The sequence below is a fragment of the Leptonotus elevatus genome, chromosome 3 (genome assembly GCF_054856555.1).
Source record: "Leptonotus elevatus isolate MCC_2025b chromosome 3, RoL_Lele_1.0, whole genome shotgun sequence".
NCBI classification, from domain to species: Eukaryota; Metazoa; Chordata; class Actinopteri; order Syngnathiformes; family Syngnathidae; genus Leptonotus; species Leptonotus elevatus.
In genome coordinates this window covers 2,112,927-2,183,549 of record NC_141241.1, presented here as the reverse complement: position 1 = coordinate 2,183,549, position 70,623 = coordinate 2,112,927, and the positions used below count along the sequence as shown (strand labels likewise).

Here is a 70,623-nt window from a genome sequence, read left to right as displayed (position 1 = left end):
TAAAAAAAAAAACAGTAATTACTGGTGAGCAATGTCACATGCCGGAGAGCCTGACAAAATGCCTGAAATGTAGAAATGTAGCAGTAAATACACTGCTCAAAATCATCCCTTTGAAGAAACAATGATTGTGAATCGATCACAACCTTGTAGGGGGTACATACAGGCACAGGGCCATGCTCATGCAATGGGGTTACAGACTACCCATGAGGAGTTCACCCCAAATATTCCCATCACGTGGAGGCCCACATGGATCATTCCTACGCATTGCAGGGAGGGAGGGGGAGGTTAATCAAGCGTTTGCCCAGATATGTAGGGAGTGCATACGGGTCATGTTATGTGAACCAGAGGTGGCAAATCCAGGTCCAGAAAGTAAAAACCCTGCCACAGTTTGGCCTTAGCCCCAGGTTCTAGCTAGCTATCTCCCTAGCTAGCTCTCATGGTGCTCGTTTAGCTGCTATGATTTTTACTTCCAGGTGCGAGTTAGCTCCCTAGCGGCTAAACGAGCACCATGGGAGCTAGCTAGAGAGCTAGCTAGCTAGCACCTGAAAGTAAAAACCCAGCCCCAGACCCAGCTAGCATCAGGGCCTAAAGCCAAACTGTGGTAGGATTTTTACTTTTGCCACCTCACAGACAATAAATTAGCTTGCTGATACCCTGATCCAGGTTTGAGTGACTTAGAGCTTGCTCAGACATTGTAGGGAGCGCACACAGGCACATGAATGCCACATACTCATAGTAGTGTGTGCAAGGGTTAGTGTTAAATAACCCTTGCACACACTACTGGGAAAGTCACCGAAAGTAGATCAGCTTGTTGATTTATTGATCTAGGTGATCAAGGTGAGTTCCCCCCAGCAGGCTATTTGTTCTCTCATTGTAACCAGACTTGTAGGGAGTACATACAGGGCGAAACCACATTGTGTAAAAAATCACAGAATTGGTTCTGATTGCTGATGCACTGGTCTAAGGAGAGTCCCCTGGCAGACAAATCAAGGTCTTATCAAGACTCTGCCCAGACATTTTAGGGAACGCATACTGGCACACGGAGGCCAGAAACAACGCTGAGCCACTTTGTGACGAAAGTTGAATCAGCTCGCAAATGCCCCGATCCAAGTCGGGAGGAAAGTCCACAATGGAGCACATTTGTTGTTTCAAGAACTCGCCCCAGTGCTGTTCATACATTCAAGTGGAGGTCATACACACTATTAAGCCACATAATGAGGAAAGTTGGACCGCCTCAGTGCTACTCTGAGCAGAATGTCGCAGGAGACAATTCGGGGTCTCATCACAGCCATGCTTAGATGTTGTGAGGGGTGCCCTCAGGTCTGTCACTTCAACCCTCTTAAAGCCCCAAAAAAAAAAAAAAAGCACTCTACTTCTCAGAAGCCTTTCCATAATGTTAAAAATTTGATTTTGAGTCATAGTAATTGCTTTTAGCAATCTGATGTAAATGCATCCGACCAGGCCACTGCCATCACGTCCGCGTTAAGAGTACCAAAAATGACAATTATTGCATTTGTGACTCGATTTGGTGACATCGCGGCGGCCATTTTATGCGAGCGCCAGAGCTTTCAGGATGCTGCGGACAAAAAGGGAGGCCAGCTTGTTATCTGATGTCATTGCGACCAAAGCCAGACGCTCGCACGCAGAGAAGATATATTCCTCCAAATGCAGCCTTATTTCCCTCCTTTTGCCTCCGGGCCTCAAATTTCCTTCCTTGCTTCATCTCTTCCCTCCTCCTCCTCCTCCTCCTTGCAGCCACTTGGGTGAGGTCATGGTGGGATCCGCGTCACTTGGCCTCACAGAGCCCACTGGCCAGTTGGTGTAATTATGATGGATGGAGTCATTTCCGCAGGAGCCTTTCGGCAAGACGCTCAGAGTCAGCCGCGCTTTCTCTTGGCTTTAATGACTTTTTAATAGAGCTCACTCCCGGTGCGCCACGTCGCACCGGGCGCGGACGACAAATCACCGCTGTTAAGGCGGGTAATGGCGCAGGCGGACATGTGCGGGCCCGGCCTCTTTAGAACCCCTCTGAAGTAACAACCGCTGTGTCTTTTCTATGCTTCCCGTGTCCACACTCGCAGCTGGAAGCAACACTTCAACAAAAAACCTGACCGACTCGCACGCCGCTAGGCTCTCTTTAAACTCAGGTGCTCATTGTTAACGTTTTACATTGAAAAAAAAGAAGACGAATCACAATCATCTTTATTGGCCAAGGATGTAAAAACACACAATGAAATTTGTCTCTGGTAAGTATCGCGGTAACAAGCGACTATGATTCAAAAAGATGTGACAAGAAATAGTCTTAACATAACGCAAGGGTATCATTTGCGCTGAAGTATCAACCGATGACAGCTGTGCAAACGATGCGGAAAAATATCCAGCAAAAAAAGAAAGTGACCAGTAACTGTGATTCATCCATGAATGTGAAATTATGAAGGAAGTCCTTGAACACTTTAAAGCTACAATGATTATTACAGTAATATTGTCACATATGGATTGCAGAATTAGTGCCATGATGAAATTTTGAGTCAACTTTAGGAAATTGGTAGCAAAAAGGAAGAAGCTATTCGAGTGTCTGCTGGATTTCATGTGCATTGTTGTAAATGGCCTACTTAAGGGAAGGAGCTGGAAGAACCAGGATGTGGAGGGTTTGAGAGAATTTTGTCTGCCTGTCTTGCAAGTACCGAAAACTGGGTAGGGTGGTAGTAATGACTTTTTTTCCCCGCAGTCGTTACCCTTACGAACCCTAATAACCAACTAACCCCTAACACTGCTACTCTCCTACCAACCCTAACTAACCCTCGTTAGGTTGTTGGCAGGAAGTGGGGACAAAACATTAGGGTTAGAATTAGTGTCTAGATTTGGTTGCTAGGGTTATGGCTAGTGTGAGAAACCCTTGCCCTGCGATTGGCTGGCAACCAGTTCAGGGTGTAACCCCGCCTACTGCCCGAAGCCAGCTGGGATAGGCTCCAGCAACCCCCGCAACCCTTGTGAGGACAAGCGGTACAGAAAATGGATGGATGGATGGATGGATGGATGGGTTATGGCTCGTGTGAGAAACCATGATAGGTCTATAGAAAATCCAAACGTTACCAACACTGCTTGGAATAATGACTCGGTCCCACAGAGTGCCCGTTTTCAGTATCACTGTAATGGGTCTGGTGTCTTACTGGAGGTCACGCGGTCTCAGGAGGAGGGAAGGGTGACGACCTTTCCATTACGAGATGGCAACGTCACCCCCCCCTCTCAACCTCTGATGTCAGCAAAAAAAAAAAAAATGTGATAAGAGATGTCAATCAAGCATTAGGTTACATTTACAATATGTCACCAGATGGTCTTCGTGAGGCTGCCACAAGTGCACGGATAATATATACGTATTTAAACGAAAGCATTTCAGTTTATATTCTTCTTATTAATATGTTATTGTTATTTTAGATTTGACTAAGATATGCATGAAATGTCATGTTTTGGGTTCTGTTTTTCCTTGTGCGTCTCCCTTGGTCTTGTTTAAGTGTGATCCCGCCCTTCCTCGTGTGATCCAATCAGTGCCCTCAGCTAGTGATGGCAAAATGAAGCTTCATGAAGCACTTGTAATGTTTTTTGACTCCTCTAGATGCCACTCTTGGTTGAAAGATGCAGTGGAAATGTAATCAATTTCCTTTGCACTAGCCTTTATATTTAAATCAAGAGCACCATCTAGGGGAGTCAAAAAATATTACAAGTGCTTCATGAAGCTTCATTTTGCCATCACTACCCTCAGCCACTTGTGTCTTGCCCCAGGTGTGTCTTGTTGTGTCGTTAGTCTGTGTATTTAGTCTGCTGTCTCCCCTCTGTCTGTGTCGGGTCATCGTTGTATTTCCCAATGTGATGCTGCCCGTTTTTGCCTTGGATCCCCCCCCCCCATCCCCCCACCCCCCCCCCCCCCCATGTCATGCTGCCCGTTTTGCCTTGTTGTTTTCTCCATGTTATGCTTTTCCGTGCAATTTAGATCTCGCCTTTTGTTCTGTAGAAATTAAAATCCCTTTTTTTGATCGAACCTCTGCCTCCTTGCCCTGTCTTCCCGCATTTGGGTCCTCAAGCTCCCCCCTTCTTGACATGAAACATTAATGTAAGGACTGAAAGGGTTGTCAGTTCGAGACTCACAAATATTTGTGTGACAAATACCTGCAAAAAAAAGAAAGAAGTGATAGATTTTAGTATCCAGACCATAACACATGAAGTAAACTTCTTAGCATAACAAGGGGGTGATAGTGGTTCTGGGATTAGTGGTGTGTCGTGGGGCCCAATCAGGTCCAGAGACAGCTGCAGCGCCTCTGGCCTTACCCACCCCTCCTACTCCCACGCCACTCCTGTTGCGTCACGACCAGAGGTGTTGAGAAGAATTGTACTTAAGAGCACTGCTCTTGTAGAATAATATGACGGTTTGAAAAAGTCCTCTAAATAATTACATGAGTGCTCAGGCAGCGATTACATAGAAAACTGCAAGGTGCTGCTGAGGAGGTGAGCGCGCTTTTATTTGGCTGCGTCAGATATTTATGTTTGTCAGGTGATGATCATCATCGAGTCCCTCGGACGGGCCAGCGGGCCTTTCACTCGACTGTGACGAACACGCGGCAACAAAATCAACCTATTTGCCAAGTGAAAAGTGACAGCTCAGAGATGGCCGATGCGGCGGCTCTAATTACAGTCCGCCGAGCATGAACAAGCCTCAGTGACAGGACCCCGATATTTTTCCGATTTTGCGGTCTGACGAGAGCCATACGAGTGTGAATTATCCGGCTGTCACCCTCGACGCTTTGAACGTGTTCATGCGTGATGACAAGCAATATTAACTTTGCGTCGTCGTTTTGGTGCGACGCGGCCAAACATTTTTATTGCTAATTATAATCTGGCCTGTGTTTTTCTTTGACGTTTTACTCGACACACAGACGGCATATCAGCATTATCGCGCAAGACCTCGCTCGGTCTAATCATCAACTGAAGGAGCAAAGCGTTGAAGGATGGATGATGTTTTTCTTTGGCTTTTGCAGTTTTTGCAGTCCTTTACGCCAAAAGATCTCATGAGGTGGATTTCGGTTTAAGCCTTGGAAAAAACTCAGCATTGAAAGATTGACATTAACACGTACTTTGAATTTCCTTCTGCCCTTGTTGCGACACAACAAGTTATGCAACACACACAAAAATGCATGAGTGAAGCGTTTTTACATTAATATCTGCTTGGTAAGATCAATTGTGTTTGTCACCTGATATACGATTAATTGTTTGTGATAGGCCGTAGTGGTAAAAAGCTACAGGGTTAAATGTTGAGGTTAGGGTCAGCGTTAGAAGGGTCAAAGGTCGGGATTAGTGTTAGTAGATTTAGGGCAAATGTTGTTGTTTTTTCCAATACCACAATCCTGATAGTCCACTGCTTGTCACAGCATCTGCCTGCATATTCTGTCTGTGTTTCAAACTCTGCATGTCACTGTCAGGATCTTCATCTGTCTCTTTCCTGCCCTCGCCCTGAAAATTAGCATTTGTCTCTGAGTCCTCGGGCTCGCTCGCTCTCTGTGGCGCTCTCGATTGGCTGAATTTCCGTTTTCCCGTCATTTTAGCGACACGTTCTGGGAATAACATTTATTTTAATGTGCTACTGTTGTTGGGTTTGCTAAATGTCCTTCATTTCTTATCCTTGGTAATAAATTGAATACACGGGCCATTGGGGTTGATTTTAAATGTGATTTTAAGTATAATTATTGTCGTACAGAAGCGACATAATCTTCGAATGACGTCGCTCCTCGGCGACAATTTTGCATGTTTGACTTTTGGCTCCAATGGCTCGCATGGCCTGCTTTTTCTTAACTCATCTAAAATGCAATACTTGGTAAGAAGTGCGTTACTTTTAGGGCTGTCAACGTTAAATCAATGAGTTCATTTGTTTAATCACAAGAAATGATCGCATTAATCACGTGTTAACGCAGATTAATCACACTATTAATTTTGACCGATGATGATTGACCATTTAGCTTGACAGCAGATGGTTACGTTTAAGGTAGCGCAGGTTGTGTTTCAGCAATAAACATAAATACATGCATTAAAGTAAAGCATTTTATACTTTTTTTGCATATGACATTTAGAATATTTGTTCTAGTCAAAAATATTGGGGTTATTTAAAAAAAAATTGAAATTATGCAAGTAATTAATTGATTAGAAAAAGAAGAGGATGAGAGCGTGCTGTGGATCAAAAATATGGAAGACATCCTCATAACATTTAATGGAAATTTTATGGAAAGAATTAATACATAACAGGTGCACTTCAAATTTGGTAGGCAAGAAATGTTGATAAAAAGCAAAGTGATTCATCAATCAAAATTCTAACATTGGATTAATCTGATTAAAAAATGTAGTCGTTTGACAGCTCTAGTTACTTTTTCATTATGGTATATTTTTTCAATCTTGCACACAAATAATGCACATTTTTAATATAAAAATTAACTACTAAAACTAAGCATTTTTGAAATAACTAAAACTAAGCAAAACTGACTATTTAAAACTATTTAAAATATATATTTTTTTTTTTACTCAAAATGAAATTAAAAAATAACTATTATGAAAATTCCAAAACTATAATAACCCTTTCCTGTATCCCACTGAGGAGTGAATGTTTGCAATTATTTGCTAAGGTAGCGAATGTTGATTTCTCATCAGGGTCGTGACCTTTGCAAAAGTTTCCACCCTCAGTGCGTTACGGACTTGATTGTTGCTCCTGGCTCCTTTGTGTGCGTGTGCGTCTGTGTGTGTGTGTGTGTGTGTGTGTGTGTGTGTGTGTGTGTGTGTGTGTGTGTGTGTGTGTGTGTGTGTGTGTGTGTGTGTGTGTGTGTGTGTGTGTGTGTGTGTGTGTGTGTGTGTGTGTGTGTGTGTGTGTGTGTGTTTGCACGCAGGCCCTCGGGTATTGGCGCCTCGGCTCGGCCTTGAGCAAAGGATTGTTGCTTATCAGTAGGATAATGTCATGTAGCAGCTCATCAAAAGTAATGTGTATTTAATTTTTGAACATGATTGTCCTCTTTGTTAAAAGTCCCACCTGATAAATCGATATCATATCAAACACCATAGCAGTACTAATGACCTTAATACATCTATCATCTTCTATAAAGGTCCACCATTTTGTAACCGTATGTTTGAACTAAATTTAACTCGGGTGTCTCCGCATCCCGACAACATGTTCCAGAGCAAAATGACAAACGGCGCTTGTCAAAGAGGACGATGGAAATTGTGTTTCGTATGCGTCCTCTTGTTGTCTCACTTCTGTATGAGTGCTGAGCGTGTTGCTCATGTTCATGCATTTTTGATGCATGTTTATTAGCGCTGTGTTTCACGTGGCCCAAGGCCAGCGCTGCAGCTTTTTTTTTTTTTTTCATAAATAAGCATCATTTTCAACTCTCACTTCAACCAATGCCAGCGTGTAAAGGAGCTCCATTTTCGTTTGTGAGCTGACATAGCAGCTTTACGAACAAGTCAGTGGACGCAATGGCTTGCAACAGGGATGCTGGTCCACCTTTGTCTGGGATTGGATAAAAAATTAGGGCTTGAAAACGTGGCAATGGTTTCAAATTAGGGCTCCAAGACAAGATCAAGATTTGACTGTGGAATTTACAAGACGAAACGAGGCTTGAAAGCTGATTTTTTAATCCAATCCCGAGCTGAAACCGCAACTTTGTCTAAATGGAAGCCCTAATTTGATTCCTAAAACAGACTATGAAATTATAATCCTTGCTTCAAACGCTGATTTGACCCTAATTTTGTCTAATTTGAAGCCTTAACTCTCTTTTTGAAATCCTAATTTGAAGCCATGACTTCCTCAAAGGTCTCATTTTAACCACTAAACCCTTGATAAAATTCAGATTTGAAACCCTAACATGAACCCTAATCCAGGCAGCAAACCCTAATTTAACTCTAATCTGAAACCCGATAGCCATTTTGAAACCCCCAGCCTCCCCTTGAAAAGCTCATTTGAAACCCTACGTTCTAAAAAATAGGCGGGTCAAAAATAACCCAATATGGGCTAAAAAAAAGGGGCTGAAACAACTTTTTCTATGTAAACCAAAAAGTTGGATCAAATTAAGAACCCACAAAGCAACCCAATCTTTTGGGTTTCACACAAAACAATATTGAAACCCTAATACTTGCTTAACACAAGCTTGGTCTTGAAACCCAAACCCTGACTTGAAAGCATAATTTGAAACCCTAAAACAATTTTGAAACTCTCACACAACTTTTTGTCTTTTTCATGTAAGAACCCACATCTCAACCCAATCTTTTGGCGTTTGTACAAAACAACCCAATTTTTTAGGTTGTTTTGTGGGTTATTATTTTCAACCCAACTCTGTGGGTTAATCATTTAACACAAAACAAATTGGGTTAAATGCATAAACAAAAAGTTGGGTTAAATTAAATGAATAATGCAAAATGTTATTTTTTACCCAACTGTTGGGTTTTTAAAAAAAAGTTGGGTCAGCCCCTTTTGGACCCATATTGGGTTAGTTTTAACCTAACTGTTTTAGAGTGTAACCCTGTCTAAACAGATCCATTTGACACCCTAATCCTGTTTTGAAATCTTAATCCTTGATGAAACTCTCCCTGTCATGAAACTTAAATGCCGTCTATTTTAAAAACCTAGCCTCAGGAACGGTGCTCGGGGGTGGCTACAGAAATTTGTGTAGCCCGTCTTAAACCCCTCCAGCATTTCATGTGATTTTTCTAAAATACATTTTTATAAATTATTTTCTCCCCCTTTATCCGCAGGAGAGAAAAAAAAAATCCTGGAGCTGTCCCTGCCTCGGCTTGTCTTGAAGCCCGAACCGTTGTTTGAACCGCTCCACGCGACCCATCAGCCACAATGCTGTGTGACATCGCTCATATGTTTTATCTCCTAAACAACGGCACTGGAACATTAATATGCGATGAGGCGCTCTAGTCTCTGCGCGTTTCTTCCAGGTGAGCGTCTCTTTTAAACATCTCCAAAACCCCCTCGGCAGACCTCGGCTTCCAAAGCAGCCTGTCAGCAAATTGCCCCGACCCCCCCCCCCAAGCGAGACGGCCCAGGCCGGCGCAGTGCTGAGCTGTGGACTCGCCGGCCGTAAAGAGGTTTAGGTGCAAACAAACATCCCATTTAGTGGCGCGGCTCCTCCATTTAGGCGGCGATTACGGCCCTCGGGGTCCTGGCTCAGCACTGAATTATGAATTAAGTTGTCAGGAGAGCCTCTGCTTATGAGCTGAGGGGCTCATTGAAATTTAATTTGAAAAGGGATTCTGTTAAGAATGTATGCTCAGCAAGCTCCTGTGCTGGAGTAAGTACTGACGAGTGCAATGGAAGAAAAGAATGTGGTGGAGTTGCTGCCTGGCTCTTATTGCGTTACATCACAGGCGCTCCCTTTCTATTAGAGCACCCCAAGTGAACATCGTCTTATAGCTGTTTGATGCCCATTTACACGTCTCGCTGGATGCTGACGCACTCGGGGGGGGGGGGGGCTGATGGATCATGTGCAGGGAAACAATCACATTGGTCACTGACATGGTAACAGGCTTGAATCCTTGAAAACATTTCAAATCCTAACCTGGGTTGAAAAAAACCCTCATTTCAAGTCAGCACACTTGTTTGAAACCCGAAACCTTGTGTGAAACTCAAATTGCAAAGCTAAACCCTCGCTAAAATGTGAATTTGAGAAATGAACACCAACTTCAAAAGAAATTCCAAATCCCTTATCCAAGCTTGGAATCTAAATTTAAAACCTGTTGGAAATCATTTCTCTGATTTCTGCGTGTTCAAATAAAATTCAAAGTTGAAGTCTTGTGGAGAAGTTTTGCTAGCTTTATTTCAGATTCTGAAAGCCACTTGGAGTTACTGCTCAATCATGCAGCTCACCCACAAATGTGTTCTTCTCAAAGTTCATGCATGCATATATACACAAAACGTTCCCACCCCCTTCATTGACAAAGAAGTACCTTTTGCCCCTCCAGGCATTTCCTGTCAAGACAAGAGTCTTAAAGTCTACACACCCCCTATCCTTATCTCTTCCTCAAGGATGTGGGCAAACACCTTGCCCCCGCCACCTCCCTGCACCAGGGACCCCCCATAAAACCCCACACAGAGCACAGCCCCCGAGGAAGAGACTGTGCCCCCCGTTTGATCTTGTCCTGTCAGCAGAGTGAAATACAATCAGGCCATCTCCCATTGAGTTCTTTCAGTCCTTAACAGATGTGAGGTAAATTATTGGCTTCCTAGATAAACTATTGAACTCTGTAGCAGCTTCGCACCAGAGATTCCCGCATATCTGCCCTTTAGATTCCGACACCCCTTATTCAGATTAAGTCAGACACCTCACTTCCTTAGGGGGAAAAACAGACCACATTCTAACTACCATATGGGTAACAGTTGTATTTATCTAACTAAAATCAAAAACACTTTGAAGAATATATATTGAAACAGAAAAACAATGTTAATAATCCAACAAACCCTAACCCTGATAAGGCTAATTCCTAAACTTGACACCTGAACCCTGTCTTAAAACCTTATCGGACTGCTGACATGCGCATCAGTAGCTAATGCTAAATGCTAGTTAGTTGACTCTTCAACAGCGCTAAACAAGTCAATACAGTGCACTCACCATTATCCGAACGTGTTTGCTCGGTCGTATTGGAAGCTGGTTGTGCCGTTTACCTCGCGCCGGTCACGCATTGCAACACTGGAAAAACAAATAGACCACTAGAAAACTCCGCTTGCGCTGTAGCGACTGATGATTATAAGGACTACATTTCCCATGATTCTTAGACACGGAGGCAAGAAGTAGTTGCACCGACTTATGCTGCATTCGAGGAAGGCCGGAAGTCGCATATATCCGAGTTGTTTTTTTTCTCAGTTCCGACCTGAAAGCGTTTGAGGCCAAAGTGAACAACCAAAATGGTGGTTAGTGATAAATAGTTTCGGGTTTTTTTGGTCCTCAAAACTCATTTTGACGTCCAGCAAACTTGCCTTCTCGCAATTTTACTTCATATATTGTTTTTATCTTATTTCATAATTATCCATACAGTTTAGTAGTTCACCGTATAATTTCACGCAGGGAGATAGCGGCATACTCTCACGCACGCTGTGTTACGTGATGTTATGTCGAATATTTAGGAATGAAGAAAACGATCTAGTTTTATACTCGAGTACATTTTTTGTATGATTTACCATTCGCGGTCTGTGTTTCCATTGTAGAGTGACGTCACATGTAGTGCGTCCACTTCTCAAGTGGAATTTCCGAGTTCAAGGGGGCGTTTCCGTACACACTTCCTGGTTTGAAGTCGGAAAATCCGACCATCCTCGAATGCAGCATTACATACGCCATACACTATGACATTTTTGCCTTGAAAACAGGAAGAAAAAAAAACATGAAAACACCGCCCAGAAATCAATGTAATGAGCACAAAGAAAGTGGCAACGTAAGATGGCTGCCAAGGCACTTGCGGTGTGGCGAGATTGGTAAGCAGCATTGACGGTCCATTCATACATAATAAGCTTGTCCTGCTACTGATTAGATGAAAATGAGAACGCAATCTGAATTTGGAAGTAAATAGGAAGGAATTGAACCATGAAATGTTCTTTTAATTGGTATATCGACACCGGGACGAGACTTGGGTTAGGTTGGTGAAATCCGCCGGGACTCAGGACTGTCACGGCCAAAACGAGACGCCTGATCACCCGAGTTTAGCGGTACGCATGAGATTTGTTTTCAAAACATCAAATCTGCGACTCGGCTCAATAAAGGTTTTGTGATTGTGTTTCTTGAGCTTGTGTCACTTCACTCTCTCCTTTGTGAGGCCCATCCAACTTTCATGATTTTGATCCCACCAGGGACCCACTGTGCTCATTTCTGCTCTTTAGCATGCACGCCATATGTAGCCCGCCTGACGTCTGTCCCTCAGGCCCCCCCCCCGACATCCCACCACCCCCTTCTGCCTTTCATCCTTTCGCACTCTGAAGGCGCATTCTCCAGTCAGAGCGCGTTCCTTTTAACGTTAAAAGCCCCGTGTCACATGACCTCGCCATGCCACCCCGGACGGGACCTTGACTTTGCTACATTCCTGCCAGATGTTTGGGGAGCCCCCCTAGAGGGGGTTTAGGTGATTTGGGAGGGGGAGCGACTTTTGCTGCCAAAGTGTAACAGCTTAGCGAGTCCACCGGGACCATTGACGGCCATCCGAAAAGGTCTTTGGAAGGAGACCGGGCCCTTCACGTGACGCTGCCAGCAGAATAGAGCACCGCGAGCCATTCCGCTAATAGAGAGCTGGCATCATTTGATGCCCTAATTTGATACCCTAACTCGCTCTGGAAACCTCATTTCAAATGTTAACTCGCCATTTGTTTATTTACAAAAAGTACTGCATCTATGTGAAAATGCTAGGAAAGTCTCAGGTATCAATTTCTTCCTTTCGATGTGGGCGGACCAGAGAGTGACAAAGGCTGGCCATGGCCGCCACCCTGAAACTCTCATAAAACCCTAATGCTGGCTTCAAACCTGAATTTGAAGTATTATCCAACTCTTTTTTTTTTTTTTTTTTGCCTGAAAATTTTCCAGACACTTAAGTCCAAAGCCATCTTGAAAAAACATAGGCCTTGTTTGAAACCCTACCAAAAGGCTTGAAACCTCCATTTGAAGCCCGAACCCTGCCTTGAAAACTCCTGCTGCAATAGAGGACTCCTCACCATCGCGTTGATACCGACAGCCAGCATATTCGTTCCGGGCTTCGCTTCCCGTATGCTAATACTGACCCTGGAGGCGGGACTGGTGACTGGCGGCCAATCGGACGAGATGAACACATTGCGTTGATTGACGGAAGAAGTCGGGGTCAGCCATCCTGCCATTTGACGGCGCAGCAGGACCTGACCTTCACCCTCCTGCTGTCCGTTGACCCCCCCCTCCCCTACACACACACACACACACACACACACACACACACACACACACACGGGATTGACAGCTCCCGGGGAACGGGAAGGAGCTGCCGGGTGATGTGAATGAGGTGGCGGATCCGGGAAAGGGAGGAGGACGTGTGGCCCCGCAGGCCGGAGGTCTCGCTGCCAGACACAGTGTGAGCTGCTGTATGTGTGTGTGTGTGTGTGTGTGTGTGTGTGTGTGTGTTTGCATGTGTGTGTTGGTGCGAGAGCAACCGTATGCACCGCTTCAAAGATGACTGACCTGGAAATTAATACTCATTTTTCCAGGCGTTGGTCTTTGTGACGGCAAACAATTGTTGACAGTGACGTAAAAGACGCGGCTATGGAACAATAACCGTGTATGATGAGCCACTTGCTGCTTCAGCAAGACATTGCTGTGTCGCGAGGCAGAGAGCGGACACAATAATGCTTCTTCTGCTGCTAATGCATGCGCACATCTCACTGGAGATGGATGCACTCACGGCACCTTTGGCCAGAAGTGAAATACAGTATAAAACATTTAGGTGCTTGATTTAATGTGTTGCATCAACAACAACAACAACAACACAATAAACACACACTCGTAGCCACACACGGTGCTCGCGTGCACTTAATCATGCAAGTCACACACTTGCATTTAAATGAGTCGTAGGACTCGAGAGATTTTAAGCGCTTTTTTTTGCCTGAATGCTTCAAAGCACTTTTGGAATGATTGGCCCATATGCGATGCTGGACATAAGCACTATGTTTAGTCGTATTTTTTATGTAAATATTTTGTATGTTAATAACAGTGTAAATTGATTCACCAAAAGCTCGACATTTTAAGTATTTTTATTATGCCATTCTATATTTATCTTTATTGTGTGGATGCTTTCAGCATTCACATATGTTATTCTACTTTTATTTATTATTCCGCTGTTTTTTTGTCCTTCAACTATTTGGACATTTCTCAATTGATTCAAACATTCCAACTTCAACATGTTCCAAAAATGCACGCTTTGCGAGCTATTATTTTTCTCATTCCTAACTTTCACCGTTTTCCTACAATTGAACACTTTTCACCCCAAAAATCCCCATTCATTTCAAATGGGACATTCAAAAATTCACTCCCATTCGAAATTCAGCCGTTCAGCTCATTTAATTCACCTTGGGATCCATTTTCAGCACTCCCCCATTTCTCACATAGCAACAATTCCACACTTTTTCCAGTAAATATTCCAGATTTTTTTTTTTTTTACCAAGGGCATTTCTTAGGGTTCGTATCGTTCCAATTCAAAATTCAAAAAGTTAACCTCATTGAATTCACTTTGTCATTCAATCTGATATATTTCACTATGCAAAATCTTTCCACATTCCACATAATTCTACATTTTTAACCCACAAATTCCTCATTCGTTTCCAATGACACATTCAACAATTTGTTCACCTTGGAAATATTTTTTTATATTCCCACAATTCCCATATACCAAAAATTGCACTTTTGTCACTCACACGTTGAACATTTTCACCAATATCATTTCACCTAATTCCATAGAATGAACTATCATTCAGTATCATTCCACATCATTCATGCGTTTTCACCGCTACATTTCTACAACATTATACATTCTCCAATATCAAATTGTTCGATAGCATTTGGCATAAGCCCATGTTTTTCAACAACATTCCACCTCATTCAATCTGATTCCCCTTTCTTCATTCTTTCATTCAACATTTCAGCATTCACACGCAATTTCTCCCAAAATTGCTTCATCGAGTTTATATAATGATTATATAAATGAAATGCAACAGGACAGACTCTTTTTAGTGATAAACAAGCATGCTCAGTACCAGATCTGCTTGAAAATGTAACCATTTCTCCCTCGCCCCTCTGCTGAGTCATATGGAAACGGGTTATGTTATATTTGCTGCATCTTGCTCACTTAGCAACGAGTCGAGCAACAAACTGCTATCAAAACACAACGCTTGGAGATTTTCTTTGTAGCAACAGCCACAGAAATAGGTCCGCGCTTGAGCCCCCACCGGTTGCCTTCTCCGCATGGATGGATGTCAGCCGAGGGCTTCCGATGGCCGCCAACGCTGGCATCGCAGCGGCCGTCGTGTCAACCCCTCCTCCCGCCGTCTGTTAGCCGAGCCTGTGGCAGAGCCTGTTGCCTTGGTGTTCCGTTTCTCTCTAAACATGTTTAGGTGTTGTTGTTTTTTTTACTCAAAAATAATGATCATTACAAGTCAAGTGAATACTGCATACGATTGACTGATATTGCCTGACAGTTCATTTCTCGGTACTTTATTTAGTTACAGTGAAAATTGGAAATTGCGGTTTGATGAAGCCAACACGACCACATCATTATGCAAAAAAAAGAGAGAGGTGCAATATTACCACACGAGACCCCCGCAACACCTTGGCAGAGTCTAGAAATTCTGTCCATAAAGGCTGTGAACAGATCAGTGGCAAAGTGCAGCCTTGGCGGAGTCTAACCCTCACGAATCCGACTTAGTGCCGGCAATGCAGACGCTGTAAAGGGACCGAACAGACCTGATCAACCCCTACTCCCAAAGCACCCCCCCAACAGAACTCCCCTAGGGACACTGCCGAACGCCTTCTCCAAGTCTACAAAGCACATTGTACAGTAGACTGGCTGGCTAAGAAGCCTCTCGGACCCCTGCTGAGGGTGTAGAGCCGACGATCCACTGTCACACTGCTCCTCGTGAATCTAAGGTTTGACTTCCCCTGTGGACCCTGTTAGAGTAGACAATATTAAGTATTGTACTCTTTGCGTGTTCAATTAACTGAATGGTGAGATCCTGGTGAAGAAGTCCCTTTGCAAAGGAATCAAAAGCTTTTGATTGACAACAATTGAACTCTCAAGCGGTTTGTTCAGAATTGTGTGCTCGGCTCCCCGTAGCATCATCATTTATTCAGAAAAGTGGGAGACTAGAAGTCTCCACCCATCAGCCCACAATACACCTGGTTACAACTGAATGAATACAAGAGAATCTGTTCCCATGGGTATAAATCAGATTAGAAAAAATACAATAACAATAAGCCTGACTCCCTTCCGACCAGTAGAGACCGGCCCTCCCATTTAGAGATAGCGAATGAATGTTTGAACTCGTTGCCCTTCCTCATGAAAGTAACACAGACAAGAATACAATTCATTGAGCCTACACTTAGTCAACTAAATCCAAAACGGCTAAAATATAAATTAAAACTAAAAAACAATGTTAATAACTCATCAACCCTAATCTCGACTCCAGCAATCCTGAACAGAACCCTAAAATACAGTGCATACATTTTCACCAGGATACACATGATGGCTTGGAAAATACAGAACATGGGTAGGAAAAGCTCCTTAGCCACGATAAAAGCTTTAAGTCAAGCCTCGCACACCTGTGGCGACGTTTAGCAATGTATGCTAATCTGCGCGAGCGCTTAGCCAAACACGCCATGAAGCAGCTTATTACGACGCTTTTTTACGGCTCACTGAAATACCGCGCAAACATGAAAGTAAAATTAGAGGCTTTGTAGCTTCAAGTGCTTTAGCCGCTAACGTCGACGCCACTTTCATGTTAACGAACCAAACTGTTGAACTCACTCAGTTAGTAGCGCCCCTTGGAACGTTTGATAAAAAAATATAACCAGATGGACCGCCAATCGTTTAGTAACTGAGAGCTTCAACACATCTGAAGCAACTTTTAGGTTATCAGCGTTCAAACGGCCAATGAAATCCTGGACAAATTATAGAAATGGAAAGTTGGACAACAAATTCTATCTGAAGTCAGAATAAAAACAAACAATAAATAAAACAACACCGTACATAGGCCTACTATTGGCATAAGCCAATAGTGAACTAAAACGGTGAATCAACTGAAATGCAAATATGTAGCTAACATTAGCATATTTATTCATATGTATCATTGTACCATGTATCATTATTTCATGTACAATTAATACCTTTAAAAACACATTTTGCCACTTGCTGTCGACCGAAAATGACATCACAGGTTCACAGATCTCTAAAAATGTGTTTTTAAAAGTATCAATTGTACATAAAAAATAATGAAGTTACTTATTACTGCTGAAAATGTCTCAATGAGTCAAATATCCCTTTAAGCTTTTTTTTTACAGTAAGCGTGCTTGTCACTCCCACTTGAAGTATTGTAAACTTAAAATGGAATTAAACATTGTATATTTAAAAACCAAAATGTGCAAATAAAATTCATTTAACCAAAAGTCTGCTATCTAATAAAAACCTTACCGTTCCAGCGTAGGCTACCACATGCGTGACAGTTGTTTAGAACAAGCCGGCGGATATATATTTTATGTCAACTTAAGGAGATTTGAATAATGCACAACATTTTGAGATCGCATCTGCAGGCTCAGAGAGCACTCAAGCCAGACAGTCGAAACACACAAAAAGTAGGCAACTCGTGAATTTCCAAGATGTCAAAAATTGTCCTATTACATCAACAAAGGTCCAGTAAAAGTATTCCAATAAAATTGTTAGTCCACATCAAGCCTTACATCCATACAGCCACGTTATTTGCTGTTGCCATCCATAAAAAATTCCAGCAGATACGCAAAGTACATTTTTCGCCAAGAGCAAAATTCCAGATGAGGTGCCCAGACAACAGGTGAGTCATGATTGGTCGTTCCCCTTTTTTTTTCTGAGCACCTGTGATGTCATTTTCAGTCGACTGCAAGTGGCAAAATGTATTTTTAGAGAATTGTACATGAAAGGTAAAAACCCACGCGAACCTGCATCGTAAGCAAGTGACGGTACCACTCCGCCACCTGGAGCCGGATGAATGGTTGAGTAAGCGTTCAAGCAAGCTACAAGTGTGACGTCAACACGGGCAGGCAACATCCTCTTTATGCCATGTGGCGATACTGACATCTACTGACTGTGTGTGTGTATGTGTTTTATAATACTGTATAACTTGAGGTATAAGTGTAATCAATTATATTTCATTAACATAATGCAAAACGAATTTTACATTCGAATGGCAGGTTATATGATACTGTACACAATTTACAATCAATATAACAAACATGTACAGTAATGTGTAAAAAAAAATATTAAATTGTACATTTAATATCTTGAAAATGAATGATACAGAAATAAAAAATATATTGGATTGGACAATAATTTTTAACATTCTCAATATCATGCGTAAATAATACATTCAAATTCCCTTTTTAATTACATTAAATACATCAAATTACTTTTTAATTACATATTTTAATATTTGAAGTTACTCATTTTCGGAGTTCGAACACCCAAGCAAAGCAAGCATAACGTACCTTGAAAACGGGTGAAGCCGAGTGAAGCCGAGCGAAGCCGAGCGAAGCCGAGCAATGCCGAATGCTCACGTTGCGGTCTTTGAGATGATGCACTGCTCATTTCCAGTCAGATCGTGAATACTCCTGGAGGTGCTCCATACTCGCGAGTGCATTTTGATATTTCCACGACAATTTTCTTCGTCATGGGCCCAAAGAAAGACAACAGTGCCAGTGGCAGCAAAGAAAAACATACAGTGCTACGAACCACAGTGGAATTAGGAAGATTATCGCGCCGTTGTAACTACTATAACTACTTCTGTAAATACTGGCACGAGGACCACCTTTAGCTGTTCAACAACGTGCCTGACGTTAAACGCGCGCAGGAACTGTTTAGTAGTCTAACAATATGCCCAATGTAAAATAGACAAACCCAGCACTGAACTAATGCTAGCATTAACATAGCATTCTTCATCCACTGATGCCATCACACCACAACAGGTAAGGTAAGGTGTTTTTGTTTAAATACTGTACTGTACTGTAAATGTATCAAACATAAATAGAAATTAAAATAGTAATTTTCTGTTTTTGGAGCTTGGGAACGGATTAATTGCATTTACATTATTTCCTATGGGAATTTTTTTTTTCGGAGATTGAACATCTCAGACTTTGAACACTTCGCAAGAACAAATTATGTTCAAACTCCGAGGTACCACTGTATATGAATCATGAGATCATAATACAGAAAAAAATACTTTCAAATAAATGATATTTCTAAAATATTTACTTTTAGTATTTTTTTTTCAAATTAAGCACTAAATTGTAAGAATAATTAGATTTTTTCAATATTTATTATTTTAAAATTTCTTTGTATATCTTTTAATTCACTACAAGTCAGATAGAGTTGCACTGCATGTGTGGAAAAATGATTTATTTGTACAGTGAAAGGAAGAACAAAGACACTTGATTAGGTACACCTGAACTATATACAGTTCAGTTACTGGCATCAAGCCTGTTTTGGTGTTGCAGGTGCACCTAATAAAACGACTCAGGGGCCAATGACGAATCGCTCCACTTTCATCATGTAGGCCGGCTTCAGGAAGCTTTGCAGTTCTCGTTTGTTCAGCCACATGAGGGCGCCGTTGGGTTCCGTGTTGGGTAGGGAATCACGCGCCAGGATGGCCTTGAAGAAGAAGATCTTGGCGCCCACTGAGGCGTCGCTGCGGGCGGCTTTGGGCAGCTTGTACTTGTACACACCGCACGGTGCCTGGCCCAGGAAGGTGGCCTTGAGGGCGGGCTCTGTACGGGGGGGGGGGGGGGGACGAAAAAAGACACCAAGCTGTCAATCATTTGCTCAGCAAAGAAAATCGTTTTATGGTGAACGCAAAACAGGTTTTAAAATGGCCACCGTGAGTGACTCTGGAATAGACTCATTCCATTTACATCATGAAAACAAAGGTTTCCAAATGGGTTATTCAATGTTTTTAATCGCTTTCTATTGTCAGGCCTTAATGTCAAAATTTCACATTTTGGTTTCAGTTTCAAGCTCCCAACATGGCCACCGTGGGCGCGGGGCTGCTGGGCTGCTTACCTGCGAGGGAGGCGAGCGCCCTCTGAGCCGTTTGCCTCAGCGTCTCTCCTGGCTGCCACTGGGCCTGAGGTAGCAGCCACAGCTTGTCGCTTCCTACCTGCTGCTCACACAACAGCACCAGGGAGTCGGACAGGAGGCGCCGCCATGAGCTCAGGTCCTTATCCACCTCGTCTGTACACACACACACACACACAGGGACGGACGTTGCTTAGCAACCGAGGCGCACACTTGACCAACCCTTGGGAATTGTAAAAGGGAATAATAGTGCGAGAAGGACGAGAGTACAAGAAGTAGTAATAGTAGAAGCATATTAGATTACAGTCTTCCTGACCTGTGGCTCGGGGCGCGGGGCTGAACGTCTTGAATTTGCGCTCCCACTCGTCCTCCAAGTCCTGCGTTAGCACGATGTCTTGATCGTTGCTCTCATCTTCGTCGTCGTCGTCATAGTCGTCAGCCTGCTTTCTCCTCAGCCTCTCCGCGTCCTCCAGCAGACGCAGCTCGTGCTCTGACAGGATGCTTTTCTCCAGCTCCATCTGACAATGGAGATAAGAAGGCAATAAATCCACCATCCTTACCATCCGTAACGTCATTGATCCTGTCACTTGGTGATAGATCACGGATGGGCATAGTTGTAGACAGGCTTTATTTTCCTTGCTATTTTAGTCCACAAAAGGGTGGAACCTATTTGGCATGATGTCATAACATTATATTAAGTCCATGCAGCCCAACTCTTATTCGCAATATATATGATATTCCTGTTTGGGTTATTTTTAAGTTGAGCTAGTTTTAGGCTTCAAGGGCGCCGCCATTTTGTATGTGACGTCCTTTACTACGTTCCTGAAAAGAAGGCAGTCTGACACCAGAGCAAAGCGAAACACACTTTTGTGACCTGTATGTAAATCCCGACACTATAAAATGTTGAAATGCATTATTTTGTGACTGTATGAAACGCACCTGCTGCATCAAGCGAGCATAGCGCTGCTCCACCGGACTCAGATCTGCCGAGATGACCGGCGGCCGCTGCAAACACACCGCAGCCATTAGAGTCCACGGGGAACGCGGTGTTTCCGATACTAATTTGTTCCGCAAGTTCGAAAGGCAAAGGGAACTGTTGGAAAACGTACGAAACACACAGTTCGCCGCCGGGGTCCTCTCAAAAGCAGAGAGATAACGTAGCAGCGGTTGGCTCGCCATCCTACCACAGGGAGCCGCCATCTTCTTTTGTGACGTTCACTACCAGGCAGAAAAATCTTTTTGTCACAAGCTCCCCGTAAATACCTACAAGACCTACGCTTTTATCTTATTTTACCAAATTATTATAAGATAGCTAAGTAAAATTGTGTCTTTTAAATTAATGTATTGCATCATCGTGCACATCAACTCTACAAAGCGATAGTGCGTTCAAATAATAGATGAGATATTTACGAGGGTTTGAATTGGTTCGTGAATGCCACAAATTACACCCACAATTCTTTGCAGTCAGCGGACTCGTCCATTCTAATTATCGTGGGGGGAATATGTGCTAATATACTGTCTTAAGTTACGTTTAATTGTGCCACAAAATGTTTCGGCGATAATATATGATGTAATAATCAATGTATTTTCATTTTTATTTTGTCAAATTTCCAATGAAATGTGTACTTTTAATTGGTAAGTGTTTTGTCGTGTTTCATTTACCCCTTCCAGTGTAACAACATTATTATGTACTACTACGGCTAGTGTCCGGGAGCCGTCAATGTCACGTTTGTAGTGTTTTCGTGGCTAATTTGTGTGAAGTTTGCATCCGTTTAAAATGTTTAAATTAACTTGTTCAGTCGTAAACTCTTTGGGTAGTGCTTGTCGACAAGCTTCCACCAAAGGAACCTCGTTGTAAGTCGTTTTTTTTTTTTTTATGCCGAATGCTAACTCGCTAGCCCGGTATACGCATACCTGCATGATGGTAGCTAACGGAAGCTCGTGGTCAGTTAGGTTAAGATGAGATAACATATTGTGATTGTTTTCTCTCTGACATTTTGTGTTTAGAAATAGCAGGACGTTCCACAGCGCCGCCGTCAAGCTCCAGGAGGCGGCAGCGAATAGCAAAGACACCTCTGAAGCCACCAGAGACTTTAGGTGACATCCTTTGCCATTGATGCGAGTATGGATAGAAGGGATTGATTGTTGACTGATTGATTGGATTTGAACCCGCAGTCATTTCCCGCCGCTGCCTGGCCAGGACAGTCCACTCAGGTGGGCCGGAAAGAAGTTTGAGGAGTTGCACATCCTGCACATTAAAGCCACGTATAACAAGTATGTTCATTCATTCGTAGTGGTTTTCAAACGTTAAAGTATCGCCCCAAAAATATTTAGTACACAAAATACCACCATGATATATTTTCCTTTCATGATATATATCCACCAACATGATGTATATATGTTTACCCCTCTGTACATAATACTTGACAACAGTGTCATGTAAAAAAATCCTGCAAAGTTTGTATACTCAAATTTTGACTCAACACACAATGCAAAAAGTAACTGGTCGTAAATCCCCCCCCCCAAAAATTCCTTACTTGGGGCGATCTTAAGCCATGGAACCATAGTCAATATACTATATTATGTTTGATTTTAGTAGCGTTCCAATCAAATGGTGCAGTGAATGAGGCAGCTTTACCTTTATGCATATATCACGGAACATATTCCCCCATCTAAGCACGCACATCCAGCTGACGGACTGCGAGGGCAAGTCCTTGGTCAGGACTTCGTGCGGGACGGAAGGTTTCAAGAACAACAAGAAGTCCACACCGGTTGCTGCGCAGACCGCCGCCATCTCCGCTGCGGCCGTATGTATTTATTGATCATTTGTTCTCAACATTATATTTCATGTTCTTAATCTGTTCTTCTTTTTTTTTTGTTCTCCACTCCGAGAAGAAAGCTACAGCCAAGGGGGTGACGTTTGTCCGTGTTGTCGTCAAAGGTCTCGGTCCGGGCCGCTTGGTGAGTGAACAAGTATTGGGGAACAATCTGAACAAATGTCATTAAATGAATGTTTGTTTTAACCAATGTTGCCACTATTAATAGTAGTTTGTACTACAGATTAGTAGTAACGATATGGGTGTTTGTATAATTTATCAAAACGTTTGGATTGTGACCAGGAATTATATTTGTATTTCCTCCCTGTGTTTTGTTGCAGTCTGCCATTAAAGGCTTGGAGATGGGGGGCCTGGATGTGGTCTCAATCACGGACAACACACCTGTGCCGCACAACGGCTGCCGACCGCGTAAAGCCCGGAGGATATGACACCCCCCCCCCCCAAAAAAAAAAAGTTTCAAAATTTCTTGCCACTGTGACAATAAAGCTTCATCAGAAAATATGGACACGACCAGTCGTCATGACAACTCAAGCAGCAGACAGATGGAAGCCAAAAGACCAGAACAACCTTGCACCACTTGACTTTTTATTTGCATTTACATGATGCACTGTTACCGAGACAACTAAATCAACTTTTTGAATGCATTTCATATAAATATATCCTCAAGTGGTGCGTTTCTATTTGAAAAGTCCCTAATGGCAGACTTGCATTATTCATGTAGTCATGACGTGCAGCAAAATGGACGACACAGACTTATGCTAAAATAGCCCGCCAGAAGTGATCAACAACATAGTCCAGAGATTTAAAAAAAATATATATATGAAAAAGTACTTCACACTGATTAGGATGATCTGATATATCTTACTGTGCATGCTTCAAATGACAGCATGGCAGGCATCAATTGCGCAGCAGAACAGGATATCACGCAGATGACATCCTCACTTAGTATTAAAAAAAAACTAATCTGGACTGCAGTGATTTTCTTTTTTGACACATAATAGATTTCAGGCAGGACTAAAGGGAAGAGAATAATTCAAGAAAATAAAGTTGTGGAAATTATGTGGGTGAAATGCATGAAAATGTCATTTATGAGTGGTTGTTCCTGGGAAAATACATTTATGACAATCTAAAAAAAAAAAAAAAAAATGTAATGAGATAACTGGGAATACAATATTAACCAGAAACAAAGTTTGATCAAAATTAAGTAAAAATATGAAAAGCTATGTGTAAAACAAGCTTGATTTGTAAATGTTAAACTTAAAATAACAAAATGGATTACAAAAGAAATCTTAAAATGTCTCATTTTGCTCAAATATGCTAGCATGCAAATAACAATTTTGTAATGACGACTTTCTAGAATTAATCTTTTTTTCAATGCAACTTCCTTCCTTTTCCCCACAACAATGGGACCTAATAATAATTGAACACACAAGTAATAGTGCAGCTCTTGTCCCCATTATTCTTGTGAAATGAGGACTTTCCCCTCCAAAAAATACATTGTCACTTAACACTACAACCTGTTTTTTGACTTGTAATATTCAAATATTTTATATCTTTTAAACGTTACATTAAGACTGTACTAACTTTTTCTTATTTGGCATGATAACTTTCCCTTTATTTTACATCTATTCAGACTTTAGAAATACAAATGTCTAACTTGAGTTTTTTTAAACATGACTTTGCAAAATTCTCTATAATAAAAGAAAATAAATCAACTTAGCATAAAATTCCGACTTCTTTCTCATAACTTTACAATTTTATTGTTGCAAATTACAAGTTTTCTCCATCAAAGAAAAGGAACTTTAATTGTACAGCTTTTTCATGAGACATTCATCATTTTTTTTGTATTAAATCCAAACGTATCGTAACATTATGATTAAAAATTGTAAATGTTTTGTTGTAAATTACAACATTAATTCCTCAAAGAATAACGTTTTAATTTAACATTTGACTTTTTCCCTGATAAACAATTTCTCCACTTAACTTTACACCTCATTCTCATAACATGACGACTATTCTTGTATGTTGCAACATTTTTGTCGCATTTTTAAAAACACTTTCTCGTAACGTCACATGTAAATATGAGTAATCGGTTGACGGTGCAAACAGGATGGCGAGAGGAAGCAACAGCAGAGACTCTTCAAGTGTGAAGAACTTACATGTCTTCCAACTGCGGAGGACGAACGCGTTTACAGAGCTGACGTGACCTCCGCCAAGGCACTTTGACTCCAGAGAAATAAAGGAAACGGCTGACTTGGCCCTCTTTTTGCCGAATATTGCACTTGAAACGTGGTGATCTTTGGGTCGCCGTCACTCGCCGTGGAGGTTGCTGAGCTCCAGGTCGTCTTTGCGTCTGCGGTGCTGCTGGCTGAAGAGCGAGCTGAAGGGGTAGAGCTTGGCCTTGGCCGGGTACCTCTGCCCGGCCACGTCCACCTCGTAGTCTCCTCGGTTGATGAAGTCCGGGGTGACGGCGGAGGGCAGGCCGTTGGTTCCGGGGGGCGGCGACACGAAACCGAGGCACACGTGCCTCTCCAGGGTGTAGCTGTAGGCGCTGCTGGTGGTGGCCCCCGCCAGGTGGCCGTTGCAGTAGATGGGCTCGCCCCACCAGGGCCACAGGTCCAGCTCCGTATCGTGGTCGTCCAGGACCAACATGACGAAGCGGCGGAAGACGCCGTCGTGGCGCTGCTGCAGCAGAGCCGCGCGACCCACAAAATCCGTGTCCTTGAGATTGCAACATGACAGAACACGCCACGCTTGTTAGCACTAACGCCACAAAGGATTTCGCTATGTGGGGTTGACTTGGGAGTGCCCCGTTTTCAGCCATTGACTGAACAGTATGCACAATATGAGAAGCAGCTGGACCGTCCTACCTTGTCAAACTTGACGCGGAATTCCCGTCCGCACTCCAGCGGCGTGGTGAAGGCGTCCAGGTCTTGTCCCCAGAAGGCAAAGAACTTTTCAATGCGCAGGCTGCGCAGTGCGTAGTACCCGGCGTTGCGGATGCCGTACTTCTGGCCCACCGACATCACCTCGTTGTAAACGTGCAGCGCGTACTATGAGGAAGAGAAGTGGGAGAGGAGACGTTCAACAACGCATTTGTAGGGGGAGTGTGTGGGAAGCCGTTTGCGTGTCTATTTGACATCCTTGATATCCATTTTAAGTAGAGATAGACTGATATGTTTTTATCAGGGCCATTACCGATTATTAGTAGTCAAGGACGCCGATAACCGATTTTGCTAAAAGGGTAAATATTGGCATTAAAAAAATAAAATAATACAAACTTCAGCTCTTAATTTTTGGGGCGAGTTTTAAAGCATATGTTTATCGAACAACTTTAAGGGTTCGTAAAATGTTGGAGTTAAGAAACAAAACAAAATAGACATCGTTGTTTAAAAAATCGAACAACAAGTTCCAGGATCTCCCGGGGGCAGTAGCATGTTTTCAAAAGTTAAATAAACACTTAAACAACTGTTTTCAATAGTAAATAAAGTATTACAAAATTAAAAAATATCTGGGAGTATTACATTTTTACTTATCTTTAATTTTAAACAAAAACAGAAGGTGCAGAGAGTTCGCAGGGTCAGCAGCATCCCAACTCTCCGCCGCAAGGTTATTCGAATGAATGAAAACTAACGAAAAAACTAAAACTATAATTCCAAAAAACAATTTCGTTAACGAAATAAAATAAAAACGAAGATACTTTTTAAAAAACGAAAACTAACTGAAACTACATTTTATGTTTACAAAGCTAACTAATTAGAGCAAAAATGTCCTTCGTTTTAGTCTTTGGTAATTTAATACATGAGCTTTTGGGGATAATTTTGAATGTGATTTTAAGTTGATTTATTTTGGCAATAACCGAAATAAAGAGGTTTGAAAGTGTCACACTGAAGTGATGTTTTCATTTTACCATGGTGTTTATTAAATATTGCGCACAAGTAATACACATTTAAAAGAAAAATTCATACTGAAACTAACTAAAACTAAGCATAAAAAAACTGGTCAAAAAATTAACAGAACCACCCTAAAAATTAATTAAACTATCTAAATTTAAAAAACAAAACTCAAAGCGAAATAAAAATTGACTTAAGTCACAATACTGTAACTAGGATCATTTAATTTGTCGATAAAATTACGTTAAGTACATCTCTTAAGTACTTTTGCACTCTCTGACGATAAGAACGCCACTGCCACCTACTGTAGTGGATGCGCAATTACACTTTATTCTTGTACAGGAAAAAAAAACATGTTCCCATGTTTTTATATTCCTGATGTGTGTATACATTATTTTGACTGACTGTACGCAGTATATCCTGTACATATATTAGGCGTGTGAATCTCTCTAATAAAAGACAATTTGATACGCATTTCGATAAATAGGATGGGAGACTTTTCGATTCAGTGCACTTATGTTTAAAAACAAAAAAACAAATATTCCTTAGAAGCGTGTCGATAAAGTTGGGAACCTCAATTGGGATGTAGAGCATGAAGCCCGGCTCGCCCGTGTGCGTCATGCTCATCACTCGGATGCCGTTAGCGTAGCCCACGCTCATCTCCTACAAACACACAGTCACAAATGTTACCATCAAGTCACATTCTGAACAAAACGCCTCATTCTATTCTTTGAAGATACAGAATGCAGAATGAACTTAGCGGTTTTCTCATTGCCGCAAAAGGTATGAAACGTGAACCCACCTTGCAGAACATGGAGGGAAAGTGGTCAGGCGTCATGGAAACGTATGAAAGCTCCGCCAGGACGTCCGTGGCACGAGGTCCAATCAGATTTAGAGCTGAAAGAGAAGATGTTGTTCTTGTGGTAGAAGTGCAAGTGAGCGCACGTGGAATGCAGCAGGCTTATTACCTGTGTACTTCCAGCTGACGTCCTCGAGGTGAAGGTGCGGGTCATTGGGCATATGTTTCTTGATCCACGACCAACAGTGCACTTGCTGGTCAGTTGGGGAGATGATGAAGAAGCTGCAGAGGACGCAACAATGGGAAGGTCGTCAATTCCAGGGTTCCTCGGAAGGCTCGCTTCTCCTCCCAACCGCTTGACACTCGACTGTGAAATGCGCCGAGTTGAAGATCATGGCTTGAACTTGCCGTTGAAAGTTTGTTTGATTATTAAAAAGCACTTGTTTCGAAATATGCACTGTCATAACTTTGACTTTTTCCTCCAAAAATAGGCAACTTTTCATTTCCTATGGAGGTACACGTTAGTTGTGTTAAACTCATTCACTGCCATCAATTCATAATTAAAAAAAAAAAGAATATGAAAAATTAGGGGCAACGGGCGATTTTTTTTTTATCGTAATTAATTGCATGACTTCACTAGTTAACTCACGATTCATCACAAATTTTATATCTGTTCTAAATGTACAATAAAAACATTCTAGGTTTTCATACTCTTGTTAAAAAAGTGGGGAAAAAATGTTCAACTAATAGAAATAGTTCAAATGAATTTTTGACGTTTATAGCCGTCAATGGCAGTGAATGAGTTAAATCGGGATGGCACGCTAGACCCCAAAAGGTTGAGAACCCCTTTTGGTTTTTTTTCAAGGTCTTTTTTCTTGAACCTGTTTTTGCTGATGCGCACTACGCTGCAGTCGTTCTCGTAGCCTCCCCGTTGGTTCAGCATGCCCGTGTGGACGATGTGTCCAACTGGAACGTCCAGGTCGTTGGCACACAGGTGCTGCAGCAGGTCCAGGGCCTCATCGCCCGAGGACTATCGGACAGCGGGACAGACCCGGAAGACGCCACGTGAGGTGCACACGCACAAGCACATGAGCTTCAATTGCTCCTATTGAGGCTCAATTGTTGCAATGATGTGAAAATGAAATGAACGAAGGCAGACTTACAGTGAGTTCAAATTTGGTGAAGGACGACATGTCAATGACGCAGACGGCCTCCTTGCAGCACTTCACCTCCGCCCCGACGATGTCAAACCAGTCGGGCTTGTAGAAGGTCTTGCTCTGGTCCAGAGATAAAAGATCTGCAGGGACAAACCAGAATGTCAGTTATTCATGAAACTCGACACCCTCATCCATCCATCTAAAGTCATATAAAGGTTGTTTAGAAGAAATTAAATTTTCAACTTTTTTTTATCGATTCTCATTTAGTACGATTCAGAATAGATTTTAAATGTCCCAAAATCAAGTTTATTTAAATTGTTTTACTGTCTTGCTCTTGTTTGTGTGTGCCTTTATTAAGAGCGCTGTTCATGTTGTACCTGATTTGGCCACTTAGGGGTAGTGTGATTCCACGCATTCTGTTACACTGTTAAGTTGTAGCCACAGAGAGTAGAAGGGAAAAAGTCACGATCAAGTTATGCCAATAAAAGTTGAGGGGGGTTTGCAGCGTATGAAGAGCATATGCCGGTAAATAATGTTAAGATGCTTTTCCGTATACATTCCTGAAGCGTTTTGTATGACAAGCCCTCCTTTTGAGTGATAAAAGTGCTGCGATTAGCACGCTAATTAGCATTGGCGGGAGTAGATCATGACTATTTTTTGCACATCTATAAATTGAAGTAGAAATCATTGTCAATCAAATCAAATCTGAATCGAATATCGACTCTGAATCGAATATCGACTCTGAATCGAATATCGACTCTGAATCGAATATCGACTCTGAATCGAATATCGACTCTGAATCGAATATCGACTCTGAATCGAATATCGACTCTGAATCGAATATCGACTCTGAATCGAATATCGACTCTGAATCGAATCGCAGACCCAAAAATAGTAATCAACCCGTATCGTGAGACAGTCAAAGATTCCCACCCCTAATAACACCAACAAAATTAGCCTATGCTAAACAGTTAGCAAACAAGATTAGCATTAGCGCGCTAGTGATTATCATTTAAGGTAAATGCGGAACTTCGAGGCAGGCCTTTTTGTGTTTTAAGTCGACTTATCTGACTTGGCCCAACAAACAACCTTTCACTGCCACCATTTTAGAATCTCTTATGTACCTTTTCCATGCGGGACAAAGTATTTGGGCCTCTCAAAGCCGTGTTTCTCCATCCAGCGAGCTCCCTGCGTGTCCAATCGGTCATACAGCGGACTTGTCCGAAGCTGCCTGCCCGTCTGGAAGTCCCAGCGAGGAACTTTGAGTTCGTACAACAGTGCTGGAAACACACGTAAAACAAAACATGCACATGGACCAGACCGGATAGAACTGCCCTTCTAGTTTGAAGAGGTGTGAATTGTGTGAGCGTCAACAACAAAATGGCCACTCACGCATGACCTCCATCACGCGGTGTCGCAGGAAGGTGCGGCTGCTCTGCAGGTTGCCAAACCGTTTGATGTCCAGCGGCCACACGTTGGCACTGGGGTAACCGTAGGTCATCCACTCGGCCAGATACCTGGAAAAAAATTAAATACACTAATGGACAAAAGTATTGGGACAGGAGTCATTTGCTGTATTTGAGGCTGTAATTGCTGCATCAACAAAATGGTCAACAGAAGGTGTGAGAAGTGATTTCTTATTATATATTTTTTTTTTATTTAAGAAAATAAGAATACATAGTTACCATCGTACTTACTACTGTTTTATACAAATATTTACTGGAATTATGACTTTACTACTGTATTAGCACGACTCACTTGCCAGCTCCTCCGGCGAAGGCCAGACCCGAGGAGTTCATGCCGGCGAGCACGTAGTAGCCCGAGACGCCCGGCGTCTCGCCCATCAGGCAGCGCATGTCCGGGGTGAAGGATTCCGGGCAGTTGACCAGCTGCTGGATCTCAGCAGACTCCAGACCAGGCATTCTCCTCAGCAGCGCGCTGAGCATCGGCTCTGAGAGGAGCAGAGGAGAGCCTACTAAAGCAAACGAAACTGAACAGGAAGACGGTTGTTGCACTCAATTTGGTTTATATTACAGGGCTCATCATTTGACCTATGAGGCGTCAAGGTATACAAGATGGCGGTGTGCCGATAAATTGCCCAGTTTTTTTTTTTTTTTGCTTACGCCAGCTAATGTGGACAAACATGATGTAAAAATTTAACAATTATCCTGAAGATTCGTCATTTAAAAAAAGGAGCTGTAAAGTCCCATTAAAGACTAATTGATAAAATAATTATATTTTTATTTTACCATATAAAAACAAAATCAACTTTTGTTAACCTTAATCACAAAATGTCCTCCACTTGCCTAAGATTCCATAAACAACGGACTGTGTCAATTCTACAAATTATGCAAGTGCATTATAATATAAATATTTTTTTACATTGAACTTGAAAGAGCAGCACGAATAAACAGTACATTTGTCCCGTTACTTTCCTTTACACACTTATAAAAGGCTGAATTATATGTGCGCAAACATAAGGAATCCAGGTTTGGCTTGAACTTTACGACCACCCCTCAAGCTTGAGCACTCTCAGATTACATTAGGGGAGTAGCGTTCAAGGTCACCAAGGCGAAGGAGCGCTGCTCACACGCAAGGCGAACATAGGCCCGTGTCCAACGTAGAACGCTCGTTAAATCAGCCCGTATGCGCCTGTAAACACGTTTGATGGTGAAAAAAAATCCTCACATAAACAAAAGTAGTTAAACGCAACAGCTTTAAAACAAACTTGCCTAAGGGAAAACGGTGGTTTAAAAATAGGTCGGACTTGCTTTTTTGTTGTTGTTTTTTTTTTTTTTACTGAAGAAGGTTGAGCCAGAAGGGAAAGAACAAAAGTCTTGTTAGGAAAGACACCCCCCACACAAACTCTCATGATGTGTACCCAAAGCCATTTTAAACCGTTGTCTGGGTTAATTTACCGACTAATTTGTGCCCAAGCGCTGCTGGAAAGCTAATAAAAAAAGAATGTAACAAACCGCCCTTTGCACTTTTCCCAGTGTTTCTCACCAAAGTGGTCCCAGTCCTCCTGCATGTTCTGAATTTCCAGCTGGTTGCGTCCTTCTGTGAAGATGGGCTTGGGATTCTTCTCAAAGCCCCCCGACAGCAGGCCTCCCTGCCACGGCCGAGCGTATATCCTCCCGTCCATGTCCAGCACCACTGGAAGACAGTTACAGACAGTGGCAACTTGACTTAAGACTTTAACTAACTCCAATAACGCTCCATATTGTAGAAAAAAAAACATAAAACAAAGCAAAAGACTATGTCAAGAAATAAACTGGTTTTATAACGTGTAACTACTGTACAACAGTGAAAATGTGTTGTGATGAACCAAAACAAAACAAGTATCGGAAACGGCCATCTTTGTTGTTTATATTCACCTGGAATGCTTTCAGGTCGCAACTAGTGCAATCCAAGTGGGATAAATCCGACTTCCCAAATCAAAATGTACTTAATAATTACTTTAATAATTTTAGTGGCAACATTTAGAGGCAGTCTATAGATAGAGAGAGAGAGAGAGAGAGAGAGAGAGAGAGAGAGAGAGAGAGAGACAGAGAGAGAGAGAGAGAGAGAGAGAGAGAGAGACAGACAGAGACAGAGACAGAGACAGAGACAGAGACAGAGACAGAGAGAGAGACAGAGACAGAGAGACAAAGACAGAGACAGAGAGACAGAGACAGAGACAGAGAGAGAGACAGAGAGACAGAGACAGAGACAGAGAGAGAGACAGAGAGAGAGACAGAGACAGAGAGAGAGAGACAAAGACAGAGAGAGAGAGACAAAGACAGAGACAGAGAGACAAAGACAGAGACAGAGAGACAGAGACAGAGACAGAGAGAGACAGAGAGAGAGACAGAGACAGAGAGAGAGAGACAAAGACAGAGACAGAGAGACAAAGACAGAGAGACAAAGACAGAGAGACAGAGACAGAGACAGAGACAGAGAGAGAGACAGAGACAGAGACAGAGAGAGAGACAGAGACAGAGAGACAGAGAGAGAGAGAGAGAGAGAGAGAGAGAGAGACAGAGACAGAGAGAGAGAGAGAGAGAGAGAGAGAGAGACAGAGACAGAGACAGAGACAGAGACAGAGACAGAGAGAGAGAGAGAGGGAGACCTGGCATGTCGGCCGGGAGGTCCTCCTGAAGAGGTTTGGTGAGGAGGTAGAAGTGCTCGCAACCATGAAGAGGGACAGAGACTTTGGTTTCGCTCGCCTGGCCCAGCTCGTACGCCCACTGAAGCAACACATTCAGAAAGAAAAACACTGCGATACGAGGGCATTCTTCGGATTGGGTTCACAAACTAAAGCCTAAAACGCTCATTCCAGCATGATGGCATTAAAAACAATTTTTTTTTAGTTTTATTGATTATACTGACTTATTATAATAATAATAATAATAATATATTTTTGCCAAGAATCAGATCACATGCTGGTGTAATTTGACCCAAGAATATCAAGACACATTTTTATTAAGACACATGGCAACTGTTTTAATATCAATATTAATATGTCTCCTCCACCATTAAGAGTTAATCCTAAACCCTTGTGCATGATACCATCCCATATATATATATTTTTTTACCTGTCCAGCACAATTAACAAAATATTCACACTCGATGGAACCACGGTCCGTCTCCACTGCCATCACGTGGCCCTTCTCCACCAGAACTTGCTGAACGCTGGTTCTCTCCAAGATTTGAACCCCTGAGTGGAGAGTCACAACAGGAGAATTAGGCATTCAACATTTGGTATAAAATTACAAATGGCGTGCCATGCCTTGTCCAGCGGCCGCCACGGCGAGGGCATGATTGACGTCCGGCGGCGACACCACGGCGTCGGCGGGCAGGTGGAGCGCCCCTACCAAGTCGTGAATGTTCACCATGGGGTGCAGTTTGGCCACGTCTTTGGGTTTCACGATGTTACAGCTGATTCCCATCACCCTGGAAAAGCACAGAGATACACAAGTAACGGTTTATATTTGAACCATTTTCACCATCAAGCGTTAAAAAAAAGTACATATAACTACAATAAATAATTATTCATTTTAATACATGGTGACTACACACATGCTTTTTTTATTTAATATTTTTTTCATTTAAAAATATATATTGCATAAGACGTCCGCCTCCCAGTGCAAAGGTTGTGAGATCAAGTCCGGGCTTCGGCCTTCCTGGGTGGATTTTGCATGTTCTCCCCCGTGCTTGCGTGGCTTTTCTCCGGGTGCTCCGGTTTCCTCCCACATTCCAAAAACATGCATGGCAGGTGAATTGGACACTCCAAATTGTCCATAGGTGCGATTGTGAGTATGGTTGTTCGTCTCTGTGTGCCCTGCGATTGGCTGGCAACCAGTTCAGGGTGTAACCCCGCCTACTGCCCGAAGCCAGCTGGGATAGGCTCCAGCAACCCCCGCGACCCTTGTGAGGACAAGCGGTACAGAAAATGGATGGATGGATGGATATTGCATAATAACAATTAAATGTAAGGGGAATTGTGCTGTAAATGTAATAATGTGAAACATTGACATGATTTTAACCACAATGTAGCCAGCGATGAAAATGAGATTGAATGACATTCCTGCTGTTAACGTCTCAATGAGCTGAAATTTAGCGACATATGCTAAAGTATGATATGCCATCACAAACGACGACTTCTGAAGATTTATGTGCGTCTTTGGAGGTGTATTTTTCAGAATATTTTTGAATAATGAACAATTTATTCAACTTTAGAGATTCCACCAAATGAATAATAAATGTGACTGCAAAGTCTCACTTGAGTCTCGATGCGAGGCGCTTCAGCGAAATGAAACGGTCCTGATTCTGAGCCAAACACAGAGAGCCTGTCTTCACGTAGCCTGAAAAACACAAAATGGAGGCCAGATTCCAAGATGGACGTCTGGCAAAGATACTGTGGCGGCTTACCTGTCTTGACTCCAGTTTCCTTCTCGAGCTGCTGATACAGAGTGTTGGAGTAATCGGCCATTTTGCACTCAATGGAGATTGGCTTGGCCACACTGACGATGCCAGCGCAGAGTTTGGTGGTTCCCGCTCCTAGTCTGTCAAAAGACAAAACGATAACGAATATTAAAAAATCGTGAGAGTAGAAGGATTTGTGCACTTAATCTGTGTCATTTTAATCTGCCCCCCCCCCCCTCTTGTGACTCTACTAGAAAATAGTTGAATTCTCGAAGAAATGGCATACCTGCCCTGTTCCAGGAGAACGATATCAGTCCAGCCCAGCTTAGCCAAGTGATACGCCACCGAAGTTCCCACGATGCCCCCTCCACAGATGACCACGCGGGCCTGGCTGGGCAGTGGCAGCGGCTGGGAAGAGTCCCCGCTCGCCGTCTGCATGCAGTTGGTGGAAGTCCACAGGCCCCTGCCGGCCAACGCGTAACCCGTGTGAGGCAGCAGCAGCCTGGGGAGCATGGCGGGGGACAGAGCCCTGGAGCTCCGCACACAGCTACACATGGCTGCCGGTGCTCTCTGTTGACACACACACACACACACACACAATAATGCAACACTAACAGCAAGCTTTTCAAGGCCGTTCAAATGTTGCTGGAGATTGATTGTGTTTGCTTCTCGATTTTATTTGATTTTATTTTTCATACTAGTAGTCATAAAGTTTGCTGTCCAGAAGCTGGGCTGCACTGTATCATCAATCAGCAGGTTGCAAAAAGAAGACCTAGAAATTGACTTCTTTGAAGTCTATTGGGTCTTTCAAGTTTACAGAACGTCAAATTTAGCTGGAAAGGTGACAGTGCATTTTAGGTTGAGCCTGAAATTTCACCCAAAAACCGAATACTGTATCTCCACTATTGGCGAAGAGTGCGTGTAAATGTTTACAAAGGACTGTTTTCTCCTCTTTCTTTAGTACCAAATCAAGGGGGTCAAACCTTGCGACTGTATGCGGCTCCCAGGGTGGCAGTTGAGAATTATTGTATGAAGGAAAATTTTAAATCACGCCTGCACTCCACAAGTCAATTTACAAAAGTCCTTCAAGTGTCCCAAATGGACTCGTCGACTTCTGCTAGCCTCGAAAGCTCGTCGTGCCAGAATTGACAGCTCGCGAGCTTTAGCACGGTCCAGACCTTATTCACTTAAGATGGATATATTTGTGCTTTCACGACCTTTTTACTGTTTTATAAACATGTTAAATTGTCTCTTATGCTCGAGTGGAGGGGTCGTCACACCAAGCGCCAGCTACCGCGGCTAATGCTAACACACGGCTAGCAAACAATGTCGAAGGAGAAAGTATCAAAATGTCAACCAAATGCAGAAGGGCGGCTCTGCTTTTACTGTCACTCGGTCGTGTTTATCACTTACCAACTAATTCAGTCGCAGTGGAATTTCAGCGTCAGTATACATGTAAACGTGAGAGCAGCGCGTTATCGTGTTATGATGACGGAAGGAACTCTTGTTTTGGTCCAAGCCAGGCAAATCGATTCGAGTATCCCAGTCTGAAGGCAAAATACCATCAGCATAAGCGGATGCTACTTCCGAATCACATTTCAATGTAATAGCGAAAGGGTGGATTTACTTTGAAAGGCCATTACCGGAAGTTTTGTTTTTGATTTTACAGCGCATCGCCTCAGGCAGAGGACATATTTTACTTTAATACATTACTTAAATGTTGTACAGTTGTTTTATGTTTAAATAAGTCTTATATATTCTATTTGTATTTACCGGTAACTTTCACATGGTGTGCGTGCGTATGTAAATGTAATAGAATTTAAAAATACTACTACTTTTGGCCCACCTCGTGTATTCAGTTTGTTCAAAGAACATTTCTATGGTGAACAAAAAAAGCCCATGACAAGTGAATCATTTGCTGCATGACAAGCCACAGAACAAATAATCACCTATTTTTATTTATGGACATTTTTAAATGTCAGCTATTTACAATCACCCAAAAAACTTACACAAGAAAGAACACAATAACAGTTAAAATACCAAACAGTATGTGTTACCACTATATGTAGTGTTCATTAGCATTAATGTACTGAGTATGTATGTTAGTCAAATGTCTCTTGAATTGATATCATTTAATATTGTTTTATTTTTTCACAATCCATTGACTACTTAACAATGAGGCAATGGGTGATGGAATTTTCTTTTGTACCACAAGATGGTAGCAAAGTAAAATTATTTAGCTCAAAGACATATAAAGAAAGAAGTCCAATAAAAAAAAAAAAAGCTTCAGCAGTATTATTAGTGGTAATTTAGTAAGCGTATAGAGTGAAGATTTTAAAAAAAAACAGCTACGAAATAGCAAAATTGAATAGCGTGTTAAGTAAGTTTTTGTCTTCACTCTGGCCTTGTTATTTGTGTCCCGACACCACATACACTACTTACAAGTGATTTCGACTAGTTGAAATGATTTATAGACACGAAAGCATCCTACACAGATAAGCACAGTAATATCAGATATGTGTCACTTGACAGTACATGTAAGTAAGTAGATGGTCCACACACAGGCACTAACTGGGAATTGGGCCCTGCAGTGTAAATCCAGCCCAGGATACAAGCAGGACATTGGGGCCGATGGCGTCGGTGGTCCCGCTACACCTCGTTTTGCTGACTGAGCTCCTCGGAGACGCTGTTATACTCCGTGGCCCGAGCGCTCATGTCCAGGTACTGTTTCAGGAACTCGCTGAAGCGTTTCTGGTTGTTCCACTTGCGCGCCGACTTGCGGATGCCGATGAAGCCGCCGTAGCGCTTTTGGTAGGACCTGGCCGGCGCCATCAGCTTCCTGTAACCGTGGCGGCCCTTCACGAAGCCGCCGAACCTCTTGGAGACGCCGCTCAGAGCCACGTCGCTGCCGTCGGAGTCCTCGTACCCTTCGTCCAAGGGCAGGGCATCGTGGAGACTCGCGTCCCTTTCGTCCAGCCGCAGCGCACGGGTCATGTGATCGAACCTCTGCAAGGCCAAGGGCAAAGGCATCTCCTGGCCTTCCTCCGCTTCCCCTTCCTCCTCCTCAGCAGGGAACAAACCCTCCACTTCCTCCTGGGACCTTTTGGGCATAGATGACAACAAGGACCCACGGCAGGTGTCCCAGGAGGACGCAGGTGAGGCCAAGCCTTCACACCCAAGGAGACACTCCTGACAGGGAAAAAGGTGAAAGGATTAACTCTGCATGCTTTTTCTTTGGCTTAATTTTACAGAGTGTCAAAGTACAAGTCCGTCACTCAGCTCTAAAACAAAATGGTCAACTTTCTGTTCAGTTTCATTTACCGGATCTTTAGACTTTTTCATGCATCCTGTCATGAGAGACATATTCACCCCAATTAGTTTCAATAAATAAGACTGCAGCTATTTTTCTTATTTTCCCAAAGGGCGCGAGTAATTGAGTTTTGAGGGTTGTAGTAAGAACCACTAAGTTGCATACATTTTTTCCAGGATACACACTTTCAAAACTAGTGAGTTTATGAGTATGTTGAAGCTCCAGAAAACTAGGGGGGGGGGGAAAAACAAAAAAACAATTCAAAGTATAATACTTGTAGTTTTCATTTGGCACTCTCAGGCAAGTATAAATCTAGCCAAGCTGAGCACTATTGTATCCCACCAATTGTGTGGTTGACCCATGACCTGAATTGAACATGACGTCAGCCATTTTGGTTTGACGCAGCATCACGTCAAATTCTGATTTGTAAAAGAGGTTGTGATTCCCCCGTTCTTTAAAATGGGCATGTCTTTCAAATGAGTCACAAGACCTATGACCTATGACCCAAATGAAACAGGAAGTCAGCTTGTTTGGTCTGAATCAGTCATTGTAGGCTGGCACTTTTGGCAAACTCATGCTCAGGAATTCGCCCAAATGAGACACATTCGGAATGAGATATGGTGTAGAAAGTGCTATATAAGTTCAGTCTATTTACCATATATGGGTGAAGAGAAATTAGCTTCTTCTTTTTTTTTACTATGCCATCCAATTTGCAAGGCTTGAAATAACTGTTTTTCTATGAGCAAATTACCAATTTTGAGGAGCAGTTGTTTACAGGTTCATCAAAGGTTTACTTAAACAACAAAATACAAAATTCAATGTTTGCGTACTTAACACTGGTCAGTGCAAATCATTATGATAAACACACATTGTTCGTTAAATACCTCCCTTTTAATTAAGTGTACTGTTAACTGAGCTGAATGGTGCCGTCATAAAGGCAATAAATCATCATTTGTGCCTTTTCTTCATGCCCTCAAATGTCTTTTCTGTGTCGACTTGTCGAAAGGCGCACACATGCATCCCCCGGAATCAATTAGCCACAACAAATTAGCAAAAGTCAAATGCCAAAAGGCTAATTTGTTGAGTCACGGAGAGGAAGAAGTGGAAGGTTTGCCTCTTATCAGCAAATGAAAATTGAGTCTGTCAGGAAAGCTTAACAAATAGTGTGTGAGCGTGCGCGCGCGAGTGCGTGCGTGCGTGCATGTGTGTGTGCAATATGTGCTCACCCTAGTGTTGAAGGTGAGCCGTTTGGGCAGGATGAGGCTGCAGGACAGGCAGTCATCTTGACAGTCGGCATGCGCTCCATCAGCACAGAGCAGCAGCAGCATCAGAAGCGCCACCAGCGTCTTCATGATGGTCTGCGGGACCAAAATTAAGATGTGACAATCTTTAATCCTGTGCTTGTGTTTTCATTATTTTTCTTTTGTTTACATAGGGACTTAATAAACCACGCAGAACAAAACAAACCTTTTGAGAGGCACGGTAAAAGTTAGTGTCATAGTGCTGGTCGTGTGTTGCTAGGCAGAATGTGTCGGACATAAGGGTCAACGCGCAAAATATTTTAAGCCCTGAAACCAGTTCCACTTAGCAACATGAGTTTACGCACAAAAAAAAGTCTCAAGAACCCATGCCCACATAGACACGGGAAGTCCGCCATTTTGTATCAAAGAGGCCATTTTGTGGGTTAAACTTGAGCCATGGAGACAAGACAAATGGATTAAGCTTAACATTTTGTCATGCCATCTCAAAAAAAGCCACAGTTAAGATATCAGAGGAAGTCTGCCATTTTGGTTGGAAAGCAGCCATTTTCAGTTGACCTTCAAAGGCAAACCTGTCCTCAAAATGTTGTTATAATGCTGCCAAAAAAAACTGCCCGACAACCGCATGTGCCAGACACGGGTGACATTTAATTGTGAAACATGTTTGTTTTTGTCATTGCGTGTGGGTAAAGTTGATGAATGGCCATAGAACATGAAACTGTAGTAACTCAATTCCACAAGGTCAAAGTAAAAAAAAAAAAAGCAGAGACATGGTAAGTTTTGTCTGATATTTGAACCAAATGTACTTGACTAAGTGGAGACTTTTCAAACATTTTCGTTTTTGTGTTAGCAGAGCGTGATGGTGAATGGCAGTGACTCAAAAAAAAAAAAAACAGGACCTTTTACGTATATCTCACAATGAGGAGCAGCCTTTAAAAAGAATACATGCACTGAACAATAGACCTTATTAGAGTCAGACATCTTGACTGGTCTCTACCAGAACACACGCACACAAAAAGCACAAGCGCTGCTAATGACAAGTGACGGAAAAGATGAGCGTCGTCATGATAATAATAACCATTGCGTCTTCGCTGAGATGCTTTAAAGAACGAGAATGACAATTTTCAAGGGCAAGAAGCGAAAGACGACATTTACTGACGCAAAACGAGAGGAAGAAAGGTTTTTGACCTCATTTTAGGAGCATTAGGAAAAAGTGACTTTTCCACTCATGAGCTCCTTTTTATTGACGCCTCCGGCAACAACACTGACTCATTGTTTCACTCACAAAGATTCACTCACTCACACATAAATGCTTATGGTACGTTCAAGAAATGATTCACAAAAAAAATCACACACAGGCCTACACACACACACTCATGCATGGCAGTGACGTGTGTTTTGCTATATTGTCATTATCTATATTAAAAGAGTCCTCCGTCTTCATATCTACTTCTACTTTCTGACGTTACTGTCAAGTGCATAAAATTAGCGGGATATCTCGAATGAGCCGGAAAAAAATGCGTGCTCAGCAAAAGTGACTGACAATCAGCGTGACAACCGACGAGTGTGACTTATTAATATTTATATGAGGTCATTGTCGGGGGGGGGGGGGGCAAACGTTCTGAACACATTTGATGATTTTATTTTTTATTTTATTTTTGCAATCTAGCAATGTGTTAGTCACTGAACAAAACGTTGAGGACAAGTTCACCTTGAAAGGATCCCTTGAAATGGACAAACTGGCTCTAAAATGTCCCCTCAAACCAAAATGGCAGACTTCTTCTGTCTTTTCGAGCATGGGTTCATGTGAACATTTTGTGAAACTAAAATCTAAAAATTTGTCAGAGGTGGTAGAAGCCAAAAGTTTTTAGGATCTTTTTTTTCTTTTTATACCTGCCAGTGAGTCACTCATCTGCCTTCAGGGACAGAATTTGCAAATAATTCTGGAGCTGTTACTGATTTTTGAATAACTGCTTCGTGCTTACTGTAATCTACCTTCTTATTGAATTCATTTTTTTTTTAATATACTATTGAGTGACAATTTTATAATGCCTTTTTTTGTTCCCATTGCAAATAAGCGACTATACGCTGATTGAATTGAGCTAATACATCCCGTCGACTGTCAGGTCCTCCGGGATCTCCCTGAAAGCAATTAATTTGTTTTTAATGAACCGATTAACTGCTGAGTAAACCAGCTAATTAAGCCCATTACTGTCTGTGCTGGTGGAGGTCCGGTACATTTACCTACAACCTTCAGCCGAATATCCAATCCACAGAAAGAGCTTTGAGAGCTCAGGTCAAAGTCCTGTTGAACTTGACGGAAAACGGGGTTCGAGTCAAGCGTGAAAAAAAGAAAATGTCGTCCAACGGAAACGTGCCGTTTCTTTTTCTCAATGATTGCTTTCCTCCCATCGAGAACATGACCAGTGTGAAAGTAAATGACTTACGGCGACCTAAAGCCGGATTATTCATGGACGATTGAGCACACTGCACATTCTTATTACCAAACTCGAGCCGGTTGCCCAACTTTGTGGTCGTTTTCCTCGTCGTGTTTTAATTTTTTTTTTGAATAATTGACCACTCATTTGCATGCAGGGTGCAGAATATATTTAGATGACATTTATAATCTTACTCCTGTTATGTTGTATATACTGTATATTCATTTATATAAATACGTTCCCCTCCAAAGGTTTTGCAATGGCAAGGTCAGATCCTTTTGATTTTTTTGTATACTGAAGACAGTTCAAAGATAAAAGTTCAGAATTCCAGCTTTTATTTTGTGGTATTTGCATCTGCATCTATCTACCTATCGCTGGACATAAACCCAACAGAGCATGCATTTTACCTCCTAAAGAGAAGACTGAAGGGAGAAACCCCCAGAAACAAACAAGAACTGAAAAAAGGGTTTTCTCCTTCGCGCCTTTTTCTGTCACTGAAGTAAGGGATGAACTCATGAAGCTGGACACAGAAACATCTGCTGGCTCTGATGAAGTTAGCAATGTTTTTTTTTTCCTTCATCAGCATTCTGCCATCTTTAGCCAAAGGTAAGGCTGCTGGTGCATAACCAATTGAGCGTTTTCCTCAGTTCCAATCATGTCCTCTCCGATTTGCAGTCAGGTTTCTGGCGAGGTCATAGCTGTATTGCGGCTACAATGAAGGACCTGGATGAGGTCATCACGGCAATGGACAATAAACAGGTCTGTATTGCCACCTTTTTGTTGACCTTGCAAAAGGCCTTTGATTCAGTCAATCACACTATTTTGCCGAGAAGGCTTTCCGGTATCGGCCTGTCTAGTGGCTCTTGTGAACGGTTTTCTGACCGTGTCCAACAGGTGAAGGCTGAAAATGATATTTCAGAGCCATTGCCAGTCTCTAAAGGTGTGCCACAAGGCTCCTTTCTGGGCCCAACCCCTTTTCTCCATCTACATCAATGACATAGCCAAAACCGCTGTGAGTTCCCAGATTGATCTCTAAACTGACGATTCGGTTGGACCCTCATTCGAAATTGCGGCGTCCTCTCTCCGGCTCAGCCTTTACCTCTGTGGAGCTGGCCTTCCATAAGCTCCACCTTCGTCTCAACACTGCTAAGACCAAGTGCATTTCTTTCAGCCGTAAGCAAGTAATCAGTCATCCTTTTATTACTTGTGCTGACGGGTCGAATTTGTCACTTCTTACAAATATTTAGGCATCTAGGTTGGATTCGTCGCTATCGTTTGCCACAGACGTCAGTAACCTGCAAGCTACGGTTAAAGCCAGATTGTCTTTCCGTTTTCGCAATAAAGCCTCATTCCCTCATGCCAGTGAAGATGACGTTGCTGCCTAGTCTTCATTATGGAGACATCGGTAACAGAATAGCACCAAACTCCACTCTTGAAAAAAAAACTGGACCCTCATTCCGATTTGTGACAAATGCTCCATTTCAAACACACCGCTGTGATCTTTACAAATCAGTGGGCCGGCCGTCTCTCCAAACACGGCGGCTTCATCACTGGTTTGTCTTTAGCTATAAAACTTTTCTTGGCATGACACCACCCTATGCGTCATCACTTCTTCATCTCGCTCGGAACACTTACGGCGCCGGGGTCCAGTGAGCTCTTTAAGTTCATCCCTTCGAAAACACTCATTACTTTTGGCTGTAATTCCTTTCGATTCGCAGCAGCTAATGATTTGGAACACCCTGCAGAACAAACTCAGACTCATTTCTCTGTTCTCGTTAATATAAGCAAAGGTGTCCTTCTCTTCTTTGTTTATACTTATGTGGTGCTTTGTTGTTTTATTTGTATGTTTGTGTATTGTGCTGTTCATGTTCGGGCTTCTTGCTTGTCCAGGTCATGTTTGTAAATGAGAATTAGTTCGCAAAGAATTTTACCTGGTTAAATAAAGGTTAAAAAAAAATAATGCATTTCAAAAGAAGAATGCAACAGTCTGGTGAGGTCAAAAGGTCACAGGCTTGATGCAGTTTTGCCACCAAATCTTAACTGTACAGTATATGAGTAATGTCAGAAAAGGTCCAGGACTGCTGTCACAAAAGATTTACAGTATTTCAAATCTCTTATTTTTCATGTAACTTTTAAGAAAATGTACTGTCAGTATTGTACATTTCCAATATCGCCATTTTCTATCTTTTGTGGCTGTACATATTAAATAGAACTGGAAGTGTCAAGGAGATTTTAAGAAATCCTTATTATCTGCGTCACAATTACTGCTACATACATCGAACTGCGGTATAAATAAACATCAGCATTGCAGCAAAAACATCTGGACTGTAAAGAAGCAGAAAATGTCTCACAATTAAAGCCTATTCATCACATCCTGACAGTAACATCACTTTATCTGTCAGGCCCACTCAAAATACACTCTGCCCTCTTTTGTTTTATTTATTGATAACTACTGGCTGGCCAATCTATATCACCAATCATTTTGATTGAAATGCTAATTGACTCCCACTTGTGCTCATCAATGTGCTCATCACTATCGCTCATTGGTTTCCACCACGAAAGCATAAGAAAAAAAAAACCAACCTGAAGTGCAACCTTCCAGAAACTACCAAGTGAAGGTAAAAATCTCAACTTTTTTGTATGTAGTCAAGTATTATTTCAAATTGTTCGGATTCTTACTATGGCGGGGTTATTACAAGCAAGACAAGGTAAGCTAAATCCAATCCCCCCCGTTCAATGTGTCTAATCACCTCGGTCGATGAACGGCGCTGGGTTCACGCACACGCACGCGCGCAAATATGGGGTCATATCCGACCGTGTCCTATTGATTTTCTTTGTTCGGCTCTCCAAGATGAGATGTCGTTAATGGCTTCGTTTAATTTCTATTTAGACGGACTTGTCCTGCGAAAAACCTAACGAGCGGTACTGGCGACGCCTGAATAGCGGACGGCGAGCGTCGAAAGTGCTAATGTTCGATTGCCTCGCTCGACTTCAGGTGTGATCAACACTAAATGCACAGAAGAGTCAACTCACATTAGATTGAATGTGAGCGAATGAACAATACTGAGCTCTTAGAAAAAAAAAATAATAATAATAAAAAAAAAAAGATTGAATGTGAGCGCGATTCTTCTTCTTCTCTTAGTCTATGTTGAGGTGCTCCTTCTTTTGAGATGAGTAAAAGCCAAAGAAAAGGCACACCGCACACGTGCAGGCCTTAATCCTGTCGTCTTGTGACATAAGCGCGTGTTTTACAACATCTCTCTTTTGTGAGCCAGTGTAAGAAAACGAGACCCACTGGGAGGATAAAGACGGTCCACCTTGCTGCCCTCCACGGAGGAATACACAGGGACCCCGTTGTTTTGGGAACATTGCCTTTTTGGATTAACAGAAAATCACCCGTCGCATTCATGCCGGCATTCTGGCGTGTGACCCGTGACTGCACACTATTGTCCATCCATCCATCCATCCATTTTCTGTACCGCTTGTCCTCACAAGGGTCGCGGGGGTTGCTGGAGCCTATCCCAGCTGGCTTAGGGCAGTAGGCGGGGTACACCCTGAACTGGTTGCCAGCCAATCGCAGGGCACACAGAGACGAACAACCATACTCACAATCGCACCTATGGACAATTTGGAGTGTCCAATTCACCTGCCATGCATGTTTTTGGAATGTGGGAGGAAACCGGAGTACCCGGAGAAAAACCCACGCAAGCACGGGGGAGAACATGCAAACTCCACCCAGGAAGGCCGAAGCCCGGACTTGATCTCACAACCTTTGCACTGGGAGGCGGTCGTGCTAACCAGTCAGCCACCGTGCCGCTGCACACTATTGTAATCCCCTTTTATTCTGTTTGTGCAGTCTTTAGTGGACGATGGTCTCTGAAGGGGTCTTTGATATTTTAACCATGTTGTGTATATATCTCATGTGGACTGTGTAATTCCTTTCATGCAGAGACTGCAAAATTGCAACAGCAATAACCGAAAGGTCTGCGTGTATCTTTCACACAGCAACATCAGCATCATGGCGGATTAAAAACACAGATAGGATGTTAAAATTTTCCCACCCTGTTCCCGGTATTGAGGAATCCACTTACGCACAGTTTTGCTAGCATGTTCTCGACATTGAGACAACGCAGGTGGAAAGGATGGGTCAGTGACATGTTGTGTAACACTTTATGTCGAACATATAGTATTTACGAAGTACACTCTAAAAATGGTTGGGTCGAAAATAACCCAAATTGGGTCAAAACTGGACTGACCTAACCTTTTGTTTTTTAAACAAATAAAAATTTTAATCCACAAAGCAACACATTTTTTTGTCTTGTTTTGTGTTTTTTTTCCTTTGACCCAACTTTTTGGGTTATTTGAATAATCCAACTCAATTTAGTCAAATATGAACCGACCCAACTTTTTGAATTATTTTATTCAAAGTGTTGCGTCAAATTAATAATAACCCACAAATCAACCCGGTTTGTTGGGTTGTTTTTTGGGTTATGCAATTGACCCATAAAGTTGGGTCAAATGAATAACCCACAAAACAACAATTGAACTGGGTGAACAATGAATATGCCCAACATTTTGAATTATTTATCCCAAAAAGTTGGCAAAAATTGATTTAATAACCCACTAAGCAGCCCAATGTTTGGGTTGTTTTGTGGGTTATTCATCTGACCCGACTTTTGGGGTTAATTCAATAACCCAAAAAGTTGAGTTGGTCCCTTTTTGACCCAATTTGGGTTATTTTTGACGCAACTGTTTTTAGTTTGTTATTGAATTATTTTATTTTTTTAAAGAAAGTTGTTTTACATTTTACATTCCATATGTTTCAAATGATTAAATAACATCTATTGGATCATATTATGAATTTTCTTAACATATTTTCTATAGCAGACTTCCTCAAACAACATAATGGATCTTTAAGGCTGAGCCACATGCCCACTGGCTTTAAACGGGAAAAACGCTAATGATGCATTAAGTCCGTATGGGTCCATCCACATCAGCGGAGCTCTAATGGAGTTCAAGGTTCACACCGTTCTCATTACCCATAGTGTCTTGCTGGTGACAGACAAATAAATTAACTTAATTTATTTTATTTCAGACTTGATTGGTTACTTAAATTAACCAATCCAGTCTGATATGCTGCTACAACAAAGACTTTTTCAAAGAAAATTAAAAAAGCATATGAAAACCCCGCCATATCCTCTGCCCGCCCTGACTCGTGCACTCCTACCCGTGTTGGGGTGACAATCCTCAAAGTGGGGGTCCTTCAGGTGCAGGCTGGAAGAAGTAAGTTTCCTCGGTAAGCGGCGGCGTTTCTGGCTACGTGGAGGATGCAGGCGAGAGCTCTTATAGGGAGAAGTCCCCCTTCCCCCTCTACCCATCGCCATCACTTGCCACCAATCAGCCTCCTCTGCCGGTTCACACGCTTGCCTCCTCCAAAGTCCGCATGGAGGGAAGGAAGGAGAATGCAAAACACATGCACGTGTATAAATAATTGCAGTGTTACAAAAAGCTCTAAATGCATAGAATAGTACAGCACTTTTTAATGCAGCTTCACATCTGTGTTGTAGTTCTATTGACAAACTTGATTTTGCTATCCTGTGAATCACTGAAAAAAAATGATTAGCTGTCCCTAAGAACTGCTTCACATCTGTGTTACACTGACATTGACTGTTAGAGTTCCATTTTCATAGACAGGCAAACGTGCTCGGCGTAGAAACTCTTCATTTTCGTGCCAGGTGAAGTCTAGTTTACCACGTTTGGGAATTCGGAAGACCGGGCTGACCTGACAACTTGCTGACAGAATGTAGACTAGACTTTAGACCAGGTGAAACTAGGTCAAAGTTGTGGCGCAGAAGATTTTTGGTGGATTTGGTCCAGGTCAGAGGATTGAGGCATCATCTGTCGTCTGCCAAAAACAACGTGCTGACATCGCCCCCCCCCCCCCCCAAAGTTCGCCTCATTCAATGGCCTTAACGAGCTGTTCTGCCGCAAGATGAGTGAGCGACAGATTGGTGTACAAGATGCACACTGAGCAACTGCAACAGCACCCTAATGTTGACCACCCTTCACAGAGATATTTCATTTCATTTTTTTTTTCATTTGAATTTGAAGAGTTCTTTCATATGAAAGTTGATACGTCTTCAACAAATAAGAAGAGTCGAGTTGCCTTGACTTTGTTGCAAACAAAATGCACATTGCCAAGAGGAAGATTTGCAAAGGGCAAAAGAGACCTAACATATACATTGCCTAGATTTAATAGTAAGACTTGTCTTTTTTCTGCTCCTTTTCATCCCACATCAAAGAATATTTTTTTATATTGTCTTTTTTTTCTTTTACAAATGATTGAAATGAAATAGCTGTATGATGGAATTTATAGTCACATTTTCATTCAGATTAATACTCATATTTTTAATGCCAGTCCTAATTAACTAGCACAACACAAATTCTAATGCTAGTAATGCTAGCACTGACTAAAAAAAAATCCGGAAGTCTAAGTCCAAAGCTATACTGTGTATTATTAAAAAAAATCATATTTATTTAAGAAAAAAAACATTTTTATAAAAAAAAATAAACGGGTGAAATTTTACTGTACATGTGATGCTGCCGATAGCACCACTGAATTCATTGTTGTTAGCCCAAATGTTCTTCAACGCACACACGTGGAGCAGTCGCTGTCCGATGACGTCATTTCAACACGTTTTGGACTCTGAGCTACAAACATGGATTTGGGTCCACCGTGAATACATGAATATTGTTGTTTGTGAGGACAAGCTCAAATGAGTCTACAATGATGAGTGGTAATTGCTGTCATTTACTGTTTTAGCTATCAGCCATTTCCCCTGGGGGAAATCTTAACGAGTATTTAATTAATGACGTTGAATCATTTATGAGAATCCAATCTACTCACCGGATCAGAGAGACAAGCGCGATGCAGCGTTTCACTTGGAAGTTCCCGTCTTTTCTTGTCCGCTTTTCTTGACAAAACACTTTGTCACGTCATCGTTGGTGGCGTCAATTTCCCTAATTAGCAATAAGCTAACTGCCGTGAGATACACAAGGCCTACTAATTGTTCATTTAGAAGCATGCTTGACTCATTTAGCCATTTTCAGTAGTAAATTAAATTAAAATAAACAATTCATTAATTACTTACATAAATTAATTCATTTGATAATTTCACTATTTTTCACGTACAATTACTACTTTTAGAAACACATTTTGCCACTTGCTGTCGACTGAAAATGACATCACAGGCGCTCAGCGACCAATCACGCCTCACCTGTTTTCTGGGGTTGGTCATGTGACATTACAAACTGCTAACTGAGCCATGATTGGTTGTTATCGGTTTCCTGAGCAAATGGCAACATGTGTTTTAAAATGCATTGTACGTAGAAAAATAATGAGGTTATCACAATTATAGACAAAATATTATCTTCTTACTGCTGAAAATGGATGGATGGAGTCAAGCATTCCTTTAACATTTTGTGTTTGTCTTTGATTTTGGATAGTTTGGTAATCCTGCCAAATAATGTTCCAATCGACGTCTTACTGCATTTTGGATAATACTTAAAGAAATTAACCAATACATTTTTCAAATACAGTATCTCACAAAAGTGAGTACACCCCTCACATTTTTGCAGATATTTAAATTTTTTTTTAAATTTAACGCTGAAGAAATGACACAATTAAAAGTAGTGCAGCTTATAAAACAGTGTAAATTTAGTGTTTCCTCAAAGTGACGCAAAATACAGCCATCAATATTATAGCTAAACCCCTGGCAAAAAAAAGTGAGTACACCCCAAAGTAAAAATGTCTACCGTGCCACCTGATTTAATTAGCAACTAATATTTACCGATATCAACAGCAAAATTTTGAAAACTCAAATAAAAATGTATCACAGCACAGTTCTCAAACACACATAATGGTTATCTGAAGCCCAAACCCTCTAAAGCGAAACATTTATTCCAGGGCGCATCCTGACAAACACATAATTGCCTGTCGTCATTTCTTCACGTTAAAATGGTGACAGTAATGAAGCGCTGCCAGCATCAAAGGGCGACGAAGAAGATGAGGAAGGCGACGACTGTCACTCCCAACAAGATGGCGGAGGAGTGACAGCGCCGTGTCATCCTCGCTAAATAGCACGTTGGCTCCCTCCCTCTTTTTTTTCTGCTTCAATAACCAGTCAACAATTCACTAATCAGATCAAATGTGGTGGCGAGGGAGAAAATAAGACAATGGTGATGACGAGGTGTTGCTTTATTTTTATTTTCAAACTTTTAGTTCAAACTTCAAAGTCAGCGGAGTTCATTTTTATACTTTCCAAGCAACATCGCTCCATGTTGCTCTGTGTTTACCATCTGTTAGCAAAGCTTTTTTTTTTTTGTCTTGCAGTTAGGGATGCCGTGGTGGTCATGATGATGAAGAGGGGGAGGGGCGGGAGTGGTGGTGGTGAGGGGGGGGGGGGGTTGCAGGTTTGTCAGACAGAGACATAGATAAGCGGTCTTATCTTCTCCATGCCAGGCGCCGAGGCCCCGTTCAAATCCTGACCCGCTTGCAACAATTCATTGACTTATTCACCCAAAGACCTCCACAAGTGCATTGAGGTGCAAGAGGGAAGACAAAAGGTGGAGATGAGGAAGAAGGTGTTGACGTAAAAAGCTTGGATGACGCTTTCCCTTTGAAATGACGTTCTTGATTACATACCTCGGCACAGCACATGCGCTGCGGAAATGCATGGAAATCGAAATCATCTTTTCTCAATCAATCGCAGGCTTAGCAATCGTGCAAAAATGTAAAAACAAGATAAGAGTTGGTAGATTTAAATTGGTTTAGCAATGGTTTTCTAATAAATAAAAGTTGTTGTCACTATTTTCCCTGCTATAAATATATATATATATATATATATATAATATTTTCCCTAAAAAAACAAGAAAGAAGACACACAAACTAAAAGCTTTTTCTCGAGGAAAAGGTCTTTATCCCGTGAAAATAAAATAAATCTTTTTTTATTATTTCTCGTTTAGTTTTTCATAAAAACTAATTCCTCCCAAGATGATGTATTTTTTAATTCTATTTTTACCTGCAAGTTTCTTTCTTGAAAAACCCCTCAATAAAACATGGATTTTTTTCCCAAGACTTTAGATTGCAACTTTTTTCTCTAAAATAGTATGAGGTTTCTTATGACATCACTCCAATAATAATTACTCCCCCCCCCCCCCCCCATGGTTAGTTTTTTTCTTGAAATCATCTTTCTCTTGTAAGAGTGCATGTTGTTCTTGAAAAAGCACAAAAATATATAAGAGATTAAAGCTTGAAAAAAGACAAATTGATTTAGTTTGCCTTTTTTTAAATTTTAAATTTTATTTTAAAAATCCTTTATTACTTTGGTAATGTTTTTTTTTTAGTTTTTTTCTTGAAATGATCTTTCTCTTGTAAGAGTGCATGTTGTTCTTGAAAAAGCACAAAAATATATAAGAGATTAAACCTTGAAAAAAGACAAATTGATTTAGTTTGCCTTTTTTTTAATTTTATTTTAAAAATCCTTTATTACTTTCAAGCTTTTTATCTCAAATTGTTTTTCCCCTTGAAAAAAAATATGTATATTTTTATCTTAACATCAAGAACAGATTTGAGGCACATGCCACAGCAACAGCGAAAGAGGTCCTACTGATTTGTGTCCATGTTGGACACGGAGCCATAGAGGCTCTTCCAGGGTGATCGATGGGCCCGCGACGACCGCGTCGGCGACATCTCGGCGTCCTGATTGAATAAACGTATCCCTCAATCAGTGACGGCCATATGATTCAACTGAATGCCCACAATTCACAGCAGGGTCAGGGAGTCACCCGTCGGTCAATTGAGAGAGTTTCCGTAATAAAGCTCGTGCTTAAATTCAATAGCGTTGGAAAGCTAACAACGTGAAGCACAAGTCGGAGAAAAACGCAACGAATGCGCCCGTCTGGCAGGATGTCCGTCAGGTCTGCAGGCCGCCCTCCACCAATCAAGCAGCTAATGAGATGGGACTGTCGCTACGATTAGCTCGCGGCTATAAAGCCTCTAAGACCATTCAGCTAATCAAAGTCTGGTTGTAATGGACGTGGTCAGAGGCCACCCAGGCCGTCTTGTGCTTTTAAGACCACCATCAACCACTACCGCCCTCATTTTGGCCTTCCGATTGGTTTCAAACGTTCGCAGACAACTATTCGCCGAAGAAATCATCCATACAAGGGTCAAGCTGGAAATGGTTTCAGTCACGTTTCCAAAATGTAAATCATAACAAGTCAGAAACGAAGTGAATTGCTGCACAGTGCAATCAAAGTAAAATAAAGCAAAAGTATTAATACATTTGATGACAGTACAAGAGAAAGCGATAGCATGAATATTTTTAACTATCATACAAGTATATTAAAAAATTTTTTAAAAAGAAGTTAGCCACTTGTTTAAAAGAAACAGAACACAAAATTTGATGATATGTGATAAAGGCACACACACGATGCAAGCAAATACATAAACATACTGGCACACACACACACACACACACACCAGCAAATGCACACGCCAAAGCACACACACGCACGGGATTTGCTGATGAGTAGTCCGGAACAATTACTGCTATCGTGTCATCTTAACTAGAGGCAGATAAAAAGGCAGACCTCCAACCACCCCTTCCTATGCCCCTTTATGCCCCCACCCCACTCTTATCATTCCCATCAACACACACACACACACACACACATACACGCACACGCATGCATCCTCTTCATGGCTATATCGACATAATGGGCGATATGCACGGCAACACATGAAGTATTTCCAGTGGAAAGGTGGAAACACATGGGATTAATACTGACCCATTACTTTTGATTGTATTATGTCACTATCTTCTTCATTTCCCCATTTTATGGCTGATACAATGTCACATCCACAATATGGCGGACATATAATTAAAAACGGGTGGCGGTGTATGCAGCAAGAAATCCAAAGCGTTTGTTGTGGCTTTAATTTAATTGTATATTATTTTTAAATAAAAATACTACTACTACTAATGATAATAATAATAATAATTTTGTATTAATTTATTATTTAATTTAATGAATTATTATTATTTATTTATTTTTTATTCTGTGGTAAACCAGCTTTTATTATATCGACTCAATCAACTTTTTATTTCAACACTTTGATTGCTTTGCCAATACTTGCATAACTTGAGCAATTTGAGAGGTACACACACACTTCGAAAAGCATGTTGTAGGAACAAAAGAAAAAAAAAAGTTGGGGACCACACTGGTCGAGTTTAAACCTTTGGAATGTCCAATTGTGTCCTGCAGAGGGCAGCATTTTCCCAGAGACACAAGTGTGTTAGTCTACTTACTTCCTTGCCTGTGTCTCTCTTATGTTTACTTAACGCGACTCTTGTTCCCGTTTGACAGGCAGCTGACTCAGTGAGTCATTGTGGTGGTTTATTTTTTTATTATTTGGAATAGCATTATAAGAGCATTTATGTTTATACTGCATTTTTTTGCAAACAGTTTTGCAGTATTTTTATTAATATTATAGACTATTTGTATTTTCTATTTTGTTTTTAATTATTGTAATAATATTAGTAGTATTTATTAGTATTTGTTATTTTTTTATTTATATTTGTATTAGTGTTTCTACTAGCATAATCAGTAGGACTGCACTGTATACAATTTTTCCAATAGTATTACATATTGTTTTTAGTTTGTTAGTATTCTGTTTTTTTTAATTATTTTTATTTGTCATTGCAGTTATTTTATTTAGTTGTTCTAAATTTGGGACACATGCACACTCATTTTGGTCAAAGGTTAACAATTATCTATATGAAACTCATCACTGCTTTGTCATCAAACATTTTCCTTCTCAAGTTCAATTGTTTCCTCTCAACTTCTGCATTTTATTTTTTACTTTACTAATTTTACACGCACATGCGGATACAAATATTTATTTTAAATTAAGTTCGACAAATAGCAATTCATATTTATTTATAGTGAGTATTTTTTTTAAATCACATTGCGTTTTTTATTTACATGCCATATTTCAGTATTAGTTTTTGTTTTAAGCAGCGTCATATACAATTTGTAGCATATTAGTGCAATATTCATGTTTTGTTTTGTAAAACAATTGTTTACGCATAAATACTATTTTAGCTTTTAATTTTATTTTAATAGCATTAAAAAAACATTCATTCGTGTACATGAATGTAATTTATTAGTTTTATTCTCAGTATATGAAGAATCCGATTGGCTGGCACGCTAGTTCTAATTGACCAATAAAATGGTGGTTACAAGCATGTGCAGGTGTTTCGTGCATTCACAGGGTGATTTTGTTTTTTCAATTGATTTATCCATTTGAATCATTTATAAATTGATTTATTTTAAAATACTAATTAAAAAACGCTAGTAAAGAATAATTAGTACATATTTTCATTTATTAAATAATCGGTTTATTAATTAAAAAATAATTAATAAACGAATTAATTAATTTTAAGTAATAATAAATGAATACAATAATACTATAATAAATATTACAATCAAAACAAATAACGATGATTAAAATAAAGTTCACTTACGCATGATATTTATTTTTATAACTTGGCCGCTCAGTCTGTAAAGTACATTGCCTCTATTACCAGCAGGTGGCACCGTAGGACCGTTTTTATTCTGATGGTTGTGCATAAATGTCATCAAGCTTGTGCACTATAATAAAGCATTTTGTTCTATCGAGACAATTAGCAATTTAACTCCTAAATAAAAACGGGGTACATCAATTGTCTATGGCTTATTAACTGATCTCATGAGGGACTTTAACTCTTTATTGACATTCACAGTCCATTAGGTGCACCTGTAAAATCACTGCAGTATAAATTTTTTAAACATTTTTTTAAACATGACAGAGAGGAGAGAGAGAGAGAGAGAGAGAGAGAGAGAGAGAGAGAGAGAGAGAGAGAGAGAGAGAGAGAGAGAGAGAGAGAGAGAGAGAGAGAGAGAGAGAGAGAGAGAGAGAGAGAGAGAGAGAGAGAGAGAGAGAGAGAGAGAGAGAGAGAGAGAGAGAGAGAGAGAGAGAGAGAGAGAGAGAGAGAGAGAGAGAGAGGAGACACACAGGAAGTGAGGATGCTGAGCAGTCACTCAAGGAATAAATCCAAGTTTATTCAGCCAGTGTGTGTGGGTGTGTGTGGGTGTGTGTGCGTGTGTGCGTGTGTGTGTGTGTGTGTGTGTGTGTGTGTGTGTGTGTGTAATTAGGCATGATGTTGATTATAGTGGTAGGGGGGGACTCACACTGACTCCACACACTGCAGAGTGGCGGACGCAATCATGTCGCACTACATCCTGCCAGGTAAGAAGAAGAATTTTCTGGTTGTTTGTTTGTTTGTTAATCATTTTTTTGTGTCCTTAGAATATCACTTTGGAGCTGCAGAATTGATCATTTTATCGTTGAGTTTGAGAAAAAGTATTGATAAGTGTGTTCGTCTTTTGATTTTAAACATGCATGAATTCCTGAGTCATATTTTCGGACTGGATCAGATATTCATTGCAGCATGATAACAGGACAAGGGAGGTCTGCTTATTTGTTGTTTTACTCTGCTAGTGTTGAAAGATATATATATATATATATAAATATATATAAACGGTTGACAAATGCATAATTTTCATTTTGGAAGCGGACTGAATGGATTTTTGAGTGGATGCGCATAATCCACATCGAGTCAATCAGATACTTCCTACAGAGGAAAAAACAAATCATAATAATGCAGGATTATTTTAAGGCAGTGTGAAAGGAAATCACGTCTCTTGAGCCCTTTTAAAGACGAATCTTCCACAAAATTGTTGTCTCCAAGATTGTGGTCGCTTACTGATTGGAAATCTAAATGAAATTCTGTAATTATAATATCCTGTGGGGACGTTTGCAGTCTGGCTGTCAGGAAATGTAACATGTGCTCTGTCTGGCTTTTTGACAGCAATACTGTCATTCGTGATTATAACAAATGAGGGACATTTCCTCATTGATCTCATTAAGATGACTGGAACTCATTTAGGCCTCTTCGATATGTCAGTCTGGTCCGCATGACCTGGTTTGGTCCTCGTCATCAAGAGTCCACAAAATCCTGCAAGCATGCTTCAGTTTATGTATTAAATGCTTGCGTTTGTCGAGAAAAATGCAACACAGATTCGAAGCAGTTCTCAGAATTATTTTTTTTGCCTTTAGTTCATCTGCAGGTTCTGCTGGCCGTGCTCCTGGCCATCTTCTGCTACTGCGTGGTGCTCGCCTTCTTCCTCTGCTGCAGGCCAAAGAAGGGCACGACCTCAGAGGACAAGGAGGCGGGCCTTCCGTGCCCTCACCCCAACCAGCAGGTGACCGTGACGTTGGCGCCGGCGATGTGCACTCTGCCCGTCCGGCAACAGTACGAAGAACTGGACGGCGACGTGCTGGACTTCACCTCCCAGAAAAGCAGCTCCTCCCCATCCGAGGACGACCTCAGCGATCTTCCGTTGGATTCCGGGCGCTCGTCTCCACCACGCCGCCTCAGTTCGCCGCTCGTTCCTTTGGCCTTCCATAAGAATTCGGGCCACAGTCGGGCGTCTTTGCCCTCGCTCACTAAACTGGTTCCCAAATCTCGCTGGGTGAAGGGACGGCGCGGCACCGTGAGTGGGGAAAGTTTGACCCACCTGGATGCGGTGGCTCCGTCGCAATATGGCTCCATCACGTCCTCCGTCCCCGCCAAGCCGGCCCCCTTGCTCCACTTCTCCTTGCTCTACTCCTCAAATGGAACCCTGGTGGTTAACATCCTGGGGGTGTCTGGCAGGAGGCGCAGTAATCGGGTTCTGGTGCGAGCTAGCCTACCTCCAGTGTGCCCAGTACCGTGCCAGGTGGCATCCCGACGCGGTAGTTTCAGCCCGGAGCTGCAAAGCCAAAGCGTGGCGCTTCAAGCGGGCTCCCTGGAGAGGCTGCGGGTGTGCACACTGAGGCTCGAGGTCTACGGTCGCGATTTCTCGGGCCTGCGCGAGATGGCGCTGGGCGTGGTGGAGATGCCCTGCCAGCACCTGGACTGGGAGCCCGACACAACGGCAACCTGCACTCGGCACCTCGGCCCCGCCAAAAGTAAACTCAAGAAGGTAGCGTGAAGCATTTTTCAGTTTATACGGTGAATGTTTGAGTTTGGCAGTAAGCCTGTACACACTAAATAGAAAATTGTTGAACCAATTTAAGATTACAAATTGAATTGTTGACCAACTTAATGAAATTGCTTTAATTGGTGACACACAATTTAATTTAATTAATCCAAAGTGAATATATTAAGTTTAATGAATCATTACATTTTATATATTCACTTTGGATTAATTTTGGATTAACTTCACTTTGGATTAATTTTGGATTAACTTCACTTTGGATTAATTTTGGATTAATTTAATTCAAATCAATAGATTAAGTTTAATGAATTCATAATTCATTAAATTTTATATATTCACTTTAATTTTAATTTAATTAAATCCCAATTGTTCCAAATTGAAGCAATTTTATTAAATTTGTCAACAATTGAATTTGTAGTCTTAATTTGGTTCAACAATTCTCTTTTTAGAGTGTACATGCAACACAGATGCAAAGCAGTTTTCAGTAACAATGCTTTTTAGGCTAAATATGAGAATAGTTATTCACAGTAAAACAAAATGTTCAAAGTTTATATAGTAAATATTTGAGTTTGTCAAGAAAAATGCAACACAAATATGAAGCAGTTTTCAAAAATGGGTTATATGACGAAATTAATTCATATAAACCCAAAATATTTTAGCACGTTTAAATTGACGAAAGATACGTGAAGCATTTCTAAGGAACAGAGCTTATAATGAAATATAAATTCAATGGTTTACAGAAAGCGAGATCCTCCCGTTATAACAATGAATATTTGAGCTACCGAAAGCAGTTCTCCGAAAACGATTTTTATTAATTAAACAGACATTTTCAAGACTTAGACCATTTTTGAGTATCGGTATGTCAAAAATAAATACATATTTTTTTTTTTCTAATAGGTTTTCTGGTGAGCTAACAAATACACGCACGCACGCACGCACGCACATACACATACTCACCCACACAAAAAAAAAAAAAATAATTATATATATATATATATATATATATATATATATATATATATATATATATATATATATATATATATATATATATATATATAAAAAGAAAAAAAAAGAGCAATGATGATGACATTTCCGAATGAACAATACTGAGCTCTTAAAAAAAATATATATATATAATAATAATAATAATAATAATAAATACAAAAAAAGATGTGAAACACTCCTGAGAAACAATGGTGTCAATATTAGTTCAACGATTCACGGAAAGAAAAATCATCAACCTGTTTTTTAATTGATATGATAAATGTCGCCTTTGTCAAGAAAAAAAGCAACACGGATGCAAAGCAGTTGTCAGAAACATTGATTATTTATACAACACAATTGATTCACAGGAAAGCAAAAATCTTCAGTTTCATACAAAAAATGCTTTCATTTGCGAAGAGAAATGCAACACAGATGTGCAGCACATCACCACGATTACCCCTTGAACCTGGATGAAGACATTTTTAAGTCAATTGTTGCTTCCCCGGTGCACAGTAAGCCCAGCAGACGCATGTTTGGCTGACTTTGATACGGAAGAAGACGTTTTTGGGTCGCAGAAGCTGTTATCACTTCACAACAGCCAGCGACACGTCCCAATACTTTTGTCCAGCGTGATTCAGCCACGCAAGCTTATCATGTTCCATGCATGTCGCTAAACGGCACCCGCCCACTCAGCTGTGACGTTAACTAGCTCCGTGCTGCACTCTTGTTCAATTCAATTCAATTCAAAGGTCAAAATGAGCAGCTAATTGACACTGCCAAGGCGGACGTGAATAACTCAAGGAGATTGTGACGCCGGCCAAGTCTAATTTTTGTGAAAGCCCGTCCCGGCCCGTCGCTTTAACCTCCCGATCCCAGTTGACTGACGCGTTCGGACGTGCGCGTGAGTTGCAGCGCCGGTGACGTAACGCCGGGCGCCCCCACGCACTCGATTTACGAGCCAAGTCGATCTTTTCAACTCGGGTGCGCTCCGCGGATTTGATGCAGCTTGCGAGTGACGCCAAACAGTCCATTTCATCAGCAGAAATTGTTAAGTTATTAACATTGTTTTTCAGTTTTAAATTATATTTTAGCCGTTTTAGATTTAGTTAACTCAGTATGGCTAAATGAATAGCATTTTATGTGTCTCACACTTCTGAGAAAATAAGGGAGTGTATGTGTCTGGTATCTGTCTCTTCCGAAGGAGACGGGCTGATGTGTGATTGTTTTTCTCTAATCTGATTTATAGCTATGGGAACTTGCTGAACTTGCAGAAGGGGGGAGAGAGGGATTTTCTTGTTTATACTGTGTTGTGGGCTGATGGGAGGAGACTTCTAGTCTCCCACTATTCTGAATAAGTATTGATGTACCACGTTGGAGAGAGAGACAACCTGATAGAACACGGCTTCAGTGTCATCAGCTTTTTGTCCTCAGAAGCTTCTGGTAATTAATAAATACCTTTGCAAAGGGACTTCTTCACCAGGATCTCACCATTCGGTTAATTGAACACGCAAAGAGTACAATACTTAATATTGTCTACTCTAACAAAATGCAAACACAAAAGATTTCCATCCATCCGTGCAGGCAGCCTACCTTCAAGTTTCTAGAATGTGGAAGGAAGTTGGAATAGTCGGAGAAAACCCACGCATGCGCGCAGAGAACACGCACATTCCACACGGTGCAGGGGCCCTGGTCGGGATTTGAACCAACAACCTTGCAACTGTGATGCTAACATGCTAACTAATTGACCATACTTTCTAAAATGCTATTTTATTCATTTGTTGTTGTTTTTTTAATTGGCGGATACATAACAGGTGGAATTGTTATGAAACGCCGTCAATCATTTGCTGCATATTATCTCTTCATAAATTGAATAGTGGCCTCGGCAGACTAAAAACTGGAATTATCTTTTGCACAGATTGTTTCAGCAATCTAGTGTTAAGTTATTAACATTGTTTTTCAGTTTCAATTTATATTTTAGCCGTTTTGGATTTAGTTATAGCTGTGGAGCTCAATGAATGGGATTGTCTATTGTATCTGTCTCACTCTTCTGAGAAAATAAGGGAGTGTATGTAGTCTGGTACCGGTCTCAGCCGGTCGGAAGAGAGGCACAGGCTGATTATTATTATTTTTCTCTAATCTGATTTATACCTATGGGAACAGAAGGGGGGAGTTGTAAACAAATGTACTGTGGGCTGATGGGAGAAGACTTTTCGTATTCACCCACTTTTCAATAAATAATGATGTGCCGGAGTAGAGGACACACAATCTGACCAGAACACGATTTGAGTGTCGTCAGTTAAAGTCATCAGAAGCTTCTGTTATAATGATACCTTTGCAAAGGGACTTCTTCACCAGAATCTCACCATTCAGTTAATTGAACACGCAAAGAGTAGAATACAAATATTGTCTACTCTAACACTAGCAAGCTATAGCTACTAGCTAGCTCCTGGCGCTAGCCTACACTTAAAAGTAGTTATCACGAATAGAGAGATTCATTTTACCGTATCAGTGTCAGCCATAAGATATCGTTTTACTGACATCGTTTCTGTTATTACAACACGGGACACGGCACTGCACCATTATATCGGGAGTTGGTTTGGACACGGGAAGTGACGTGTTCGGCTATGATGACGTAGCCACTAGCCATCCCCAAACACGTCCACACCCGGTTTGGCTAAAGCTAATTTTGAACAGTACAGCTCATCGGAATCAGAAGCCGATTTATTGACCAAGTATGCGAAAACACACGTGGAATTTGTCTTCACAGTCACAAGCCGTCCGAGAAACAGGAAGGGGGGGGGGGGGGAACAATGACCAACAGAGGGAGACATAACGCGAAGGCTGCCGTTTTGCCGCTTAAAGCCCAGAGTCTCATTGACGGAAAAAAAGAAAGATGGAAAAAAGCGGAAAAGGAATAAAAACAAGGCCCAATTTGTGCTCCCGTAAAGGGGGAGCACAGTATGGACCTGGAAAACAATTTACAAGTTTTGACAAACAACCTGAAAAGATGCCTACAAGGTGGCCTTATACTGCAAATGTTTGGAAATTTGAAGTTTAAAAAAAATCAGGTACAAAACAACACAAAAAGCTAATATGCTAAAAAAAAAAAAAAAAAAACTGCTTTCATGTATAACATCCAATTACCTTCATGTCTACGAACACTTTGCATGAGTCACCACATGGCAAACAAGGCGAAGCCATCACGCTACTTGAATTAACCGTACGAAGAGTCGGGCGGGAAGTGATGTCACATCCTTCATGAAAGCTCCTTTTCTGGTGCGTCACAACCCCCTGAAAAAAAGCAAAGTGAATGGGATCCATTCTTTGTGTATGTCTCCGCCACAAATCATGAAGAGAACATCTGCAGACTAAAAAAGACTGATTTTAAAGTGTGACTTCCATCGTAACAATCCTGTTCCTGTGCTGCTGTTCCTCAGAGTGTGAGCTCTCAGGACACGTGGTCTCGCAGGAAGAGCTCGCTGTGTGCGCCGCGCTCGCTGGGCCAGCTTTTTGTGCTGCTCCAGTACCAGGTGCCGGCCCGCCGCATCAAGGTGTTGGTGCGTAAAGCCGAGCAGCTGGCCAAGCTCACGCGCATCCCCGGAGCGCCAGGTAACATCGCAAATCACAACAGGTGGATGATATTTGATATTTGATATTTGAGGCCTGCTGCTGACTGAACTTGAGCTCACAAAATGTTCTTGAGTGTCACACAAGACGCAATAAGATGCACTCCAATTAAGATATTATGATGCAATACGATTCACCCTGGGCATAGGCAAACTAGGCGGTCGTGTGGAGGGGGCCAAATTGCATGGGAAATTTTTTTAAATACATTTTCAAGTCAAGTTTATTTATACAGCCCTTAATCACAATTTGAGTCTAAACGGGCTCCACGTTGCCCAAAGATGACAAATATTTCCCCCCAAAAAACATTTCCAATGAAAAGGTCCCAGCCCTCAGGTGCTGCATTAAGAAACGGGCAAAAGGAGGAGGTGGAAAAACAGGCCCAGGGTAGAGGCATGTATGTCAGCGTGCTATTAAATATGATATATCTATATATTGTATTTATTTATTTATTTATTTATTTATTTATTTATTTATTTATTGCCACAAGGGCAGACCTAGGGCACCAAATCACTTAGGGCCGGCCCTGACTCAAGTTACTAATGTGATATGAATCGCATCGCGATATGATTTACTCAAAAATATATATATATATATATATTTTTTTTTAAATAGTGTTGTCACTATTGAATATTTTTCGGATCAATTAATCTACCCCTGATGTTTATTAACCAGTGATTGGTGTTTATTTCGTACTTCGCATTCGTATAGTGATTAAAAAAAATTGATGTTTGCATTTGTTTATTTTGATTAAAAACAGAAGATAATCCGTCTTCTTTCATGAAGGAATCAGTGAACAATTACTGTTGATATGCTAAAATCCGAAAGATTTGGACAATTTTAATTTGAAAAATAGTGGTCAATTAATTTGATAGTCGATTACTTGTCGATTAATTTTGACAGCTCTAAAAACAAACCAAAAAAAAATCTAGTGACGAGTAAACTGTGAGTACGCAAGCGATTACTGTACTCCTATGACAGAGAATCGCCACATAATATTTTTAGTCTTGTTGTATAACTGCACTCGGAATCGGAAGTCAAGTCGCTTCCCCTCGCGTCTGCTCGGCATCTCATTTCCAGCCTCGCTTCACTGGCGCATGAAGCGAAACAGCAAAACCAGCGTTGACGTTTTCCGACAAGTTCATTCCACTTTGTTGCCCCCAGAGAGAACCCCCCCCCCCCCCCCCACGCTTCCAGGAATGTGTCACCACCATAAACGACACATTGCTTTTGAATTATTACGCAATCCAATTAAAACGCTTGAGTGGATTAAAAAAAAAAAAAAAAAAAAAAAAGGGGAAGCCGCATTTGCTTTGGACCGCTGACAATGCTGATGCTAAATACTGGTGCCATATTTTCCTCCTCAGTCCACTACGTCATCATCAACTTGCATCATGACGGCAAAGTGATCGGCACCAAGGAGACCAAAGCAGCCGGCGGCAGTTCCAGTCCCGTTTGGAACGCTCCCTTCTTATTCGACTTGCCGCCTGGCGACGTCGCTCATCTGCCGTTGCTCTTTGAGTTCATCGTCATGCAGGTATCGGAAATAGGATTTTCCCCATTTCCAATCACGATGCAGTCCACTTAGTTTGCAACTCCGATTACTCAAATTATAATGTGAAACACACCAAATGGGATTCGATTCACTCGACCGATGATGAGATTCTCTCCAATTTCGATGACATTTACTGGGAAGTAACTCACTGCAATCACAAGATAAAAGGATGCACGATTGCCGCAAATTATGCAATAATTTAAGTACCATGACATTCACGATTGCGGTACAATACAATTCACGCCGATTACGATGTGACAGGACCCGGTGTAATAACATTCCAATACTGATTACGATTTACTCCTCCTCCTTGCAAGGGTCGTCTCTACACCAAGAGCAGCGTTCTGGGCCGCGTGCTGATTGGTAGCCATGGTTCGGAGGCGGGGCGAGGACACTGGAAGGAAATGTGCAGCCGGGCTCCCGGAGAGACCGCTCGTTGGCACGCCATCCAATCAGACGTGTAGTAGGACTAGTGATTGATAGAAATATTGATTGATTTAGTTTGGTTGATTTCTTTGTAAATTGTCTGTTCATGTATCTTTTTTTTTTTCATTTTCCAGTTCCAAATATGTCTTTTATATGCTGTAACTATTGTCTTATGACACCGTTAGTGAGGTTTCACGACAGTGTGGGTACTTTTTTCTTCAAGGTGAAAATTTGGTGAAGAACATAAACTAAAACGTGCATTTCAAATGATAAAACGACAATGTTGTTGTAAAGATGCTACGATGCTAAAGGCGAGTTTATTACTAGGGATCAGCATGAATAATCGGTGCTTATGAGCTACTTTTAGCGTCATTAAACTGGTACACGTAGCAGCGGTGTAGTACAATTGGGGGAGGGGCTACAATCATACCAACAATGGGCGACTTGTGGCTAAAATAGAAGTTTCTCTATACAGTGAAAAAAAAATGAAAATGATGCAGTATTGTATGGTAAAATGTACTTTTAAGTATAATTTGCCCAGAAAAATGTCTAAAGCTTTGACCCAATTAAAATGTACATCATCATCATCATCATCATCATCATCATCATCAATATATCATTATACATGATATTTTTCCAAAAGCCTTTGTACACTTCAATTTAAAAATGTGGTGGTTATCATTTGAATAATGCAAATTTGAGATAAAGTGGAATTCATTTGGGTCCTCCGCCATGTATTTTTTTTTTTTTAAATCTGCTTGTGAAATTTTGGGTTTGTTACACACAATGTGTACTACATGTGCATTTGCTCTTGAGAAGAACCACTGAGAGACTGAAATAAATAAATTTTGACACAATTTAAAAAATATTTTGGCTTGAAGTAGCGTTATTATTTTACTTACAAGCACTACACAAGCACATGAATAAATAATATATATTTCTCTACAGAATTGAAAATGAACGATGTCCTTACGTTAAAATGATCTTCTTTGTCCATATATTATTTCTGTCATATTTGCAGTACGTCGTTGACTGCGTTGAATTCAAATAAGAACGCAGCAGTGACGTAATCTCCATCCAGAGGCCGTATGACGTCATAACACATCAGTCAGCACTTGTGACATTTACGTGTGGTGTGTAATATGTCATGTTATTTAAATCAAGCATAATGTGAAGCATTTCATGACTTGGTACATTGGAATCTCCACCGTTTAAGTTGCCCATCCCTGTTTTACGGCATGACTGAAAATAAGTCATTTGAATTTATTTGTTTTGAACATGTAACATCGGTGGCACATAATTAAAATGTGTTAAACTGACCTTCAAATATTTTTGAAAATTACATCAGTTTACCACATTATAATCATGTGCAACCAATTATCATTTATTTTCAGTGACATTTCAAATGTAGAGCAGTAATTGTGCCGTCTTGCACAGAATGCCTTCCTCAAGTCTAAAAAATAAAAAATAAAATAAAAAAAACATTATTCTGAAAGTGATTTTACAGCTGCAAAGTCAAATCTTTTGCTTTATTTCCTGAATTTTCCACATGTAAGAAATGATCAGTCAGTGGGTCCAGTGATCTCTGAGTCATATTCCACAAATAACTCCAACCTTTTCTTATTGATCACATCCTGCTATCTTGTTCGTGTATCACGGGTTGAAGCCTTAAAGTATTGATTATTTGGTTGTACCCGCCTCTGTAACAGAGAACTCGAAAAATAAAGACCTAAAAGGTAAGATGTGAGTTGACAGTTAACCAATATGGCCTTTCGAGCTTCAACTCGTGCGAACTTCATCTGAAGTTTAATTTTTAAATAATGCACACCTTCAGAAAGGATCTTTGTGCAGTTTGTCACTTTTTTTTACTCGTGACTGCCCCCTCTGGCCCAACGTGTAACTGCAACATCTGTGTCAGGCTCGTAGATTTCAAATCTGTGGGAAACACTGGCATGCATGATGTAGAAAAAGCTTTAATTTTACATTTTTAAACAGCACAATGCATTAATGATTCATTCGTTGCAGCTTATTCTGGTGTGAGCGACTTGGCCAGCAGGGGGCAGAATAATGCTTGTCATGTAGACACACCCAAAGAAGAATTTCACAACCACTGTAAGTGATTCAATAAGTTGCAGTAATATTAGTCGTTTTTCAAAGAGAACAAATAACATATTTGTTTGATTACTTTATTGCCGGTCCCTGCTTGTGTTCATGTAAACATATGCTTGTAAACTTTTTTATATCCATCATATCTATAAATTGATATATTAAAAAAAAAAAAAAAAAAGATGTCTTAATATTACTTCAATATTTGCACTGTACATCAATTAGCCATTTTGGCACAACATGGAACATCTCTGCAATGCTTCACTGAAAAAATACTCAAACTCTGCCCCTTTGTGGAAGTCCCTGGCAACACATGCGCAGGTGAGGAGCACCAAATTCATAAGTCTCTTGAACTTTCCCACCTACACCCCCTCCCACACTGGCCCCGGGCCGCCCACCGACTCTCTGACCCCGCCCCTATCGAGGTCGTTTCTTCACAGTCTATTTAAAGCTTCATTAATCGCAGCTCATCACGTGTGTCCCAGCACACTTGCCTTTCTTTATATTTTCGGAATGGTTTGTGCCCAGTGTGCGTCCTTTCGTGTGTTCTTAAGTCTCCCCTTAAAGACAACGTTTGACCACAAATCTGATCAGACGTAAGCCGAAGGTTTTTCTCCACCGCGCATTCTTGTATGACTCGCAAAACTTGCCTTTGTAGCAATTTCTTTTTTTTTACCACACACTTGGCAGGCTAAAGGTTTCTCTCCAGTGAGTGTTCTTGTATGTTCTTCCAAAAGTACCTTCGCACAGAATCTTTTACCACAACGTGAGCAGGCAAAAGGTTTCTCACCAGTGTGGTTTTCTTGCGTGTGCTCCCAAGTGGCCCATGCCGAGCAAATATTTCACCACGTTTTCTCTCCAGTGTGGATCATCGTGTGCTTTTTTCAAAAAGGACAACTTTTTTTTACTTTTTTTTTTACTGTGCGTTCTAAAATGTCAATTCCGAGTGAATCTTTAACCGCAAACTAAGCATGCAAAAGGTTTCTCACCAGTGTGGATCATTATTATCGTGTTCTTTTTCAAAACGGACTTGGAGACAAAATATTTGGAACAGTGGCAACATTTTCAGCTTTTTGTTGTCAGTGTGACATGTCTTATTAATATGATCTTTACACTGTTCACCACCACCATCATCATCATCATCACCATCTTCGTCATCATCCCAATGCGAGTGTGACGTTATGTCATTACTGCAGTATCTGATAAGAATGCAAAGACTATGTCTTGAGATATGAATTGTTATTAAAACATTTACCAAAAAAAATTACGAATATTCATACTGATTTGTGTCTGTCTCCCTCTCTTTCTTTCTCGCGTTAGGTTTAAAATCACTGTGTCTTATTAATTTCTTAATACGTTTTATCTCCCGTCTAGAATAATCGCTGTGCTGCAGCCTACACAAAAAAATCATATTGTGACTGGAACAGAAAGAGAGCTTGTGATGCTGCTACAGTAGTGGCATTGAAAAAAATACCGTCTAAAAAGGTCCGATTGTGTACCTTCTGCCATCTAGCGGAAGACTATTGCATCGCCCTATCTGTTAGTATTGCACAAATAGTTTCTCCCAATAGTGAACATTGGGCACAAGTGTAAACTCTTAAAAGTGTCATTAATTTACCACTTACAGTTGATCTATCCATTGGTCCATCAGGGCCTCAAACCCTGACTTGACTTGAGCGTTCTTACAATAACTTTCCAACATGAAGCAAAAGATGTTGATGCAGCGTGACAAAAAGGCACCATGGTCATACCAGGACGTGTTCGAAAACTGAAAATAGTGTGTAATGGAGGTCGTTTTGCTTTTAAAAAAAAATGCTCAAAAAACAAATTGTTTGTAAACAGAGGTTCTACTATATAACGTGCTACATAATAACACGTCATTTAATAAGTCTTTCATCGTGGCCTAATTGTGATTTTCTTGTTTCATTTGTACTGGGGGAAAAACCTACATTAACCACACACATCTTTTCTTTATTTCACATATGCTATATGCAACATTATAAAACTAAAACAAGCCCAAAAGCCATCCAATTCCTTTGGATGGAGAAGTGGCACGTGTGTGCATGCGTGCGTGCACGTGCGTGTTATCCAGTAAGAAGCTTTTAAATTAAAGCAGTGGAGGGAATAGTTGCATGCATAAAATTTAAGATGCAGTAACATAATAATAATAATGCATCGGAATTATAGCGCTTTTCTAGACACTCAAAGACACGATGTTCTTGGTGCTCAAAGTACATGAATATGAGAACTTATGTGCTCTGGAAGCACACAAATGACTCATCTTTTGAAAGAAGAAGAAGAATTTGATGAAGTACAAATACTGCCCCCCCAAAATCAATGTTTTAAAATGTATCTAGGGTTTTAAATGCAACAGATGAGGTTCATGAACGCAGATGACCCCATTTCAGCGTATTAGGTAATGCGCCATCTATCGGTCAATAAACAAAAGCGCACATGTGACGTAGCAGGTTGGCGCCTTGCGATGACGTAACTGTCATCCATTTTGAAGCTATATTTCGACAAAGCTAACTGTTCCAAGTGGACTCGATTCTCGTAACTTCAGCTATAAGATAACATACCACCATGTCAACGGACGATTTTCAAACGAAATACGCCTGTTTTATGGACGGTCTGGTGAAAAATACGGTCGCGGAAACGACCAAACTTTTTGAAACGCTGGTTGACGAACTAAAGGCAGAATTATCAATGGTGAAGACGGAGAACGAGGCCCTGAAAACAACATGCAGACAAATAGCTCAGGCGAAATCCTTTGTGAACAGCGAGTTCGGCGAAAGTGACCGTCCGAATGTCCAGGATACAGCCGTGCAATGCGGTGAGTGACTTTGAATGTCTTTGTTCGTCTCAAAATGCTATCGGGGCATCTTGGTATTATGTGAACACGCGTTTTGTTCGACCGTCGTAGTGCGTTAACTCCACACCAACGTGTAACCTTATGGGCTCTTTTGATAAAGCGCCGTGACGTTATATTACTTGTCGGTTTCCCGTCCTCCCGTTTCGCGGAATACAACAGCCGTAGTTTCGAGTAACACAGCCAAGGATGAGCCAATGGGGTTCCTTTTGAAGCAACCGCTTTTCCCCATAATGTTTTCCCCTCTCCTCTTCCGTGATCACACGCTCTGTACACAGTGCTTGAAAACATTTATAGATTAAATGAATAACGGGATTCGTTGTAGAAAGAAATTCGGGAACTAAAAACTATCTATCTCCTCATTACAAGATGGGAGTGATTATTTTGCCGTGACCGGCAACTCTCCTGCAGGAGCGATATACTCTTGACCTGGCTTGAAAGGCTATTTTACCGTGATTACAGTATGTTGGTCGTGAATGGACAATTCCCAACATACTGGCATTTCTGATATTTCCGTAATGCAACGCATTTCCGTAATGCAACGCTTCCTTTACGCGGTGAAAACAAATGGCGTATTGTGTCGCTTTTGCCAGTGACTAGCATACAAACCAGGCAGATTGTTATAGTATTCCAACGACAGTTAATCACATTTTGAAATCAAAATAATACTCATAAGTTAATTTACAACCATCCAAAATCCAATGAGCGGAGAGCTCCCCTTTACCGAATAAAGACCGCCATTTTGACTTGTGACATATTTGTGACGTAAGCTAAGAATTGTCTATAGGTTATATTTTAGCGTGGTGTTGTAGGCTTCGGGTAATCGGTTATTTTGCCGTGAGCCACGCACCTCGCTTCGCCTACTTCTGTCTCTTTTCACAAAGACCTGATGTTGTTTTGCCACCGAAACTAGGCTGTTATCGGCATTGCCAGCCTAACACTAACTCGTTAAAATCTCACTTATGTCTCGAGAGGAAAATATTGTGCTGCTCGTTTGAATTTAAAGGGGAGGGGAAAAAGTTATCTAAAAATGAAAACCAGTTGGTTGCACATTATTAAGCGGAAATGTGTTTATTGCCTTCTGTATTCATAATTGTTCTTTAACCAAACACATGTGTGTGTGTGTGTGTGTGTATATATATATATATATATATATATATATATCTCCGAATACCCGATTATTCAGTACAATTTTTAGTAGGATATCTGAATACCAAAGAATTTTATAGCACCGGCAGCCCTAGTCTCGGCGATGGATGGCTGCACAGTGCTGCATATAATACATTCATTTCAGGGTGTTAATTTGACTTTGTGCAAATGTTTGCAGACCTTCTTCCTTGCCATCTTTTGCTGCTAGAGCAACCAGTGGTGCAAAGCATCGCTTGGCAAGGCAAGCAAAGTAATGAAGAGGAAATGGTGTACATCCTACTAAGTGACCACGATGGTGATGCTGAAAAACTTCTAAACCACGAGGTGTGTATTTGTTCAGATGTTGGATTGATCTCATTTTGTATACCACACAAGCCATCAGTGCAGCTCTTTACAATAGGCCAGGTTTGTTTATTTGTTGAGCAAAATTTGGACTCAAGACAATTCAAAGCGCTTTACATTTACTTAAAACTCCAAGATGGCAAATGAAGTCATTTCACTAAACATGAAAATAATCATTAATTAATTAAATTATAAGTGACGAGCACAGATCAAATATTTTCAGTTGTCATATGCACAGCTTAGTAGAACTGTTTTCAGCCAGGATTAGAATTTTGAACATTGCCAGAGTTGGCGCCTTTCTTCCATCTTCTGGAAAAGTGTTCCAGATTTTTATTGCGTAAAACTTAAACATAGCCAAAGTGTTGACTCTGGAGACCAGCAGGAGACCCCGAGAAGGTTCGTATAACTAAACCGATTAGAAATGTACTTTGGCGCTGGGCCGTGAAGTCTTGTTGACAAGCAGAACTGTTTAGAAGTTTCCAGTATTGTCTGAGTCGCACTGATTGCTGTATTTCACTTCTCACTGACCTACTGAAGAAATCCAATCCGTAAATTTGAGTCAGAACATCGGAGAGTAAAAAAAAAAGAAGTCTTTTTAAGGGGATGTTTGTTTTTTTACATTACCGTCCCTTTAAATTGCGACTGTGTGGAACAAAGTATTTGAAAAGTAATTCTTTGCAGTTTTTATAATTGGACCAAATCATAGTTGGACTATCGTCATGTCACATCTCTTTTGTGGTCTACCTGAACCAATGGCATTGTTGTTAAATCACTGAAGGCATTTATGGAGGTTAGAAGCACAGGATACAATTAATTAATTCCTAACTTGTTTTGCAGAAAAAAATCCTCAAAACTGTTAGTCTTTGGATCTTTTTTTTTTCTTAAAACTTATGTGTCATTGGCAAATTGTTTAATTCCCCCCGTTTTTTTTTTTACTTTAAAGGTTTCTGAACCCGCTGTGGTCGGTGGAAACAAA

General features: G+C 41.2%; 6 protein-coding genes across 7 annotated transcripts in view; 3 read left to right on the top strand and 3 right to left on the bottom strand.

Annotated features, from left to right (window-relative positions):
- Positions 1 to 19,152: 19,152 nt before the first annotated feature.
- mrpl46 (mitochondrial ribosomal protein L46) lies at positions 19,153 to 21,077 on the bottom strand. The gene is made up of 4 exons (XM_086071718.1): positions 20,782 to 21,077; positions 20,159 to 20,360; positions 19,828 to 19,998; positions 19,153 to 19,535 (listed from the first exon to the last, which is right to left on the bottom strand). The coding sequence occupies exons 1-4, from the start codon at positions 21,040 to 21,042 to the stop codon at positions 19,285 to 19,287; spliced, it is 885 nt and encodes a 294-aa protein (XP_085927844.1). The 5' UTR covers positions 21,043 to 21,077; the 3' UTR covers positions 19,153 to 19,284.
- A 443-nt stretch (positions 21,078 to 21,520) lies between these two features.
- On the top strand, positions 21,521 to 23,738 carry mrps11 (mitochondrial ribosomal protein S11). Its single transcript, XM_086071739.1, has 6 exons — positions 21,521 to 21,696; positions 21,850 to 21,939; positions 22,018 to 22,116; positions 22,520 to 22,649; positions 22,738 to 22,803; positions 23,000 to 23,738. The coding sequence occupies exons 1-6, from the start codon at positions 21,620 to 21,622 to the stop codon at positions 23,105 to 23,107; spliced, it is 570 nt and encodes a 189-aa protein (XP_085927865.1). The 5' UTR covers positions 21,521 to 21,619; the 3' UTR covers positions 23,108 to 23,738.
- On the bottom strand, positions 23,248 to 35,995 carry pdpr (pyruvate dehydrogenase phosphatase regulatory subunit). Its single transcript, XM_086071738.1, has 18 exons — positions 35,849 to 35,995; positions 34,722 to 35,005; positions 34,442 to 34,575; positions 34,293 to 34,374; positions 33,300 to 33,463; positions 33,106 to 33,227; positions 32,640 to 32,757; positions 31,535 to 31,684; positions 30,287 to 30,479; positions 29,921 to 30,045; positions 29,653 to 29,808; positions 28,535 to 28,668; positions 28,253 to 28,401; positions 27,541 to 27,653; positions 27,375 to 27,469; positions 27,146 to 27,235; positions 25,550 to 25,732; positions 23,248 to 25,400 (listed from the first exon to the last, which is right to left on the bottom strand). Exons 2-18 carry the CDS (start codon positions 34,988 to 34,990, stop codon positions 24,990 to 24,992), a joined length of 2,688 nt encoding a protein of 895 aa, XP_085927864.1. The 5' UTR covers positions 34,991 to 35,005; positions 35,849 to 35,995; the 3' UTR covers positions 23,248 to 24,989.
- A 351-nt stretch (positions 35,996 to 36,346) lies between these two features.
- Positions 36,347 to 48,665, bottom strand: LOC147176623 (prepronociceptin-like). Of its 2 annotated transcripts, none has more exons than XM_086071716.1 (4): positions 48,350 to 48,665; positions 46,670 to 46,872; positions 38,972 to 39,103; positions 36,347 to 37,624 (listed from the first exon to the last, which is right to left on the bottom strand). In XM_086071716.1, the coding sequence occupies exons 3-4, from the start codon at positions 39,095 to 39,097 to the stop codon at positions 37,085 to 37,087; spliced, it is 666 nt and encodes a 221-aa protein (XP_085927842.1). In that variant the 5' UTR covers positions 39,098 to 39,103; positions 46,670 to 46,872; positions 48,350 to 48,665; the 3' UTR covers positions 36,347 to 37,084. The 2 variants fall into 2 exon arrangements, with proteins under 2 accessions (XP_085927842.1, XP_085927843.1); XM_086071717.1 differs by having other exon boundaries at positions 46,670 to 46,869.
- Positions 48,666 to 54,621: 5,956 nt separating this feature from the next.
- LOC147176622 (uncharacterized) lies at positions 54,622 to 63,978 on the top strand. Its single transcript, XM_086071812.1, has 5 exons — positions 54,622 to 54,796; positions 55,667 to 56,574; positions 61,014 to 61,185; positions 62,568 to 62,737; positions 63,073 to 63,978. The coding sequence occupies exons 1-5, from the start codon at positions 54,775 to 54,777 to the stop codon at positions 63,217 to 63,219; spliced, it is 1,419 nt and encodes a 472-aa protein (XP_085927938.1). The 5' UTR covers positions 54,622 to 54,774; the 3' UTR covers positions 63,220 to 63,978.
- Positions 63,979 to 67,794: 3,816 nt separating this feature from the next.
- Positions 67,795 to 70,623, top strand: part of LOC147176621 (uncharacterized) — a 9,866-nt gene continuing 7,037 nt past the window's right edge. Inside the window, exons 1-3 of the mRNA XM_086070442.1 lie at positions 67,795 to 68,120; positions 69,484 to 69,629; positions 70,591 to 70,623. The exon at positions 70,591 to 70,623 is cut by the window's right edge and continues 16 nt beyond it. Of these exons, the coding sequence (XP_085926568.1) occupies positions 67,871 to 68,120; positions 69,484 to 69,629; positions 70,591 to 70,623 (429 nt within the window). The 5' untranslated portion in view covers positions 67,795 to 67,870. The remainder of the gene's footprint in view (positions 68,121 to 69,483; positions 69,630 to 70,590) is intronic.

Bases quoted from the DNA above. Each gene is read 5' to 3' on its own strand.
- mrpl46 (XM_086071718.1), bottom strand. From the start codon at position 21,042: ATGGCGGCTCCCTGTGGTAGGATGGCGAGCCAACCGCTGCTACGTTAT. The intron at 20,361-20,781 runs GTGCGTTTCATA...CTCCATTGTCAG, and splicing joins ATGCTCGCTTGATGCAGCAG to ATGGAGCTGGAGAAAAGCAT. The intron at 19,536-19,827 runs GTAAGCAGCCCA...CCCCCCGTACAG, and splicing joins GGCGCTCGCCTCCCTCGCAG to AGCCCGCCCTCAAGGCCACC.
- mrps11 (XM_086071739.1), top strand. From the start codon at position 21,620: ATGTTTAAATTAACTTGTTCAGTCGTAAACTCTTTGGGTAGTGCTTGT. The intron at 22,117-22,519 runs GTATGTTCATTC...CCCCCATCTAAG, and splicing joins ATTAAAGCCACGTATAACAA to CACGCACATCCAGCTGACGG. The intron at 22,804-22,999 runs GTGAGTGAACAA...GTTTTGTTGCAG, and splicing joins GTCTCGGTCCGGGCCGCTTG to TCTGCCATTAAAGGCTTGGA.
- pdpr (XM_086071738.1), bottom strand. From the start codon at position 34,990: ATGTGTAGCTGTGTGCGGAGCTCCAGGGCTCTGTCCCCCGCCATGCTC. The intron at 30,046-30,286 runs GTGAGTCGTGCT...ATTTTTTTCCAG, and splicing joins TTCGCCGGAGGAGCTGGCAA to GTATCTGGCCGAGTGGATGA. The intron at 27,654-28,252 runs GTTCAAGAAAAA...CGTCCTCTGCAG, and splicing joins GTGCGCATCAGCAAAAACAG to CTTCTTCATCATCTCCCCAA.
- LOC147176623 (XM_086071716.1), bottom strand. From the start codon at position 39,097: ATGAAGACGCTGGTGGCGCTTCTGATGCTGCTGCTGCTCTGTGCTGAT. The intron at 37,625-38,971 runs GTGAGCACATAT...TTTCCCTGTCAG, and splicing joins GGCTCACCTTCAACACTAGG to GAGTGTCTCCTTGGGTGTGA.
- LOC147176622 (XM_086071812.1), top strand. From the start codon at position 54,775: ATGTCGCACTACATCCTGCCAG. The intron at 56,575-61,013 runs GTAGCGTGAAGC...GCTGTTCCTCAG, and splicing joins CCAAAAGTAAACTCAAGAAG to AGTGTGAGCTCTCAGGACAC. The intron at 61,186-62,567 runs GTAACATCGCAA...TTTCCTCCTCAG, and splicing joins GCGCATCCCCGGAGCGCCAG to TCCACTACGTCATCATCAAC.